The sequence below is a fragment of the Equus przewalskii genome, chromosome 19 (genome assembly GCF_037783145.1).
Source record: "Equus przewalskii isolate Varuska chromosome 19, EquPr2, whole genome shotgun sequence".
Lineage (NCBI taxonomy): Eukaryota > Metazoa > Chordata > Mammalia > Perissodactyla > Equidae > Equus > Equus przewalskii.
The window spans coordinates 34,491,765-34,562,620 of record NC_091849.1 but is presented as its reverse complement, the minus strand read 5'-3'; the positions used below and the strand labels follow the sequence as shown (position 1 = coordinate 34,562,620).

General features: G+C 52.6%; 2 long non-coding RNA genes across 2 annotated transcripts; one reads left to right on the top strand and one right to left on the bottom strand.

Moving 5' to 3' along the window:
* Positions 1 to 26,569: 26,569 nt before the first annotated feature.
* On the bottom strand, positions 26,570 to 44,451 carry LOC139077301 (uncharacterized). Its single transcript, XR_011529695.1, has 2 exons — positions 43,551 to 44,451; positions 26,570 to 36,405 (listed from the first exon to the last, which is right to left on the bottom strand). It is a non-coding gene; the product is annotated as an uncharacterized lncRNA (long non-coding RNA).
* Positions 44,067 to 48,474, top strand: LOC139077300 (uncharacterized). The gene is made up of 2 exons (XR_011529694.1): positions 44,067 to 46,144; positions 48,259 to 48,474. It is a non-coding gene; the product is annotated as an uncharacterized lncRNA (long non-coding RNA).
* Positions 48,475 to 70,856: the final 22,382 nt, after the last annotated feature.

The following is a 70,856-nucleotide window of genomic DNA, read 5'->3' as shown; positions in this document are numbered from 1 at the left end:
ATAAATCCCCCCTCCTGGTACTATTTTCTTTTTTCTTTTTTTTTTAAGATCAGCACCTGAGCTAACATCTGTTGCCAATCCTTTTTTTTTTTTCCTCCTCCTTCTTCTCCCCAAAGCCCCCTGGTACATAGTTGTATATTTTAGTTGTGGGTCCTTCTAGTTGTGGCATGTGGGAAGCCACCTCAGCGTGGCCTGATGAGCGGTGCCATGTCCACGCCCAGAATCCAAACCAGAGAAACACTGGGCGGCCAAAGCGGAGCTCATGAACTTAACCACTCAGCCACGGGGCAGGCCCCTCCCGGTACTAATTTCTGAATCCACATAGTTTGGCTGCAAGCACCAAAAATTGACTCTGAAAAAGTGAAAGAAGACCAGGAAATTTATTGAAGAGACAGTGACGCAGGTCACACAATGGGAGGAAAAGCTAGACAAGGGGCCTCAGGATTGCCAGGCCCTGGGGCCACTCCGGGATCCGAACAGTGTGGACCATTTCCTGAGAGCCCTGCCACACGATGCCCGAGACCTCCCTGCTCCGCCATGTGTCTCTGTTAGAGACGCAGATTCTTGAGAGATTCTGATTGGCTGGACTGGGTCATGGACCCAACCCTATGGTGAGGCACACAGGAGTGGTGATTGGCCACCTCCCAGAATCAACACAGGGCCAGGGAAGTGACCTCCCCTCCCAGCCCCAAGAAAGATGCTAAGCAGACAAAACCAGCATGTGGATTCGACACCCTCTTCCCTTGTAGTTCTGAGCTTTTTCACATTCTGTTCCCTCTTCCTGGAGGACTCTGCTCTCCTGTCGGCCTTGGCATAGATGTCGTCTCCTCTAGGAAGTTTCCATAAGGTTCCATGCCTGGGACAAGTGCCCCTGCTAAGCCGTTCCATGGCACTCATCTCCGCGTACTGTAATTGTCTGTGTGCTTGCCTTTCTCTCTCGCTGGATTGTGAGCTCAGTGATAGTGGGGATTACGTTTGCCTTGCTTACAGTTATAACCCCAGATCAACACAATTCATGGCACAAAATAGGTCCTAGTAGCTGTTTGTTGTAAAGGATGAAGACCTGGCCCTTTCACTAATCTGCTGTGACCTCGAGGAAGGCCCCTCCCCTCTGGGCCTACTTCTCATTCATAAAGTGCAGAGCAGCAGCGTGTCTTGTTCAAGGACGGCTCGATGGCAGGAAATAGGAGTCCACTCAAGCCAGCTCAGCAGAGGGGTGTTAGGAATCAGGGGTGTCTCATAGCTCCCGAGGGCTTCCCCAGGAGTCGGCAGGTGTCAGGAATCAGCACGGACGTGGGCTTCTTCTGCTCCCTCCTGGGCAGTGTAGCCTTATGTCTGCCCCTTGCTGTGCTCTTGGGTCCTGTTCTTGTCTCTGTTCCTGGATGACAGTGGTCTCCTCAGCCCACATGCCTCAGACCCCTCCGGCACTTGCGTGCTGGGGTGGGCTCCCCGGGAGGCAGCTCTGCGATGGAGTTGATGTGGAGGACGTTTACTAGGAATGTCCCCAGGATTACCGCCTGCGGGAGGAGAGGGAAGGGTGCAGGAGTGGACAGCAGAGGAAGCTGAGTTGTGATACCATCCCCAAAATGTCCTCAGTGGATCTCCTGGGAAGCTCTGGACCTGGGACAGTGAGGGGACCAGGCCTTCAAGACCACCTTCCATTAGTCATGGGTGTGGGGAGCCCAGGGAAGATGGTGCGACCTTGGGCAAGGCAGCGTTCTTCAGCTGAGGCCGTCCTTGAAGGGCGACAGCCGAGAGACCTCACGGGTCAGCGCACTTCCAGCAGCTGGGGGTGACGCCCTTCACCCCTGCAGAGGGGCCTGCACAGCCATCACAGTGCTCTCCTCATGAACTTCCTCAGCTGGGGACGCCTCCCTCACCCCTGCAAAAGGGTCGGCACAGCCATCACAGTGTTCTCATGAGACCATGTCCCAGGCTTGGTTCAAGTTCTTGAGAAAGAATCTAATTGGCTCGGTCTTGGTCAGTTGGCCTCTCTATAGCCAACAGCTGTGCTCAGGCCACTGCCAAGTTACTTCAGACACCCAGCCCTCCAGTTAGATACGGGAGGGGACCAAAAAGAGGACGTATCATGTAGCATCTCCCGATGTGTCCTCTAAAAATTCAGTGGCAGGAGGGACAAGAGTGCTAAGATAAGGGGCTCTGGAGCCAAGCTGCTTGTGTTTGAATCTTCTTGGGGAGGAGAGCACTCGGCAGTGAGTAACAGGAAATGACGGTAGAGAGGCTTACAGGTGGGAGGGGTTTATTTGGCTCATCCAAGAACAAGTCTGGGAGAAAGTAGTCCTAAGCGGATACAGAGCTCAAAATTATCACTGGGGACCTGAGATCCTTCTATTTTCCTGCTCCATCGTATTTACTATGTTGATTTGCTCCTCATGGTTACAAGGTGGCTGCTGCCCCTCTGGTCATCACATCTGTGTTCCCCTTAAATAAGGGGAAGGGAAAAGGATAGTCAGAAAGGAGTAGGAAAGAGGAGGGCAGAGGATTCTCCTCTAGCTAAGCTTTGCCTTTTTATTTCAAAAGGAATGTTGCTTTAAGAACTCACCTCTTGCTCATTGGCCAAAATTGTGTCACAGGGCTACTCCTAGCAGCAAGGGAGACCGGGAAGGTGAGCATTTCAGCTTTCTAGCTGCAGAGTAGGGGAAGGAAGAGAAGGGGGTGTCATAACAGCTTTCAGATGCTTCATCCACTACGTGTGCCGCAACCATTTACTGCCTGTGTGACCTTGGATGAACCCCTTAACCTCTCTAGCCTGGGTGTCTCCATAAATAACATGGAGATACAGTCGTACCCCTTCATCTGCAGGGGATGCATTTCAAGACCCCCAGTGGATGCTGGACACCAAGGACAGTACCAAACCCTACACAGACCATGTTTTTTCTATCTGTACGTACCTATGATAAAGTTTAATTTATAAATTAGGCACAGTAGGAGATTAACAACAATGACTAATAATAAAACAGAACAGTTATACCAGTATACTGTAATAGTTATGTGAACATGGTCTCTCTCGCTCAAAATATCTTACTGTACTGTACTCACCCTTCTTCTCATGATGATGTGAGATGACGCAATGCCTACGTGATGAGAGGCAGTGCGGTGATGACGAAGGAGGCACTGGTGTGGCGTCCCGGGCAGGACGGAGCCGGACGGCACGAGACCTCATCACACTACTCAGAACAGCGTGCGATTTAAAACTGATGAGTTGTTCATTTCTGCAATTTCCATTTAATATCCTCGGACCCCGAATGACCGCGGGAGCTGACATCACGGGAAGCGAAACCGTGGATAAGGGGACAGCTGTAACCCTAGTATCTGCACCACTGGGGGAGTTCACACAACAGCGCCTGGCGCACGGGGACCCTCAGTAAATATCAGCCAGTATCGTCTTTACTCCGACATCGGATGATCCACTGGTGGCATCCGAGGCCCAGGGGAGGAGTGTGGGGTGAGCCATCTGCTCTGGCCTACCTGGTGGCGTTCTGCCTTAGAAAGTACCTCTACTGAGGGGCGAGTGACGTGACGTGCTCTGGGGAGGCAGGTGGGGCCAGGATTTGGTTTCAATTTGAAATGTTTGGGGTCAGAGAGAGATGTGTCCCAGGTCAGGATGCAGCTGGGGGTGGATGTGTCCCCATCATCTGGGCGTGGCAGCCTTCAGCCTGGGGGTTGGGGCAGCTCAGTGGCCAGAGTGGGACAGGTGGCATGTGACAGGCTGGCTGGGCCCCGTCTGGCTGGTGCAGGTTCATTTTAATCAGTGAAATTTGGCCCTGGGACCCCGATGCCTCATTTCTCTTCTTCACTGTTGGGGAATCAGAACAAATCGATTGTGCGCAACTTTAATGAATTGATTCAATTTGGTGAACAAAAAAAGGCAAAAGAAGGGGAGATGCGTGTGGCTTCCAGCCACAGGTCCAGTGGTTAATCTCTGCTTCATAACCCTGCCCGGTGGTGGCTTAAATAATTAAGTGGGGTGAGGGCTGGCTGCATGATGCCTGCTCCCCGACGCTGGCTCATTCACAGAGGACCCCACGGCCCTGTGGTCGGAGCGCTCTGCTTCCCCAGCATGATGCCTTCGGGGACCAGGGAGGGCGTGTGGGCCAGGCATCCAGGTGGGCTCAGGATGTGCATGCACCCCTTACACCTGCAGACCTGCACACACACGCCTGCACACACACGCCTGCATACGCCACACACACCTGCATGCAGCACCCCCACCCACATTGAGTCAAGGAGGAACCCCCCCAGCTCTAGGCGCACTCTCACATACAGGTCCATGCCAGCCCCCACCCACACTGGCTTGAGAACTTGGCCTGGCGCCTCACCACTCACTCCAGCCTCAGTTTCCCCATCAGTAATTGGAACAGGCCTTGGAGGGCCTCGAGGTGACTGTGGAGCGCTCTTTGTGACAGCCCCGTGCCTTTGATCAGGGCTCACCTGGGCTCACTTTTGTGCCTCTTGCTCTCTGCCTGTGACCCCCACTGCCCCCTGGCACCTGACTCAAGTCTTGCATCTGTTCTCAGAAAAAGACCCAGCTCCTGTGTGTGTCCCACATCTCCCGAAGGACCGGCAGCCTGAGCCCTTCTGTTCACCCCGTTCCTTTTGCAGGCACCTGGCAGAGTGGTTAAGGGCCCAGCTCTGGACCCTTTTTATTTGTGCCCTTGGCAAGTTATTTAACCTCTCTGTGCCTCAGTTTCCCCATCTATAAACTGGGGCATGACAGTTGGGTCCCTAGGTTGTTGTGAGGGTTCGATGAGTATACAAAGCTCATAGAGCTGTGCCTGGCTCACAGCGAGCACACACAGCGTTAGCTCCCCTGGGAGCAGCAGCCGGGTGCTGGGAGCAGGGAGGGGTCCCCTAGGTCGGGCAGGGCTCTCCACCCAGGCTGCATATTGGAAGCACCTGGAAACGAACGTGCTACTATCCCTGACCAGGCCCTCTCCCCGCCAGCTGAGTCAGGGTCTCTGGGTGTGGGCGGCACATCAGGATTGCCAGAATTCTCCGGGTGATTCTAATTTGCAGCTGGCCCGAGAACCACCAGGTTGGACAATTACAGGAAGGGCCCCAAGTCTGGGTGACAGGCACAGTCCAAATGGAGGCCACCTGGGAGAGTCCCAGCTGGGTATGACTGCCTGAAGTCTTACTGGAGGAAGGGGCAAAAGTGGTGAGGGGGGAGGGGGAGGGGGTAGGTGGAACGGTTGGGAGGATAGGGGGCTCTGAGGCCCAGGTGGCGGTGCGGGCCCCCCTCCGCTGTCTACCTGCTGTGTCCCACTCCTGGCTCCCAGCTGCCTCTGCTCCTCTGCTCTCCTGCCTCCTAGGGCCCCGCGCTCCAGCTGGCGCCCGCCTCCTTAATAAAGGCAGATTGCTGCTCAGCTCGTCCCCAGCACTCCTGACGGGGCCATTAATATTCCAGGGAAGATTAACTCCCCCTCTGCTTCCTCCCCTGCAGCCGCTGGGCCCTGCCTGACAAATGAGGGCCTTGGGCTCAGACGGAGATGCCACTGGAACCCAGGCAGGGGGCTGCCGGAGGTGACCTCGGGAGCTCAGGTGCTTTCCTGCCTCTGCGCCCCCTTCCAGGTTTCACCTGTGAAAGTAGAACAGGAACGAGGGAAAGCACAAGCGAGCGAGGCTGCCTGGAGCCCCGTTCATCCTGGGACTCTGGATGGAGTCTTAAGGGATCTAATTTGGGCCTTTTATTTGCCTCAGAGAACGCAAGTGATCTACCTACAGTCTCGTGGCAGGAGTGGGACCCAGGACTCCTGACTCTGGCCGAATGACCTTTGCATACCCGACCTCAGGGCCTGGGTGGGTGGACAACACCCCTGCACCCTCCCTGGAGGCCTCCTGGCATGGGGCAGAGGTGTGACGAGAAGGACGCCCTCTGGGAGCTGCTGGCAAGGCAGGGGCCTGGCTGCAGGGCCACCACCTGGACCTGCTGCCTCAGTGACCGGGGAGTGAGGAGGGACCCTGGGCCTGCTGTGCCCCAGAGTGGTCTCTGGTCCCTTCTTTCCTCCTGATAGTGACTGGGGGTGGGTCTGCAGGCGGCAGAGGTGCTGAAGGAAGGAAGTGGGAGCCAGCAGAAATGGGAATCCAGTCCCTGAGGACTCTCATTAAGACACACCCTCCCTTGAATCCCGCTTATTCTCCGCCAGCCTCCAGCTCCCAGCCATGTGCAGACACATATACTACCCCCGACACTGCACCCACCACACAGCACACACACCACACCCCCCACTCTCTAGCACACACAAGTGCACACGGAACTCGTGCATTCCCAGGCTTTTGATTAGCACGTAAACGCTGCTGGCGCCCCAGTCTGTGTCTCTGGTCCAGCCTCCCTCCAAGCTCCAGATGCCTATCTCTGTGACAGGTGGCCCCCAGTGAGCCACACCTCCTGGTATTCGCACCCTGTGCAGTCCCTACCCATGAACCTGGGCCGCCCGAGCCAGCGGCAGAAGTGACGCCGCGTGACTGCGAAGGCTGGAGTGTTAGAAGCCTTGCAGCTCCCGCCCGGGCCTCCTGGAATGCTCACTCCCAGGACGCTCCTTGGGATGCAGCCTCCGTGCGGTGATGACCCAGGTAGGGGCTCCTGTCACAGCCCCAGCCGGGTTCCCAGCCCGCGCCACCTGCCAGCCGTGTGAGGAGGTCGTTCTGGACGTTCAGCCCAGTTGAGCCTTCGGGTGACTCCTGCCCCGGCCACCACCGGACTGCCACCTCACGAGGGTACTAGGTTAGAAATGCCCGGGGAGCCCAGCAAGCCCACGAGAGGTCAATTGTAGGCTGAAGCCACTAAGTTTTGGGCGGTTGGCAATAGTCAAACATGAGATGAGCGGGGTGAGAGCTACGGCAGAATAGCCTGGACTCTGGGGAATCCGGGCTGTGCCACTTCCGCGGGGCGTCTTGCGGGGCCATGGTCAGGGATGGGGTGGGCTTCTCCCAAAGGGAATCAACAGTTGCTCACCCTGGGCACCGAGGGATCTGGGCAAAGGGAAGGAGGACTTGGGACGAGGACTTAGACCAGGGGCATTAGGATTAGATCCAGCTGCAATCACAGAAAGTCCTCAATCGCAGTTGCTCACAGTGGAAGAACGTTCCTGTCTTCCCTGCCCGGCGTCCAGAGGTAGGCAGGCGCGGCTGGTGCGGTGCTGCGGTATCAGGGGCTCCGCTGCTTGGCAAACTCCCAGGATGCCCTTCACACTGTATTCTGTATTTTGTGTTCTATTTACTGTAGAATATACTGTGAAGGGCGCCCCCTGGAGGAGGGCCACGTAGGTGCCAGGCTTCTATCTTGTTGCCCCATCGTATGTGGCTTCCATTACCAAGGTCACCCCCACCTCATGATCCAAGGTTGCTGCTGGAGCTGCAGACATCACATCTGCATTCCAACTGTCAGGAAGGAGGAGTGATGAAGGCCACACCTCCTCCCTTTATAGACATTTCTTGGAAATGACAATTCCACTTACACCCCATTAGCCAGACTTAGTCATGTGACCACATCCAAAGGTTGGGAAATGTAAGAGTTATTCTGGTTGGGGACATGCCCAGCTGCAAATCAGGAGTTCACAGAAGAGAGTGGATACTGGGGACACCAGCAGTCGCTGTGGTAAGGGGAAGCCTTGCTTTCTGGGTGCAGGTATCCGTTTGGCCCAGACACCAAGGTGTGGGGAGGTGAGGGGTGGCCACTCAGAAGGAGGCAGAGGGCAAGGCCCCGGGGAATGCAGGGAGCCAGCTCAGAAGAGACCCGTTGGTGTGGTCATGTGACAGAATTATTCCCAAACCTTCAGGGACTTGTTGAAAGCCACAGCTGGGACCCTATAGGGAGCTGGGGGAGCAGGGATGGGTCTGTCCCATGCCTGGAACAAGATGGATGAGGAAGGAGAGTGGCCTCCCCAAGGTCGGTGGCAGCAGGCACGTCCGTGCCAAGGAGCCCGTGGGGGCCGCTCCTGAGGACACGGAAGCCACACCTGGGTCTCCCGGAAACAGGGTCCTGTCTTCTGGCAATACGCTGTGGGGCCGCTGGGCGCTCTGACAGACACCTCACCCAATGTGTCTGAACAGAGGCTCACCCCCCTCCCCCCTCCCCACTCCTACCCGCTGGCCTAGTCTTCAGGCTTCTCCAGTGCCCTCAGCCCACCCAGACACCTGGGGACACGCTAGACTCCTCCATCTCACGCCCCCCCAGTCGGCCACCAGGCCACCGCTCCACCCCCTAACATCCTCTCCAGGCCTCCACCAGGCCCTGTGGTCTTGCCTGGATTGCTGCAGTCACGTGCGACTCACTTGTCCCCTTCTCTGTCTCCCTGTTCCCACCCCTTCTCTGCGCATTCACCAGGCCTCCCACCCCCGACCCGCCCAGAGGCCCCGCGCGATCTCTCCTCTCTCCCCGCCTCCAGCATATACAAGCCCCAGGACACAGCCCCGCTTCCCGGAGGAGCCCGCCCACCGCCCCCGTCAGCCCGGCCTTCGCTGCCTCCTCCACACCTCACGTCAGCTGTGCGGAACTTTTCGGGGGGGCTCCCACACACACCTGCTGCTTCTAGCTCCCTCCAGCCAGGTTCGTGACGTGACGCATTATTGCCAGTCCTCAGAGCCTCCTGTGACAGGGTGAAGGCAGTCCCCGTTCTACAGCTGAGAGACTGAGGCCCAGAGAGGTTAAGAAACTTGTCCAACCTCCCAGAGGCTGAGGGAGAGTTCAAACCCAAGGTGACCTCACTCCACAGTGGGTGCTGTCTCCTCCAGCTGTGCCCCAGATGGCCAACCTCCACCTTGTCACATCCATTCCTGTTCTCTCAAGTTCACCACACATGTGCAGTGTGCGTATCGTCCTCCCTTGGGGCCTCATTCTCTCTGATGGGTCCATTTTCATCTTCTCGTGGATGGCTCAATATAAAGAATCTTACCGTTTCTCCTAAGGGAACCAGCTGCTCGATCCAGGTAAGCTTTTACCTTCCCAGGCCTCAGGGCCTTGGCACGTGCTGCCACTCCTTGCCTGCCCTCCCAGAATGCTCTCCCCTAGTCATGGCACGGCTGGCTCCTTCTCATCTCTTAGGGCTCAGCTTAAATGTCACTTCCCCACAGAAGGTAAAATGGTGAGACTTTGGAAAACAGTGTGATAGCTTTTTTAAAAGTTAAATTTTACCGTATGACCCAGCAATTCCACTCCTAGGAATCTACCCAAGGGAAATGAAAACATACGTCCCCAGAAAGACGTGTGTGTGAAATGTCCATAGCAACTTTATTCACAATAGCCAAAAATTGGAAGCAACCTAGTTGTGCATCAGCTGGTGAATCGATGAACGATGTGGTCTATCCGTACAACAGAGTACACTCAGCAATAAAAAGGACCAGCCACTCGTGCCCGCTACCATGTGGTCCCCGGAAACGTGCAGAGTGAAAGAAGATAGACGTATGAGATCGTATAGTATTGTAGGATTCCATTTATATGAAATTTCCAGAAAAGGCAAGCCTACAGAAACAGAAAGTAGGTTAGTGGATGCCAGAAACGGGATTAACTATATACGGGTTTAAGCAATCTTTTTGGGGTGTTGAAAATGTTCTAAAACTGGATGATGGTGACGGTTGCACAACACAGGAAATTTACTAAATATTGAATTGTATGTTTGAAATGGGTGAATTTTATGATCTGTAAAATATAACTCATTAAAGCTGTAAAAGAAAAAAGATATTAAAAAAATTCACTTCCCCAGGGCGGCCTCGCTGACACCCGTTCCCCAGCGCCCTCCGACGTGGCCCTCCTGGCCTGGCTCCCCGTCCTCGCTTTTCCATCATGGCCCTCGTGTCAGGTGGAGAGACCGTATTTCGTGGGTGATCTGTTCCATGCAGATCTTGTTCTACAGAATGGAGCCTCCGTGGGGAAGGGCCTGGGTCTGGTTTCTTTTAAACAGTTTTATTGAGATATAATTTACATACCGCACAATTCAGCCACTTACAATGTACAATTCAACAGGATATTGAGTTAGTAGACAGTCGCATGCAGCATAACAACGCTTCAGTCAACGATGGACCGCGTATACGACCGTGGTCCCATAAGGTTAGTACCAGGTGGCATAGGTATGGAGCAGGCTACACCGTCTAGGTCTGGGTAAGGATACTCTATGATGTTTGCATGACAACGAAATCGCCTAATGACTCATTTCTTAGAGCTTATCCCCGTCATCAAGCAATGCGTGTCTGTATTCACAGGTAAGTGCAACCAGCACCACAGTCAATTTTAGAACATTTTCATCACCTCGAAAAGAAGCCCCACACCCTTTAGTTATCACCTCCCGCCATCTTAGCCACTCCCCTTAGCCCTAAGCAACCACTTATCTATTTTGTCTTTATAGATTTGCCTATTCTGGACATTTTGTATAAATGGAATCACATAATATGTGCTCCTTTCACTAAGCATGATGTTTTCAAGGTTCATCCATGTCGTAGCATGTAACAGTACTTCATCCCTTTTTATGGCTGAATAGTCGTCCATTGTGTGGCTAGACCACCTTTCGTTTATCCATTCCTCAGTTAGACATTTGGGTTGCTTCCACCTTTGGCTGTTATGAATAACGCTGCTATAAATATTCATGCACAAGTTTTTGCATGGACATATATTTTTACTTCTCTTGGGTATATACCTAGGAGGGGAATCGCTGGGTCATATGGCAACTCTATGTTTAACTTTTTGTGCCAGACTACTTTCCAAAGTGGCTGCCCATTGGACATTCCCACCGCAAGTGTGCGTGGGTCCAGCTCTCCACATCCTCACCGACACTTGCCTGACTGTTGGATCCCAGCCAGCCTAGTGAGCCAGAAGTGGTACCTCATTGTGGTTTCCACTTGCATTTCCTGATGCCTAATGATGTCAAGCATCTTTTCATTTGCTTATTGGCCATTTGTGTGTCTCCCTTGGAAAAATATCTACTCAGATCTTTTGCCCATTTTTAAATCGGATTTGTCTTTTTATTATTGAGTTGTCAAGAGTTCTTTATTCTAGATACAAGTCGCTTGTAGATATCTGATTTGCAAATACTTTCTCCTATTATATGGGTTGTCTTTTCACTTTCTTGATAGTGTCCTCTGAAGCACACACATTTTTAATTTTCGTGAAGTCCAATTTATTTTTTCTCTTGCTGCTTGCACTTTTAGTGTCATATCTAAGAATGCATTGCCAGATCTGAGGTTATGAAGACTTATCCCCATGTTTCCGTCTAAGAATTTTATAGTTTTAGCTCTTACGTCCAGGTCTTTGATCCGTTTTGAGGGCATTGTTGCCTATGATGTGAAGTAAGGCTCCAACTTCACGCTTTTGCACGTGGAGATCCAGTTGCCTCATCACCACTAGTTGAAAGGACTATCCTTCCCCCCATCGAGGGGTCGTGGCACGCTTGTCGAAGATCAGCTGACCATGGACACACAATTTTATTTCTGGACTCTCGGTTTACTCCACTGATCACATTATATGTCTATCCTTAAGCCACACTGTTTTGAATTCCGTTGCTTGTCTTCACCACCACACTGCCTGGAACACTCTGGTTCAAATCTCTGTTAATCGTTCAAAGCCCAACGAGCAAATACCACCAGGAATGCACTTGTAATCAAAAAAGTTAGGTTGAGGGGCTGGCCCAGTGGCGTAGTGGCTAAGTTCGTGCACTCTGCTTCAGTGGCCCAGGGTCTGCAGGTTTGGATCCTGGGCGCAGACCTAGCACCGCTCGTCAAGCCATGCTGTGGCGGCGTCCCACATAAAGTAGAGGAAGATGGGCACAGATGTCACCTCAGCAACAGTCTTCCTCAAGCAAATAGAGGAAGATCGGCAACAGATGTTAGCTCAGGGCCGATCTTCCTCACACACACACACAAGTTGATTTAGCTTGCTGCTGCAAAGGAGAGCACACCCCAGAGGGCCTCTGGAACCTCTCAGAAAGAGGGTTCTGAGAGGGCCCTCTTGGAGGGTTTGGGCTGGTGCTGAGTGATTTTGAAGAGAGGTTGGGGGAGCAGAGGCCAGTCTTGGCAGCACCCAACAAGGGGGGCAACTCAGTGATGGGGATCTCAGTTTTTATCCAGGGGATGGGAGGATGAAGTTAGGGCTAGAGTTGTTCCGGTGGCCTAGTGGTTAAGATTCAGTGCTCTCACCCCTGCAGCTCAGGTTCGTTTCCCCATCAGAGAACCACACCACGCGTCTGCTGGTTGTCATGCTGTGGTGGCTGCGCGTTGCTGTGATGCCGAAAGCTATGCCACTGGTATTTCAAATACCAGCAGGGTCACCCATGGCGGACAGGTTTCAGAGGAGCTTCCAGACTAAGACAGACTAGGAAGAAGGACCTGGCCACCCACTGCTGAAAAAAATTGGGCCTCAGTTTCCTCACCTGTAATGCGGGGAGATGGGACGGGATGGCGCCTGGGCCTCCTTCCACGGCTCATCCATGATCTTGCTGTCTTCCTGTGAAATTTCAGAGAGAGGGAACCCTCCACTGGTAAACGTCCCGGTCCCCACCACACACACACACACACACACACACACTCGCACACTCGCACTCTCCCCACACACGCTGACTCATCTGGCCTCGAGTCGCTGAGTCAGTCTCTTAGCTCAGCAGCTCCCAGACTTTTGGATTTTATACCCTGGCAAAATTTCCAGAAACTATTTTTGGGATCCACGTAGGGTTGCCAATATTTTATTTTGTCGAGTAGGACATTAAAAAAATACTACCACCTGTTGCAAGCACTATGCCATAAAAGAATGGATAATAAAAGGAAGGATAAATCAAAATAAAGGCTAATACTCTCACATTGCCTGCGTTCCCCTCATTTCTTGGACAGCGGCGAAGACTCCTGTTAGGATGGACAGTTGCTGTTCCCCTCTGGGTTTGGGAAGGGGCTGCTTTATCTTATGGTTTTGACTCTTATTAAAATGCAAATCCTGCCATTGGGCCAGCCTCGATCGTCCCGGAAAGCAGTGATGGGCTCTTTGGGGAGCTGTGGTTGGCGGGAGGAAGTGGGGGCGGGAGGAGCTCAGGTCTCTGACCACCGACCCGAGAGGCAAGGACGGGCACCACATCCCCGGGCTATCTCGACAGCCTCCCTGATTGCGGGATTGGAAACACTGCGCGGGGAGAAGGTGCTGGGACCTAGCGAAGCTCTAATCACACGAAGGCTGAACCAGACGCTCTTCCCTCAGGCCTTGAAGCTGCCTCCTTCGACCTCCCATCGTTTCCACCTCCAATGCGTGCCCAAAGCCTGTGAGAAACACCGTGTGTGTGGTGTGCGTTTGTGGTGTGTGTGTGGGGGGATGTGAGTGATTCCAGTGACCTCCATAGGTATTTCTGTGAAAGGGACTAGGAAGTGGAGAGGGAGTTGTCGCAGGTCTGTTTTCTAACTCTTTTGGGTCACAGGACAACACATGGCCTCCGTCGGTTCACTCTGGATGGTGAAGAGCTGCATTCAAAGAGGGGCCTCCTCCCACCCTGAAACCCGTGCTCCCAGGGCGTTCGGCGCACTGTGCTACTGTTCCTTTAAAAAGTGCCCCGGTATCACCAGAAAGAACCAATCAGCAGACAGAGGGAGGAGCTACTTGGGGGCCTGACCACCGGTAGTGCTGTGGGAAGCCCCAAGAGTGACAGCCTCCTGAGGGGGCCTGGGCAAACCTATTTAAAGGGACAGTGTCCCAGAGGGCGGTTCAGAACTGACCAGTGCATCCTCAAGGCGGCTGCTGTCCCCTGCCCCGCCCCCACCAAGATGATAATTTGCTGGGAAAGACGAGTGATTTATCTGTCTAATTGGGCTTTTATTTGCATTTTAAATCACGCTCTTTTGCTAAACTAATGGACCCCCTATTTATAGATGACACAAAGTGACTACTAATTACTACAATTAATATCACGTTAAGGGCTTGCCAGCCAACTTCACAGCAACTTGTATCGCCTACTCATTTTCAATTAAGGCACATTGACAGGGAGAATACATGGTTATTAAGAGTGGGCCCCAGGGGTATAATTACTGCTCACAAGGTCATTAAGCAAATCCCCTGCAGGGTTGGCACCTTGGGGTCTGGGGGCTGGGGACCCAGATCCGTGTCCGACCCAGGGGCCATAAAGGCGCCGTGCCCCAGGCTGCTGAGCAGATGGGGGCCTGGCTCTGAGCTGCCTGGAGGTGGAACAGATGATGCCAGGATGGCTTGCGGGGGATGGGACAGCCAGGCAGGGAGGCTGAGGGGGACGTTCCACCCTTTCTTGAAGACAGCAGTTCGCGGCAGCCACCAGAGAGATGACAGAACTGCAGCCTCCCTTGACCAGCGTTTGGAGAATGTCTGGAGGCTTCCTCTGGGACAGGCAGGGGTGAGGGGATGAGAGCCTAGGCAGGAAACTGCCAAAGGACCGTGTAGGGGCAGGGCCTGGGAGGTGGAGGATGGGCTTCAGTGCTGGGAGGAGGCCAGGGCCCGAAATGGTCTCCTCTGATGAGGAGCAGGAGCTTGAAAGTGAGGGAAAGGCCTGGAAGGGATGGTGGTAGTGGAAGTCAGAGAGACCTCGAGAGGGTGTTCTTGTGGCTGCCTGTCGCCTGATTCTTCTTTACCCAGTGGCGGAGGTCAACCTGCCACAGACAAGGTACAGGCTGGTGGGAAGGCCTGGGCCCCATCCCTGCCTCCCAGGGGCCAAATCCAGGCCAGGCAACCTGTGGGCACAAGGCCAAGACACCGTGGTAGGGTGGGGACCCGTGGCAGGTGATGGGAAGCCCCTGGCAGTGGTGAGCTGGAGCTGCTTGTGGGCCTTCCCAATTCTGCTCTCAGCCTCTTCGTGTCTTCAGCTTAGAATCACCATGGTCGGGGATTGAGACCATGGAAATCTGCAAATAGTACAAACCAGGGCATTCTCCTCCAGAGAGCTGGTTGTTAAACCCTTGCCAGCACACCACTGGCCTGCGTCAGCCTGTCCCGGCAGCATGCCCTGGGGCTGCAGTGTAGGGTCTGCTTTGAGTTTATGCCCTTAGCGCTTGGCCCTGTGTACACGTGCTGTACACAGTGGGACTCTGTTTAGGTTTACTGAACTGAGTTCACTCGGAACCCCGAGGAAGCCCACTTCCAAGAAGCAGCCACAGGGAGAGCTCAGGAATGAGATGGGAGCCCTGTGGTGATGTCTACTCCTGTTGTCTTGATTTGGGAAAAACCTGCAGGTATGCAGAGACACTGTCTCCCTGCCCCCGGCCTCAGACCTCACCAGACCAGCACCCGCCCCCCAACCTGCTGCCTCATCAGGAAGGGGGTTGGGCCTTGGTGGCCAAGTGGGAAGGTGGGAGTGGACACTGGGCCCTCCAGGGAAGAATTGGGGCAGGTGTAGGGGTGGGTGGGAAGTTCCTCCTTCCCCTGCTCTTCTGGAGGGTTCTACCCACCACCCCTGCACTGACAAGCCCTCCCCAGGCTCTGACCTCCCCTGCCCGCACCACGTCCACTGCCTTGTGCCTTGGCATCCTTGTGCTCTCTAAATGGCCTCTAGCGGCTTCCGTATCCCTCCTCTGCTCTCCAAAGGCAGTGGCTTCATCAGTGCTGGTGGAGGGCAGGGAGGAAAGGAGGGAGGAAGGAGGGGAAAGGGAGCGAGGGGGGAGGGAGGGGCCACAGTACTGTGCATCAGGATCACGTTTGCCTGCACAAAAATGATGGTGGCTTCAATAAGATGGACGTTTCTCTTGCACCTCAATGCAGACAATCCAGGGCCCATTCTCAGTGGTGCCACGGCTATCTGATTGCTCTGCCGTTCTCACAATGTGGCTTCCACCTTGTGGTCGGAGATGGCAGCCATTGCTTGTCTGCCTTCCAGCCAGGGGCCTGAGGAAAGGGCAGGAAGAGGCGCCCGCTCGCCCCTCTGAGGCGCTTCCGGAAGTCCACACACAGCAATTGTTGGGAGGGCCCATCCGACGGCCACACCTGGCCGCGAAAGAGTGCTGTGAAATTGTGCAAGCACTTCGTTTCCACCTAATAAGCAGGGTTCTATTGCTAAGAAAGGCAGGGATGGATGTGGAGGGACAGGAGCAGCCTGTCACGCAGTGACTGTGGTACTCCCTGACAGTCAGGATGACTGTCAATGTTGGCAGGGTGGAAGGACTCCCGACAATGGACAGCTGCTGCTGGCTGCCGTGCCCCACAGTCCCTGCTGCTGCCGGAGTCACTGGAGAGATGGTCAGAAGGGTCTCAGAATCTGGGAATCTGGGTAGCCAGGGCAGACTGGCCTCTGTCCCCAGCCACCAAGACCCTCCCCCCTTCCAGGGCTGGGACTCAGCATCCTCACCTGGTCCTCCTTGGAGCTGGAGAACTTCCTTTCGCAGCACAGGTGTGCATGGCTGAGGACACAGCAAGGAGATGGGCGTTCTGCCCCCAGGGCACTTCTGCGGGCAGGCAGGTCGGAGCTCTGGAGGCAGACAGGGGTGGCCACGTGCCCTCACTGGAGAAAAGAAGGGTAAGCGGTGCCGCAAGGCAAGGGCATTTCACACCCTCAGAGCTGAGATGAGTGAAAAGCAGAGACCACAGGGGCAGAGGGGGCTTCGGGGGGTTGGCAGGTTGGGGGTCAGAAGCACGAACTGAGTAGGGAGCTGGGGTGGAGAGAGGTCAGGGCCATCTGTGTTCAGTGAACCCCGAATCTGAGCGTGATTGCCCGGTTTCTCCTGAGCACTTGCTGTGGCAGGCGTTATGCTTAGAACTGGAAATAACTTATCAGGTGTTTTTTCCTCAGAGAGATGTGCTGTCCCCATTTTACAGGGGAGGGTACTGAGGCTCAGAGGGGTTAGGAGTTTGCCCAGGGCCCTGAGCTGCCCAGCAATGGGGCTGCCATTCCATCGCTGCTGAGTTACCTGCTGATGTGCGCAGCTCAGGGGCTAAGGAACTGTGCCATAAAACCCACATGGGAAGTACTGTGGAGGGCAGTGGGGGACCCCATGAAGTGGGTGTCATATAGCCCTGAGGGGTGCAGCCCCACCCTGCAGAGCCCAGGACTGTCTGCTTAGGAGCTGTCCCTCCCCTCTCCCCCACCCTCAGGCTCGACCTCTCCCAGTCGCTCACCCTCCCCTCTTCCACTGTAACTTACACAGGCTCCCTCAGACTCCCACTGCCCTTTGACCTCCTGACCTCCCTGCACCTCCTCCTTCTACTCCAGGCTCTGAAGGCAGGCCGGCGGGGTGGGGTGGGGGGTGGGTCGCCAGGGCTGTGCTCACTCCAGGGCCTAGCGGGGACAGGATGTGACTCTGGGCAAAGAGCATGTTCAGTGGCTGTCCTGTGAGCCCACCGAGTTCTCTCAGAGTGGCTGGGAACAGGGGGCAGGGAGGTTGCAGGGGGCTGGGCCGGGGGGGAACCGGTAGAGAGAAGGCACATAGTAGGCACTAAATAAATGCTAATTATTCTTCCCATCTTTCTCTTCCCCATCGTAACACAAAGTGCTTTGTGAAAATTTCTGGTTACTCAGAAAAACTGTCAAGTTAAAAAGCAAATCCATTCAACGCCATCCCAATCAGAATCCCAATGACATTCTTCACAGAAATAGAACAAAGAATCCTAAAATTCATAAGAGGCAACAAAAGACCCCAAATTGCTAAAGCAATCCTGAGAAAAAAGAACAAAGTTGGAGGCATCACAATCCCTGACTTCAAAACATACTACAAAGCTACAGTAATCAAAACAGCATGGTACTGGTACAAAAACAGGTGCACAGATCAATGGAACAGAATTGAAAGCCCAGAAATAAAACCACACATCTAGGGACAGCTTATCTTCGACAAAGGAGCTGAGGGCATACAGTGGAAAAAAGAAAGTCTCTTCAACAAATGGTGCTGGGAAAACTGGAAAGCCATATGTAAAAGAATGAAAATTGACCATTCTTTTTCACCATTCACAAAAATAAACTCAAAATGGATCAAAGACCTAAAGGTAAGACCTGAAACCATAAGGCTTCTAGAAGAAAATATAGGCAATACATTCTTTGACATCAGTATTAAAAGGATATTTTCAGATACCATGTCTTCTCAGAGAAGGGAAACAATAGAAAGAATAAACAAATGAGACTTCATCAGACTAAAGAGCTTCTTCAAGTCAACAGAAAACAGCATTGAAACAAAAAAACTACCCACTAATAGGGAAAAAAATATTTGCAAGTCATTTATCCGACAAAGGGTTAATCTCCATAATATATCAAGAACTCATACAACTCAACAACAAAAAATCAAACAACCCGATCAAAAAATGGGCAGGAGACATGGACAGACATTTCTCCAAAGAAGATATACAGATGGCCAATAGGCACATGAAAAGATGTTCATCATCGCTGATCATCAGGGAAATGCAAATCAAAACTACACTGAGATATCACTTTACACCTGTTAGAATGGCCAAAATAACCAAAACAAAAAGTAGCAAATGTTGGAGAGGTTGTGGAGAAAAAGGAACGCTCATACACTGCTAGTGGGAATGAAACTGGTGCAGCCACTATGGAAAACAGTATGGAGATTTCTCAAAAAGTTAAAAGTAGAAATACCATATGACCCAGCTGTCCCACTACTGGGTATCTATCCAAAGAGCTTGAAATCAGCAATTCCAAGAGTCTCATGCACCCCTATGTTCATCGCAGCATTATTTACAATAGCCAAGATGTGGAAGCAACCTAAGGGCCCATCAACTGATGATGGGATAAAGAAGATGTGGTATATATATATACAATGGAATACTACTCAGCCATAAAAAAGGATAAAATTGTCCCATTCACAAGAACATGGATGGACCATGAGGGTATTATGTTAAGTGAAATAAGCCAGATAGAGAAAGACAATCTCTGTATGACTCCACTCATATGTGGAAGTTAAACATGTAGACAAAGAGGACAGATTAGTGGCTACCGGGGGAAGGGGGGGTGGGGGGTGGGCACAAAGGGTGAAGGGGTGCACCTAGAACACGACTGACAGACAATAATGTACAACTGAAATTTCACGAGGTTGTAAACTACCATAATCTCAATAAAAAATTTTTAAAAAAAAGCAAATCCATCAGTTATTTTACTCTTAAAACGAGTTTATTTGGGAATAGCCAAAAGAATTGCAATTTGGGATTTGCCTGCTATGGCGCCATGGGCCCATCCAGAGAGACAAGGGAGGGGCTTGCTTTTATAGAGTAGGGGATAGGAAGGGCCTCCTGGAGGGAGCAGGGTGGGGCTGTTCTAAACCAAAGTGCATTGGAGGAAAGGAACAGTTCAGGGTAACGACAGCTTCTCATTGGCTGAGCTGCGGGGTTTCTCATTGGCGGGGCTGTTGCCGGGTCAGGAGAGGAGCTTCCTTCAGTAGTAAAGTAGTTGTACTTCCTGTGGGAGATGCAAGCGTCTCTTCCTGTTTGGAGTAATTGAGATGTATGACAGGGCTTGAGAGCTCCCCCTACAGGCCTTCCCAACTCCAATTTGATTGAAGTTTTTTTTATTCATTTCACATTTACCCTTTTGATCAAGATCTTTCTCCAAAAGCATTGCTGATCAACAGTCAGGTTCTCTGCACGTTGTGGTCTTGTCCCTCGGTGCCAGGAAGGACCTTTCCTGGTTATTGTGTCCCATTGGAGGGAAAGTACATAGTGGTTGGAAACCATTTAGGCTACATTTGAGTGACACGGAAGGTTAGAGGGAGAACTCTCAGGCATTTCCCATGTAAAGTCTATATCTTGCCAAGGTTGTAGGCATTAGAGATCATCTCAAAGTGCTGGGCCAGCATCGCCTTATTGGGCACGTCAGTTTTACAGAGGTTCAGCAGGCAATAGGTACAGAACTTTACAGTAACTATACAGAGTAAGATTAAGAGCAATAGTATAATCCCAGTTTGCAGGATGGTTCTAAACCAGGAGCCCAGACTTGAAAGTAACCAGCGGAACAAATCAAAAGACAGTGGATTGTCAGGTGAAATTTGTTACAGCCAGTGTGTTTGCTCTCTAATCTATGTACTTGGGTTTCTGCTTCCCCAGAGGCATTTATCCATGTGCAACAGGAGGCGTTTACCACCACATAGAGACCTCCTTGCCCAGTGAATAGATAATCAAGGGCTATATAATTATCCACAACTATCTTGGCCAGTGAGTTAAGCTGTTGTTGCTGAGCTGAACTTGCTTTGGATGTGGAGCTGGCCAACTCTTCTAGTGTCAGGGAGAGGTTCTTGATCATTTGATGGTTGGCACTCACTTTGGTACATGGGAAGAAAGCTCTTCCCACGGAGGCAAACCCGCCCAGAGGTGACGGATCACGTGCATCTCCTGGGAGTTCTCCTTTAGGGAGACTATAGAGATTCGATGCGAGAGACCAATAAGAGGTCTCTGTTTGGTTCTGCAGGACAGAGAATATGACAAGGGCACGTTGTCCTTGTGCTCTTCAGTTGTCCAGGTGATGAGTTGCCCAGGCATAAAGGCTATTACCAAAACTTCCACACATGAAGGTTTAACCAGAGGGTGTACATAAGGCTCCTGCATTAGTGGGGTTATCTATGGACTCATTCATTGGCATAGAGGCATTAGCATTATCTAACCAAGGCTCAGACATTGTTGTTACACATTGAGAGGTTGTCTAAATGTATGGATATATCAAGAAATTTACAGATGGCCTGGGTTACATTGGCAGCCCCACAGAATATTTCATACAAATATTGAAAGGATCTTGTTTTCCCCTCCCAAGACTGGGTTAAATTAAAGCAAGAATGAGTTTAGGTGGACTTAGCACCCGGCTCAGTAAAATGGGCCAGCAGAGCGATTTAGACAAACAGCAGCATCTGGCCTTCCAGTGACATTACTCACAGAGTGAACTAAGGGGTCATCACTATCTTGGACAGACCAAAGTTTCTGATGGCAAATCCAGCAATCAGACTGGTTTCCCCGTTTTGCGAAGGATTGGGAAACGTGGACAAGAACACTGTCCTTCCAAGAAAAAGAGGGAAAAAATAAAACAGTGAAAGAGGTACACAGGCCTGGTCCGGTCATCTTGGGGAGGCTGCCTGCCTCCCATGCTGGCTGCCTCTCTTCCTAGTCAGTTTGATTTCAGGTCCCCAGTGTTTCTACAGGACTAGGTGTCAGGTGGAGCCTTCTTTAGCTGTAAGATGCGCACCCAAGGCTCGAGTCCCTGAAGTGTGGCTGCCATCTGGGCAGTGAGGAGGGCCTGGTACGGTCCCTTCCGAGGAGATTTCAAGAGCAGTAAAAATTGGAAACATTAGTTTGGAGAGTCATACCCAGACGTTTAAGGAAACTAGAAGAATTTGGGATCCAGTCCAGCTTACAGGTATGTAAGAAAACCTTAAAGATAATTAATAGGACCAGAATTTAATATTTACAAAGGTGCAAATATAATTTCTTTCTCCAAAATTACCCCCATTTTTATTAAAGATAATCATAGTAAAACTAATTTGTGTTAAACTTGGCCTGATTGTTTATATAAATGCAGCATAAATAGTGATTGACCATATAAGGTCTTTTTTTTTTTTTTTTAAGATTTTATTTTTCCTTTTTCTCCCAAAGCCCCCTGGTACATACTTGTATGTTTTTAGTTATGGATCCTTCTAGTTGTGGCATGTGGGACGGTGCCTCAGCATGGCCTAGTCGAGTGGTGTCATGTCTGCGCCCAGGGACCAAACCAGCGAAACCCGGGGCCGCCGCAGCAGAGCGCAGGAAATTAACCACTCGGCCACGGGGCCGGCCCCTTTATATATGTAAGCTCTTTTTAAGATTGCTTTGCTGAAAGCTTGTATGCAATGTACTAGGCTGATTTTTCCAAGCAGTTCTTAAAGCTGTCTGGTCATTTCTGAGTCTATGTACATCTTTCTCGAATATGACATTCTAGTCAAAGCCTTGGTAATGTAGCCAATATTTCCTGATTGTGTCTTGTTACAAGGAGAACAGACCTTAACTGAACCCATGCAAATACATATATTGTCTTGAAAAGAATACTTAAGAGTTTCCAAATTCTGGAGGGATCGGGCAGTGAGAAAAGAATAAACGTTTTAATCCTTGTTGTAAAGATATACTTTACCAAATTGTTGTAAGTTATAGAGAGTTTAAGAAGAGGAGGAAAGGGGGCCATTTATATCTGGGAAATGAAACATTAAAGCAATAATTTTTCCATTTGAGTTTTAGAAATTCCTGCCCAGTTCAGTGTTATGACCTTAAAGTTATCAAAAACCTGTATTCCAGAGTACTTGTCAAAACCTTTTCCATGAATCCCTTTGAAAATGAAGTATATTTGTAAAAGCATTAGAGTAAAATAATAATTGTCTGACAAAAGACATTTTAAAAAGGCAATGAATGGGTAATGCAACTGACAAGGAAATTTGGGGGTTTTTGTGACATACATTTTAGATAGTAACTAAAATTAGAGGTAAAAACATTATATTACAACATATCCGAGTTTTAGGAATTTTATACTATTTCTAGAACCTTTATAGTGACATTCCTCATACAATATGACCTAAACAGCTTTATTATCACTTGTGTGATCATACTTCTCATGTAATTTGACATACCAAATAAGACCAATTAGCGTAATCTCTCTTTTTATACAGAGAAGAAACAAATCTTTTGAGATGTCTCAGGTGCTCCCTGGAAAATCCCAAAGTTACAACTAGGTCAAAAAGACTTTTTAGAATTTGAATTTTTGGGAGACCTGTCAAAAATATCAAAAGGTTTGGACACTTGACCAAACAGGATCACAAGTCATTGTTAATACTTTAGTATCTATTTGACCAAAGTAACAATAACAGGTTTCAAAGGCAAATACAAAAGGTTACATAGGGGGCTGGCTCCGAGTGGTTAAGTTCCCGCGCTCTGCTGCAGCGGCCCAGGGTTCGCATCCTGGGTGCGGACATGGCACCGCTCGTCAGGCCACGTTGAGGCGGCACCCCACATCCCACAACTAGAATAACCTGCAACTAAGAAATACAACTATGTACAGTGGGGGTGTGGGGAGATAAAGCAGAAAAAAAAAAGGTTACATAGTTGTAAGCAATATGTAACTCTTTCAATACTAAGAAGACTCTGTTATCCTAAGTGATTAAAGACCTGATAGAAACAACACGGGAAATTATTTTGACAAAACACAAAATCTCTTCTCTAGGCGTATTGCTTAAAGGTAAAGAAGCTTTAACAATCTGCTATCAGGAACAGACCAAAAACGAGCCAGCCCTGATGGCCTACTGGTTAAAGTTCAGCACGCTCCACTTCAGCCACCCAGGTTTGGTTCCTGGGCGCAGAACCACACCACTCATCTGTCAGCAGCCATGCTGTGGTGGTGGCTCACATAGAACTAGAAGGACCTACAACTAGAATATACAACCATGCACTGGGGCTTTGGGGAGGGAAAAAAAGAGAGAGAGGAAGATCGGCAACAGATCTTAGCTCAGGGCAAATCTTTTCCAGAAAGAAAGAAAAAAAAAAAAAACAGATCAATAGCCCAAGAAAATTTTGTCTTTTCAACAGAAAAGAGAGCCAAATTTTAATTTTGCGTCAGTCTACTTTTGATATTAAAATTCATTTTAATAAATTCATTTTAATCTTAGCCAGCTTGACCACACATTAAAATTTCTTTCCTAAGATTCTTTCCATGAACCTTCTACACTTTCTTTTCACATTTAGATTTTGTCCTATGTTTTTCTTTTTCCCATTCTGAAATAACCATCCTCTCTTTAGGACAAAATCAATTTCCTTTCCTTCAACAAAATGCATTTCCATTCCTCATACCCTTCTTTTATTGAAACACACATCCTACTTTCCTTCCATACAGGGATGTTTCCCTTTTTATTTCTAGTAGCTTTATTACATATATTAGAATTCCTAACCTTAGAATCCCAATTCCCAGTGAAAACTAAGAAGTAAGCAACCATGGACTGGCAGATTTATAAATATATTTCATAATTTCTGGGAGTATGTGCCCTTTTGATAGTGCAATCTTTCAACATGGCACAAGACAGTTACTAACAGACCCAAATTTATCCTTAGTTTTCTTTGCAATAGGAAGCCAAAAATAGATAAACCCTGGGGCTGCCCTGTGGCTGAGTGGTTAAGTTCGTGCCCTCTGCTTCAGCAGCCCAGGGTTTCGCTGGTTCAGATCCTGGGCTCAGACGTGGCACCATTTGTCAGGCCATGCTGGGGCGGTGTCCCACATGGCACAGCTGGAGGCACTCACAACTCAGAATATACAGCTATGTGCTGGGGGCCTTCAGGGAGAAGAAGAAGGAAAAAAAGAAGAAGATTGGCAACAGTTGTTAGCTCAGGTGCCAATCTTTTAAGAAAAAAATAGATAAACCTATGTTCAGTAATTAACGTTCATCTTATCTGGAAATGATTTAGATATTCAATGACCACCCATTATTTAGTTTAACTTAGTATAAACTTGGATCTTATTTACATTACTTGCTTTTAACAATCATGCTTGGATTTGACATTAGCCAACTATCATCTTGAGCTACTTTCTTGCTGACAAACCTTGTAACAGAGATAACATGAGCTTAATAAACCCAGGTACAGTGAAAATTGTATGTCTGCATTATACTCAGCACTGATAACTCTAAAGACATGCCTGTTTCAGTTAAATGAACAACCTTAAGCTAGCTTTTATTTACTAAAGATTAATCCTAGATCATATAAACTTGAAAACATTTGGGTTAGTTTCTATTATATTTTTGAGGTTTAGGAACACTTAATTTATAAGTGCTTAATTTCAAGCCAATTAAATAGAGCTCTTTACAAATTAGTTTTGGCAATACCATCCAGAGGTAGAAAAATATCGCATCTCTATAACATACATATATAGACACATAGACAGACAAACAGACATCTCCTAGCTTTCACTTTAAAAAATTTAGCTATGTCTCAGATACAAAACTCAAAAGAATAGTTGGATCCAAATCATATTTCTGGCAGATGGACTAAGTTAAGTTTACTTGTTCAGATGGCCAAAGTCTTTTACTAAAGATATTTTTTATTTGCATGTTATAGGGAACCTTTTAGAGCTGTTTTTGGAGTCATTTTAGCTATTCTCAAAAGTCGAGGGTAACTACTATTTAAGTTTTTCCTTCTAGTTGTTTATTTGCTCCAGTTAACTTAGAAATGGTAATTAAGGGTTTAGCATTTGAATCTTCAGAGGGTCTGATTTTAAAGGGGCAGGTTTTTGCAGAGGGGGAGGGAGGAAGATGGTGGTGGGGCAGAGCCTGAGCACAAGATGGCTGCTGGAGCGGAGTCTGAGAAGACAAGCAAGATGGTGCCTGAGACAAGGAAGGAGAAGGGGACATGAGGCTTCAGAGGCCGTTTTGCTCTCCCTCAGTTTTTTAGGTGTGTTGGCTAATTTAGACACAGTATCTTGTGAGGCAATTTTAGTGTTTTGTGTGTGTTCAGAAGCCTCCAGGTACCAGTGAAAATAGATATACCATTCATTTTGCTTAATTTTGTAGCCATGGTCTTCCAATTTGGTTTTAAGAAAAATGAGTTTGGGAGATTGAAAGTCCCCCGTAACGGCCATTGCAACTCTGCATTACTCTCTGTCAGTTTGGTCCACTAAGTTAACACTCAGCGTGTAGGGGGCCCAAAGTTCTTAAACATAAACCTGACTGGGGTCCCTGAAGGAGGGTTTCCCTCAGAACATTTAGATGACTGGGATCCCATTTCTGAAATTTCCTCGAAAACCCAGGAAAGTTGCTAGAGTCCTAGCCCTGATCCCCAAAGGAATCTAAAAACAAAAGAAACTTGCTGGATTCCCAGGCTTGATTGCAAAAGGAATCTGAAAAGCAAAGAAAAACTCCTGGATTCTCAGCAAGCCTGACCCCCTAAAGGAACTGTGCTGCCTTCAGAAAACAGCTGAGTACTCACCAGGGACGATGCCTCGAACCCAAGGACAGAGCCATGACCCAGGAGGACAGTCCCTCCGCTGAGAGGGCAGAGCCTCTCCTGATCCTGAGTAAAGTCAGAGAGCTCGGAATGCAGAGGGAGCGGAGCCCGGAATTCCCACACAGGGCCTCAGTGTGGGACCTTGCTCAGTTCTGGGGGTCACCATCTCTCGTGGGTCACGATCTCCAAATCCCACTTCTGACACCCTATATGTCAACTTAAAAAGCAAATTCACCAGTTATTTTACCCTTAAAACAAGTTTATTTGGGAATAGCCAGAAGAATAGCAATTTGAGATATGCATGTTATGGCACCATAGGCACATTCAGAGAACAAAGGAACAGGCTTGTTTTCACAGAGAAAACGGGAGAACAGGGAGGGCTGTTCTGAGAGAAGGTCCATGGGGAGAAGTAACAGTTCAGGGTTCCAGTGGCTTCTCATTGGCTGGGCTGTTGCCGGGTCGGGAGAGAAGTCTTCCTTCAAGGGTGAAGTAGCTGTACTTCCTGTGGGAGATGCAAGCATCTGTCTCTTCCTATTTGGAGTAATTGACGATGTATGATAGAGCATGAGGACTCCCCCTACAGGCCTTCCTGACTCCAATTTAGTTGAGGTTTCTCTTATGCATTTCACAAAACCTATAAATGACTTTTTCCTTTTATGACAGTTTAAACAAATTTAAAATTTTAATTTTTTCCCATCCTTCTTTTTCAGGTGCTAGTAAGGATCACGTATAGATTCAAGGTTAAAAGGTGCAAAGAGAAGATTTCGGTGCCACGATGCAACAGAACTCGGTGCCTGGGTTTGGTGGCATGAGGGTGAATGCTGTTGTATGGGTAACCTCTTTGTCAGCTGGCCTTCTGGGGCCATGCCACCTGCCGAGGACACCCCAGCCTCTCCTGCTCACTGACTCTGTTCCACTAGAAAATGACCCATGTCCACCCCCACACCTGGGTCCCTCCTCTTCCCTTGACTGGGACTGCTGACCTCACTCGCTCCTGGGTGCCTCAGGCTGCTGGGCCTGCCTCACCGCCCACCCTCTTGGCCATAGCCCCACACCCAGCAAATTAATACTCTAGCCTTCCCAGCCTCTCTCCATGAGCTGCTGGGCACCACTGTGACCAACACGCATCCCAGCAGGCCAGGCAGGCTCCTAGTGAGCCCTAGTTAGCCCCTAACCAGAGCCTAGTTAGTCCCCAGTCATCCTCAGAGCCCCCATCCTCTCAGCAGAAACAGCACCTCCTCTTTCACAGAGAAAAGAGCAGCCACAGAGAGGAACCCTCAACTCCCTTCCATGTCTCCCCGCCTCATCCTCTCCCTCCCTACTGGCCCCTTAGCACCAGCATTTACTCACCCTGAGGTCTCTCCCTCCCAATGGGAGCGCCACCCCTGGCCCTCATAGGCCCTTAGGTGCAGGGTCTGTGCTGAGGCCTGACTGTCACCTCACCCAGCCTCCTGAGGACCCCGCCTCAACTGAGGGAGCTGGGCCTGCAGGGTTCCCTCTGCCTGGACTGCTCCCCACCTCCACCTCCCATAGCCACACGGCGCCCTCCCCTCCTCCCCATGGGCCAGCTCAGGCTCAGCTCTGCTTCGTGGAGGCCAGCCCATACCCCAGCCCGCCCCCTAGAGGAGGAGCTGCCTGCCTCTCCCTGCAGCTGTTACATCATCCTTTGGTTTTATCTCCTTCGCCACACCCACAGCTCTTGGACATAATATTAATTTGATTTGCACTTGTTTTGTCCCCTACCCTGTCAGCTGGACCATCAACCTTGGAGGTGAGCGCTTGTCTGTCTTATTCATAGATGTACTCCCAAGGCCTTGGGCAAGTGATTGTGGCCCCGAAAATATTTGTTCAATCAATGAATGCGTGGATGAACGAGCGAGTGACTGATTATTATCATCTTAATTATACAGGTGAGGAAACTAAAACAGCCCCCACGCCCAGCTTCAGCCTTCCAGCTTCAGCCTGTTGGCACCAGTTTCCCAGCCTGGGCTCCTTTTCTGCCTCTGTCTGTGCCCCAGCCCGGGAAGTCCTGCCCACTGGCAGCTTGCCTCATCCCATGGAGCTCTCCTCTGCAGGGCCACTGGGATTTTCCTCCCCACACTCCCGCTCTTGTGCAGGGTCCCTAACAAATGCCCCAGGGTTGGTTCAAGAGGAAAGAGGATTTATTAAGAGATGCCTGGTAGCTCCCAGGCTCCCGGATCAGGCCAGCAGGGGAGTCTCAGGACAGGCCAGGAGGCGTGGTCCAGCCCGAAGCAGCGCTCGGCCGTGCCTGGGGTCTGGGCTCACTAACCACACCTCTCTCCCCACCTGGCATCTGGGACCCTGGGGTTGGATGCCAACTCCTCAAAGACTCAAAGGCCCCTCATTTTCTGGAAAACAGAACTTCCTGCGCAGCCTCACAGCAGCACCCCTGATAACGGAAACCCAGATCACTGCCCCTGCCAGGATCTAAAGGAGCCAGTGACAGAACTCTCTGGATTTGCCCTGGGGATGACCGAACTCAGGGTGTGGGAGGTTATCCCCCCTCACCACAGAGGGTAATGTGTCTGTGACGGGTCCAAGCGTTGGTTGGTGTGATCTGCACGGAAGCCCAGGGCAGGGGCGCTGGGCACCCCCACAGAGCGGGGATCCGCCTGCCCTGTATGCGTTCCTCTAGGAACAGTCGGAAAGCCCAGGAGGCTGCCACCACCTCCCCTGCTACCCTCCAACCCTTCAACCGCGGGAGTCTCTCCACTGTGGAGCAGGGCCCTGGTGGGGCTGGGAGATAGGAGGGCGGCGCCCGTCAAGGGGATGGGATGGGAGCAGAGGAGGCAGATCCCGAGGGGAATCTAGATGCCCACCCCAGGCCGACTGCCAGGGCTGGACAGTGGCCCAAAGAAAAGCATACCCCTTGTCCTTCCCCCGTTTTCTTGGTTGCCAGTGACAGGACGGTTTTGTCGTGATGGTGACCTCTGTGCAGGAGGCACACCTGGGAGAGGGGCTAGATCTTCAGGCTAGAACTCCGCTGAGCTCCTGAACCAGATACCCACATCTTCCATCTCTTCCTCAATATGCCTGAACCCAGCCTCTCCAACCGGACATGGCCTTTTCTGCCTAGAATTGGCTCCTCCCTGCATCCCTCCCTCACTGAAGGCCATCACTGTGCACCTGGCTTCCTAGGCTAGCAGTCACTCCTCTCTCCCACCACCTGCTGATACCCCTGCATCAGTCTGTAAGCCTTGTGGGGTCGGTCTCTAGGTCTCTCTCAGTCTCCGTCGTTCCCTGAGCTCAGGCCTCTGTCATCCCTGCCTCTCCAGCTGCAGTAGTCTAACTGGCCCCCTGCACCCAGCCCGGCCTACACCACCTGCAGGCCCAGGCCTTTCTCCGGCCCACACTGGATCCTCTCTCTGCCCACTCCTCTCATGGTGGCCAGAAAGGCCCTGTGCCCGGGTCTGGCCCTGCCTCCTCTCCGGCTGTGGTTCTCACTCGACACTCCAGCTGAATTCCTCTCTGACTCCTTCCCCTGCCTTGCTTCTGTCCATCCTTTACGTCGGAGCTCGGATGTCTCCGCCTCCTGGAAGCTCTCCCTGCCTGTTGCCCCTTCAGACTGGGATTTGAGCCACACCTCTATGCTCCCCAACACCTCGTGCTGCCCCCACCTACACTTCTCACACTGCACTGTGCACTCTGTGTTGACAGAGGCCGTATCTGTCTTGCCTCCTGCTGAATCACCGTAAGAGCCCAATGCACACTTCAGGGGCCAGCAGAACGCTGGGGCAGCCACGATTCTGCCCTCAATGCTTTTGGTGAGATGGAGGAGGAGATCAGGAGGCAGCTATGCCAGGACACAGTGGATTGGAGTGCTGTCTTGCACTCCAAGGCCTTTCCTCCTCCCTAACCATCCTCAGTGACTGTACGTAGGGATGGCACATGAGGCGGTTCTGGCTGACGAGATGTAAGCAGAAGGTGCTAGGCCCAAAAAGGCCCCGTCTGCCTCCTCGGGCCTTCTGTCCCTTCCCTCTGCGCACGGTACCTAGAGGAGCAGCAACATTCTGTAACCACAAGGATGGAGGTGATTTGCCAACGGTGGCAGAAAGATGAACAAGGTCCTGATGGCCTGGGCACCAGTCCCAGCCTGTCAGCCTCCACACTTCCTCTCCCAGTGGACACGGGCGCTATGTCTGGGTCACTGGCCAAGACCCTTGGGGAGACCCCCCAAGACGTCCTGGCTGCCCACTGGGGACATGAAGGCACTTCCTCTCCCCACCGCTGTGCCATCGCTCCTGCTCAGGAGACCCCACTCCAGGCACACTCCTGGGCCAAGAATCCGGTCAGGACGTTCCCAGGCTCTTAGGACCTTTTCTGATTTTATGTTTTGATCCTCAGTCTGAACTGAGGCTCCCTTGGTCCTCCTTTCCCGGGAGGAGGGGTAACATGCTGCCTGATCGCCAGCTCTGTCTGGCTGGCTCCCTTAGTGACTTTGGTTGTGGCTGCCAGAAACCCCCAGCCCACAAGGCTTGTCCCCTACGCCTGGAGCAGGCACTCCCCTGACCCAGCCTCCAGGGATTATCTGGGGCTGGCTGGGGGTGTGGGGTGGGAGCGGCCAGGCCCATCTCTGTGGAGTCTGAGCCCACATGTGCGTGTTTGGCTCAGCTATCGTGGACTTTGGGCCCAGTACCGTCTTGTGGGACACAGTTCTTTCAGCCCAAGGCCATTTGTGGGATTGGTCAGCATCAGCACTTTGCTCTCTGTTTCTCAACACTAATGACCCTGTAAACACCTTGGAGAGAACCAGGGGGTGCCAGCAGTCAAGAAGGCCTCCTGGAGCTAGGAGTGCTGCGTCCCCTGACAGCAGTGGTGGCTGATGGGGCAGAGCTGTGACACTTAACCCACACAATTGGGCAGAGAAAATGAAATTTCTTTTTTTGGTCTATAGCTTAAAAAACCCTGCCCAAATGCCCATTCTGCTTTACAGTTCAGTCCCATTCAATGACTAACATAGTCTCTCCCAGGCCCCAGAGGTGGCCTGCTCTGGTCTGGCTGCACCTGCTGGCACTCTGAGCCAGCTATAGCCTCCGTGAGGTCCAGCCAGTATCACTGGAGTGACCTCCACACCAGGCACCTCTGCAGCCAAAGAGCCAGCCTCTTCTGAGTCCTGCCTACAGCACATGGGGACTAGGGCAGATCAAGAAAATCAAGGCTCAGTGCCCCCTCAGCCTGCCCCTGAAATGCAGCCCAGGGGCAGGTCTGTGCCAGGTGGCCATGGGGCTGCTTGCTCTTTGTTTTGGCCTTACTCAGCTAATAATGCTCTCCCTGCTCTGGGCTGACCCTGGAGAGGGGTTTCTCTTTCTCTCTTCTCTTTCCCAGAATCCCCTGGGCAGGCAGGGCCAGCTTTGCCCCTTCCTTTTCATGTCGACCCCGCTCACATAAAAATTCCATAGTCTGACTCACCGAGCCTGGCCCTCAACACTGCTGAAGATGATTAAGAAAGTTCGACACTCTTCTTTCACAATCAAAGCCTAGGTTGCTTCTTCCTAAAACTGTGGCCAATGCCTGCTTACAGAACCAGAAGCTGATGATTACTTCCATCGCGTCTTTCGTTCTTTCTAGAACAAATTGGAATGCTCCCATCAACCTTAAAAATAAAACAGCCAGTTATTTTACCAGCAAAATGAGTTCATTTGGGAAAAGCCAGAGAATTGTGATTCAGGATGTGCGTGCTATGATGGACCATGGACAAACCCAACACACAAGGGAGAGGAATGTTATTTTATAGAGAAACACGAGGAAGTTGGAAGGGGTTGTTTTGAAGGAAAATCTGTTGGAGGGAATCAAGAGTTCAGGGTGACGAGCAGTTCTCATTATTGAGTTGCTGGGGTAGGTGATTTTTGTGTGGGATGCAATGCACATTTCTTCCTGTAATTGAGGATTCTTTGCTCTTGATGACTTCTTTCTGTTGGGGTCTGTAATTGATGATCTTTCCTGTAATTGACCTTGAGCGAGACTGCCTGGGAGCTCACCCTTCCAGCCCCCAACTCCATTTTAAATGAAGTTTCCCTTTATTTTCACACTCCCATATTCCAACCTTAGCTATAATTTGGGGCCACTTCTCTATCTGGGTTTTATTCCTGCATTTGCTCCCTTGCTCCTAGACTGTTTTGTGGCATGGAAACTGGCTACTCTACCATGGTAGTTGATATCACCCTAGTCCATTAAGATCCCAAAACCCTGTCCCACCTCAAAACCCCCTTCATCCCTGCTCTTGTGTATATTCTCTTCCCAAGAATTTGAGGTTAGAAGAACACAAGTCCCCTGTGGAGGTCAAAGAGTCTCTGGCCATCCAGGCCAAGTTCAAGGCCAGGCCGGGATCCAGAGGGACCTGCCCCAGGGACGGTCGTGCCTCAGGGCCCTGCCACCAGCTCCTCCATACCTCCAAGCTCTTTCACCAGGAGCAGTGCTTTAGTCCCCTTCCTGCCTCCAACGCAGACTCTTGGGAAGCAATTCTCGCCCTCCCTCTCCTGCCTCTTCCTGCTAGCAGGATGCCCCAGAGTTCCCACTCTCACTCCTGTGCCTTCCCCCACACTGTTAGGATCCCAAGTGCTGCAGATACGTTTCTGCTTTGGTGGCTATTTGGGGCTAATCCTTAGCCCTCCGTCCTCTTAGCTTTACTTACTCTAACTTCCGAAGCCTAAGTATCCCCAGAAACCAGAACAGCAGTGATGTCAAACCTCAGAAACCCTAACACCTGATCGTTACAAAGGTGGCATTCCTAAAATCCTTCACAGCTGGGGACCCCAGTTTGGATTCCATCACTCTCACTTATGACCCAGACTGTCAGGCAGGGTCAGTCCCAAAAGGGGTCCCTCCTTTGAAGGCCTTTAGTGTGGGTGTCGTGCCTAGAAAACCCCCTCCCCCTCTACCATCACTGAAGCTTGTATATAACCCTTTACCAGGACCTGATAGGAGTCCAGGGACTGCCAGGGAGGCTTGGGGACTGATGCAGCGACCTGTCATGGTCCCCACTGATCTTAGGCTCTCTGCCTCAGCTCTCACCATCTGGAACAGGGGCCCCACTTTCAGTGGGGTCCTCCTGTGCTGCTCCAACTGGCTAATTCTGGTTCCCCATCAGCCCCCAACTTCCTGCTCAGCCTGTGAATCCACATACAATATCCAGAACAAACTAAAGCTCAGCTGACCTTCAGGAGACTCAAGAACATCCAAAGAGACATGAAAGTGAAGACAGAGCCTGTGGTCCATGAAGAACCCAACTGGAGGAAGAGGACTTCCCAGCTACGAACGTTTCTGCTTGCTCTGGGACAAATGCTTTGTGATTGTTTCTGAGATTTTTGGGCATCCTTATGTTGTTTGTTACCCCACTGTTCTTAGCAGAGAAGCATTGAAAATGGTCAGGGACTCCATGCTTGACTGGGAGGTGACCAGGAAGCAGGCAGCTGGAGTGCCCCTCAGCGGCCACTGCTGAGGGCAAGGACAGGAGCCTCAGAAGGTAGGGTAGGTGGTTGCAGCTGTGAAGGGAAGAGGATGCTGCACTGAGACCCAGAGGCCCAAGCGAGAAAAAGATCCATGGGGAATGGACCCAAGACCAGGAAGCAGGATGGGGCTTAATTGGTAAGAACCCCGTTATAAACATGGGGGACAGGGACAAGGAGTGGGAAGTGAGTGGGGTGGGGGAGTTGGGGGTGACAAGGGGTGGCAGGTTTGGAGGACAGTGGGTTCATGCAGAGGAATCCCCAGTGGGATTCCCTGTAGGGGTGGCTGTGTGGGGGCCTGCAGAAGCTCATGAGATTGAGCCGGATGGGCAAGGGTGGAGCCTCCAAAGCGGTGCCACACTCTCCATCTCCTGGGCCGAGATGCCAAGACCCGGAGGTTCCCAAGGCCCAGACTCATATGCTCTTTGGGGACACTATGGGATGCTTATGGACCTTCTATTAGGAGTGAGGGACTCGGCCAAAGCTGGACAGGCAGAGAGAACACGGATGCAGCGAACGTCAATCTGCCACCCCTATCTTTGCTCTGGGTATAGTTTTAGCCTGCATTGCCCAGCAGACACATTCGTATGAGAAGGACTCCAGCCCCAGATATCCCCACCCAGACCGGTATCAGCTTGGGGTTCCTCTTTCTAGACTCAGATATTTTCTCTCTTAAAAATAAAAGATTTAAAGTCCCTAGCAAGTATGGAAAGAGGGAAGGAACCCCTTAGAAGAGAGAAAAAGGCATCATCGACCTCTTCTAGAACCCATCTTCAGTGAAGTTCCTGAATTCCTCTCCAGGCTTCTCTGCCCCACCCCTGCCTCAGCCGTCTGAGATTTCCTGGACTTTGAGGTGCTAGGACCCTGTGGACCAGGGGGAAATCTCAAGGTGTCTTCTCTTCTTTTGACTTCTCATTGTGTTGGCTGTTCTAGGGGCTCGGGTGTAGCAGTGGCAGTGCAGTAGGCTAGAAAAGAGAGCGAGGCTGGAACCACCTGTGCTAAAGCTGGAGAAAGGTCCAAGTTGAAGCCTCCGTCACCTGGGCAAGGGGCAGTGGGACAGCCCCGCCCATTCCTGCACCTAGCACAAGGCCCATCCCACTGCCCATCACCAGACTGGCGATTGTCCCTCAAGAACTGTGCCACCCTGTAGGTTCACTGTGCACAGCACCACACTTTCCAATCTGTCAGATGCTCTGGGGACCGCGCTTCTCCCTCCCTTGCCCTCAGAGACCCCTCTGGACCATCTGGCTCTCAAGAACAGGCCCCACACCTAGGCAGGGACACAGAGCTACACGTTTTTGGTCCCTCCTTTCCCCGCCTCCAGAGGTCCAGGCTCAAATGACACTGGGGTTGCATCCCACCCCACAAATATTTCAGCAGGCCATCTGTGATACTGTGATTCATAAGAAATAGGTATTTGGTCACTGAGATGACCAAAATAAATTTCTCAGACATTATTTGGTCTTCACCCACAGTTCCTGGCTCACAGCTCCCAAAACTCTCAGAATTTCTTAAGTGATGAGAGTGATAAAGATGTTTTTTGTTATGTTAATGAGGTGACTTTTGGAAAGCTCAGGCTGGGGGCTGGTTGCCGATGGAGCCAACCATGTGATCAGAGGATTGGAACCGTCAGTCCCACCCCTGATTTCTGGGGCCGAGGGAGGCTTGACATTGATCAGTTGCCAATGGCCAATGACTTGGTCATTCATGACTACGTAATGGAGCCTCCATAAAAACCCAAAAGGACAGCTCATTGCCTCTTCTTTTTTCAGAGAGCTTCTTCATTGGGGAACTAGAACCCTTCCACATGCCACTGTGCCGGGCCCCAAGCTCCACGAGGACAGAAGCTCCTTTGTTCGGGAATTTGCCCTACATATGTCTTCATCTGGCTGTGGATTCATATCCTTTAATGTCCTTTGTGATAAATCGGTAATCCAGGGAGTGAAACAGTTCAGAACAAGCCTCCCCAAGATATTCCACTTTGGCACTTGAAATATTTTAAGCCAAAGGCAATCAGGATCCTGTGTGCTCAAGAGAAACTTTTGTCTCCCCCTTAAAAAAGTTAAATGGGGGGCCTTGTCCATGGTAAGAGATATTACCAGAAAGAACTTTTTGTGACCTATCTGTTTGAGGGCAAATCTGTAATTAGTGAACACCTGCTCTTATTGTCCTGTGCGTCACCCTCTTCCTCTCTGAAGCCTCAGACCCTTAACCCACTCCTTAACTAAAGATGGCATAGATACCTCATTCTGCCTTTTTGTCTCTGAATCCTTCATGTATGTGGGGTCTCTAACTCTCTCATGTATGTGGGTTTCCTGTACATATGCAATTAAATTTGCTTTTCTCCCATTAATCTGTCTCAATTTAATTTTTAGACTAGCCAGAAGAACCTAGAAGGGTAGAGGAAAATTTCTTCCTCCCCTACATGAGTAAACAGGTTTTCTCGAGTTCTGTGATCCTTTCTAGCAATTAATTAAACCCAAGGAGGAGGTCATGGGAACCTCTGGTTTATAGTCTGTTGATCAGAAGTACAGGTAACAGCCTGCACTTGGGACCGGCCTCCTGAGTTGGAGGGAGTCACTGGAACCTCCAGTTTGTAGCCAGCTGATCAGAAGCACAGGTGACAGCCTGGGCTTGTCACCAGACACAAACACAGGTTCTTTACCTGCCACACAACAGGGGCCAATAAAAGCTGGAACACCAGGCTTATGGCAAGGAAGAGCTTTTATTTAGGATGACATCAGCCAGGAGACGACAGTGAGCCCTCAAATTTGTCTCGTCTCCTTGAAAGATGGGAAGCAGGAGGTTTTAAACCTTGTAAGGAATGTGGCCTCTTGTAGGGGGGAGGAGCCTGTGGCCTTGCTGGTTGGCGTTTTCCCACCAGCCTGCGTTTGGCCTTGTGAGGCTGCCTGCAGGAAGGGGGATGCGAGATAAGGGAATCCACAGGTGGTGTCCTTGGTTGTTTGCCCCCATGATGGGTGGTGGATCCTGGCACCAGGAAACTGAGGAGTTGGGATCCGGGAAGCTTCAGCTTCTTCATATTCTCTGGACATCAGTTTCCCTGTAATAAACCTGAAGAACTTCTAATTAGCCAAAACTTCAGTGTGAGCCCAGCGTGAGGCCACCTGGACTTTTAACAATTTATAACTACTATTTGCCTTGTGAAGCTCAGGGATACAAAGATTTAGAACACCCATATTTACTTATCAGTGTAACTTAGAGAAGCAGGGAGGGGAGATGAGTGCTTTTGGTTTTAACCCCACAAATGCTGGGCTTAATGTAGGGGACCCATATCAGGGCCGCCATCAGGCTTGCGATGGGCGTCTGAAGTGGAGGGCAGTCTTGTGGGACTGAGCCCTTAACCTGTAGCATCTGATTCCATCTCCTGGTAGACAGTGTCAGAACTGAGTTGAATTCTTGGCCACCCTGCTGGTGTCCGAGAACCGCTTGTTGGTGTGGAGGAGCCTCCACACACACATCGCAATTGGGCCCAGGAACCCTTTGCACCATCTGTCAGGGAGCAAACACTGGCCAGCCCAGGCCCAGAATGCCTTCTCTACCAGCGTCCCGCAGGCCATCTCCTCAGCTGAGAGCTCCCCCTGGGGGGTCCTGGCTTCAGAGTCATGGAGGTTTAGTACCACCTTCATCCCATTTGAGAGCTGGTGTTTGCCCATCTGTTGTCATCCACCCATTCATCCATTCAACAAATACTCATTGAGTGCCATCTCCATCAGGCCCCCTTCTAGAAGCCGAAGGTAGAGCTGCAGCCAGGAATGACCAGAGCCCTGTATGCACAGAGCTTACCTTCTCGGGAGGAGAGAGAGACAACCAACAAGGAGACAGAGACAGACAAGACAAATCCAAATAATGATAAGCGCTGTGAAGAAAACAGGACCAGCGAGGCGACAGGGAGGCACGGAGCTGTGGGAGTCAGAGGAGACCTTCCTGAGGGCGTCCAGGCTGAGCCGGAGGGATGGAGAGGAGCAGTGCACAGGAGGAGGAGTGTTTCAGAAGAGGCCAGACGGCTCCTACTGTGGGACCCCCTCAGGGGTCGGAGGAGCATATGATTTCATGGGAGAGGAGACCCCGTGGAGGCACCGGGGGCCTGGATGGATGGTGGAGCGGAGGCCTGCTCCCTAGGGAAAAGCCGCCAGCTGCGGAAGCCTCCCTGCAGGGCCCTCTGCCTGGCATCTGCCTGACTTGTCTCTGACAGGAACTCTGCTCCCAACACCCACCAGGGGCCTCCCCTGCTGCCTCAACTCTGACCAGTCATCACTGAGGGAGAGGAAGGGCAAGCACAGCCCTGGCTCAAACCACATCTGAGTTCCTCTCCCCACTCCCACTCTGTCTGTCCCGCCCTAAGATGCAAGAACAGGTGAAGAACGATGACCCCCACTCTTCAGTTCAATCTGGCCTGTATTTACGGGCCACCTGGGCTGCGCCCTGTTTCCAGCCATCCCAGAGCCTAGCTGTGGCCCCAGCTCTGCGACCTGGGAGAAACCTCCTTCCTTCCCCTCCCTATACGCCAAACCTTATCACCCACCCCCGCTACAGCCCTCCCTCCCGGCTGACCCGACCGGTACAGGACTGATTATGGGTCCTCTGCTCCCATGTGCAAAGCAGCAATTCCAAAGCCCGGCCCGTCCACTTGGACGACTGTCCAGCTTAGGAAACCCTGGAGCCTGTCCCCTCGGCCCAGTTGCCACATCCTTCCCAAGCAGGTCTTCCCTTCCCTTCTCGGTCCCCTCGCCCCCACTGCCTCAGCCCCACCGCAGCCCCCGGCTCGCCTGAGCCTGCCCTACACTCCCTTGGTCCCAGAGGCCCTAAGCACCAGGTCCAACTCCTTCACTGACCTTGGAGAACTCAGCTCTTCCACCCCCACCGACATGTCATCAGCTGTTGGAGTGAACGTCCTTGCTGTCACAGCCAGTGCCCACGTTTACTCAGTCCTCTTTAGCCCCGAACCATCACCACCATTACACAGGCGCTTAGCACGAGGCCAGCTTCCCTGAAACTCTCGTTTATGCCCCAGAGGGGCTGGGTGGGGGGCTTTAAAAGAAATGCCGGGTCGGGCCTATGTTTAAGGAGTTTATTATCTTGCTGGCTAGAGAGAAGAATGCCTAAGAAACTCTTAGAGATTAAAACAAAGTTGAGCATAAATGGAGTATAATAAAGCCCTAAATAAACTGGGGGAGTCGGACAATAAAACTTTGCGTCGCCAGAGGACTGGGGCGACGGCAGTGGGGACCGAGGAAGCTCCCTGGAGAAGGGCCCATGCAGGCTTTGAAGAGTGGGCAGAGCGATAAGGAGAGTGAGGAGTGGGGTGGGAAATACCAAAAAACCCCCCAAAAAGCCACAGCATTCTTAAGGGACACTATAGCATGAGACCCTGGAGCTGGGCTGGGAGGCCTGTCCCCTGCGGTCTGCTGCCTTGCTTTCGTGAAGGCGTGTGGAGGCTGGGCCGAAGAGGCCTGAGCGGCGGCTCCTCTCTTTGGCCTGTGCAAGAGGACAACCTGCTGAGGGGTAAGAAACAAGCAGGACAGGCCCTGGTAGGGGGGGCTTCGGTCATTTGGATTTGGGGGCATGCAGGAAGGAGAGACTGGCAGGGCAGGGCACCTCTGTACCAGGGAAGAGGCTCTTTCAGTGCAGCTGGGAGTGAGCTGACCATGGACTCTGTTGTTGGCACAGGCGGATGGTCAGGAGGTGGGGAAGGGAGGGCAGGAGCTGAAGCCACTGCCAGAAACAAGCACGAGGCCGCCGCCCAGCAGCACAAGTGTGGCTGCAGAAGAGAGGTTCCCATCAGATTGCCAATCATTTGCCCCTGTGTGGTCCAAAAGGATGGCCATCATTTCCCAGACTCCCTTCTCTGCTCTCAAGGCCCGGAATGCCCATCCTCCCGGCCACCCCATGTCAACAGAGCATCCTGCCCCAGCATGAATTTTCCTCTCTCTCCATATGTGTGGGTCTTCTTCAGCAGGCTCTCTCTGCCTCATCCTCTCCATCTCCCCAGCCCTTTTTAACTTGCCCCTGGATTCTGGAATCTCTGACATCGAGATCAATCCACAAGCAGCGAGCACTTGCAGCTGCTGCCCTCTCTGGCCCAGGCTATCCCAGGCTCTGCTGCCCTCTCTGGCCCAGGCTATCCCAGGCTCTGCTGCCCTCTCTGGCCCAGGCTATCCCAGGCTCTGCTGCCCTCTCTGGCCCAGGCTATCCCAGGCTCTGCTGCCCTCTCTGGCCCAGGCTATCCCAGGCTCTGCTGTCCTCTCTGCTCCAGGCTATCCCAGGTTGGGTTCACCATTTCATTCTATTCCTCCCCCTCTCTGCCTGCTAGACTCATTTTTCAATACCAGCATTTTCATCCTGCAATTCTCTTGTTCATCTCAAGTCCTCAGATCCAATGTAGGACGTGAGGAGATACGGTAGAGCCTCTGAGACTGAATGCACGTGTTAGATGAATGGCTCTACGTCGCTGGGAGTGAGACTCAAATGGAATCTGGGTAGTTTTTCAACTAACATAGGAGAAAACACCAATCCCATCAAACGGTACAAGATTCTGATTGGTACCTACCCTGTGACAGTCAGAGGTCAGGAGGAAATGCAAAGGCATTCAAAGAAGATGGGGGTCACGATGAAATTTACCCATGTAATCTGACAACCGAAGGCCCGGGATGTGGCAGAAAAGCAAAGACAAAGTCTGTAACGCACATCACAAGTCATGAAATAAATGGACGACTTGGAACGGTTGGCGCAGCCTCTAAGGAAGTGAGTGGAAGATATTAGCAGAAGGGAACCGAGCAACGGCCCGCAGCTCTGACAGACTGGAAATTCTACAGGAAGGAAGAGAGCAGGAGAAGCTGCACTCCCTGGGGGGGTTCAACGAGCAATTCCACTGCGCACGGATAAGGAGCGGTAGCATAGCTAGAATGGGCTTGTTTTCAATAACTAAAATCTCATTTTACTAATAGCCCTGAGATGTCCCCAAAGCTTTCTAGAACTTTCTTTTTTCCAGTTGCACCGCTTTTCTGGATGATGAGTTCCATATGGTACCCTGTCAGTCAGCTGCCATTTTCGCTACTCAGGATAAGACTCCCCTCTCTCGGCTCCCGACTGCCGACTGCCGCCTGCTCTCGGTTAAGATAAATGACTGCTCCCTCAAATACAGCGTTTTCTCAGCCATAAAGAGAGGAAATAGGCTAGGTTTGTTCTCCAAAGTGACAGACCCCAAAGTGGGAGGGGTCGTTGGGGCAGCTCTTAACACCCACATGATAACATTTAATACCCTAGTGGCAGAAGGAAAGCACCAGATATTCCCTCTCAGGTACTCAATTTCAGGCAAAGGAACTGTGATGAACTGTGGCAATTAGCAAGGGAAAAATGAAAAGGAACTATTTAAAGAGCAAAAACCCCACAGGAAGCCTGGGAGAATACTGGAAAAACAGGAAAAAAAAAAAAAGTGATTTGCCAACAAAAAATCTAGGCCCACAACCAGATGCCACAGGCAGCTGAATGCAAAGCCACCATGAGCAGAGAGCCTGCTGGGAGAGAGGGTCTGGGAGCCAGAGGCCTCAGCTCCTCACAGACACCCAAGGGCCCCTCACAAACATCAAAAGCAGGAACTCAAGAACGAGTGAGCTGCAGAAGGATTGCATTAGGGATAGAGCAACGGCAGGACAGACAGAACCCCAGACACACGTGTTGCAAGCTAGTGACAGCCACCCACCCAGTCTGCCAATGACACACAGAGGAAAGGGAGAAGGGCTATTGACCACACTGTGCAAACCAGGCCTCTCCCACGGCCACCCAGTTGGCTTCCAGGAGCTGCAGGAACCGTGACCAGGAGAGATGCTTCTGTCCTTGTCAGAACTCGGGCAAAGCCCTGATCATAGGTAATGCCTGTGCTTCGAAAAGTAAGATTCTCCACCCATCAGAGGCACTGTCACTGCTGTTAGTGGCACACTATAGTTAAGCCCCCCGTTCCCTGTTTTCTGGTCCATACATTGTAAGACCTAAAGAACGTCTGCCCAACAATTTCTAGCAGGGATTCTGAGAATCTCTCAGGAACCTCTGGGCAAATTAGAAAAAGGTACCCTCCTGGGTGGAGCCAGGGCAGCTGGGCCCTGCACAGCCTGCTGTGTGGGGCTGGCTTGACCTGGAGAGCCATAGTTGTAGGCCTTGCCACAGGGAACACTGGGTACAAGCCCTGGAGAATTCCAGAAGGGAACTGGTTTTTAGTATTTATGACATGGTTGGTCATCTGGAATGTCTTTCACCATAACTGGTGAGGGCATGGGGAGAAGACAGAGGTGGCCAGTTCTTCACCCGGAGCAATGGATATGAAGAACCACTGCCATTGTGGTGGCTGCTGTTTCCAGCCGGCCGGAAGGAGTCCAGCATCTGTTGGAGGCGATCTCAGAAGTGACTGTCCTTGGAGCCCAATGGAATTGCTTCACGCTAGATAGTCTCCTTCTTTTCAAAAAAATAAGCTTTTTACTGAAGTAGAATAAGCACATAGAAAAATGCCATAAAGGTATAGACCAATGCATTCCACCAACTGAGTGGACCCGTGGAACCAGCATCGAGATCAGCAAATAGAATACGGTGGCCCCCCGGGCGCTCTGGGGTCTCTTTCTGGTGAGCTCTCTCCCCGAGAGTAACCGCTATCCTGAAATCTAGCCCCAGCGATTACTTTTGCCTGCTTCTTGAACTTTACATAAAAGATTGCAAATAGTGTCTAGTCTTTGGTATCTGACCTCTTTTGCTCAACAGTTCTGTTTTGGAGATGCATCCACGTTGTTGCATAGAATTGCATAGCATTCCATTGCAGAAATATACCACAATTTATTTATCCATCATACTGTTGAAGGGCGTTGGGGCAGCTGGACTTTCTTTTTAATTGACTTTTTTCTGATTACAAAGATAATTAAACAGTCATTAAAAATATGTCCCCATTTTTCAATTTCGTGGAGCACTCCAGCCCTGGAGTCTTGTTGGGGCCTCAACATCCAGGCTTCACTTCCTTCCTTGACTGCTTAGACCCTGGCTCACCAATGTTCACCCCCTTGGGCTCTTGCCCATACATCTCAGCCTCCTTACAATCCCCAACCCAGGGACAGTCCTTGCTCTGTCTTTCAGCCTCAGACGCTCAGGCCTCTAAGTACCGCAGGAAAGCCGCTGTCCGGGACAGTGCGTGCCCTCGCACCTGCCCTTTCACTTGGCTGCGAAATCTCCAGACTTCTTCCAACAACTAGCCAAAGACTCTGAAAACGCTCTCAGCAGCTATTTTGCTGAGGAAAGGGAAGGCCTGGAGCCCAGCAGCCTTCACTGGCCTCCCCCCACCCACCCTGTGCCCATCGACTACTCGTGCCTCTCTCCCAAGGCCTCCCAGAGTGGGGGTCTCAGAGCCCTCCACCAGCACCCAGGACCCCTCTCCCCCCACTCCAAGACTTGACCCCTTCAGGCTTCTCCCTCAGAATCCAGAAACCCTCAGCCCCACACTCTCTAAGGACATCTTCCCCTTAGGCTGCTAATGGGTAGCCCATTCCTTCCTTGTTGGGGCCGTGGAGCGCCCCCACTACCTCCACCACAGCACAGCTCCAGCTGAGCTCACTACCAGCCTTCCTAAGCCCACAGGGCACAGCACGGGCCTTTACAATGTCACCTCTAGGCGGCATCTGACATTGTCCCCCGTGCTCTCTCTCGAGACTCTTCCCTTGACTTCTGGGACAGCGATTTTCCTTAATCTGTCTCTCCACCCCACCCTTGCCCTTTCATAATTCTCTTTCACTGGTTTTCTTCCTGTGCCTGCCCCTTAAGCGTCAACTTTCCCCAAAGCTCTGGGTTAATCTCTTTCTTTCCTGGACCCCTCCTCTCAGCAACACTGACTATGGAGACCCCCATCTCTACCAATCCGGGTCCCACCCTTTCCCCTAAGTTCAGGCTTCCTATCCAGCCATTCCATCTGGGGGTCCCAGAAGAGCCTCAGAATCTCAGGGCGATGCCTCTCGAATAAAAGTATATTCAAGTTTTACAGGGAGAAATCAAACCATCAGGTGTCTACACAATGTAGAGCTTAGCAAAGCCTTGGCAGGCGGGATGCAGAGCAAGCAGTCTAGGCCTCCTGAGCATCATGGTGCCTCGTCACGCGGTGGGGAGGTCTCCCCCCCCGACCCGAGAGGTGCATCAGAATTTCAGGTGGAGCGTGAGATTTGTGTATTTACCAAAAGGAGACATGGCTTTGAGAAGTTGAGTAACCACACTGGAGAGAAGTCAGGGAGTGCCCATCAGGGTGCCAGCAGGAACAAAGACCCTTCCACGCTGGGCAGCAAAGCTCAGCGATCCAACTACCTATAATGGCGAGATCTAGGACGTGCTGCAGAGAGAAATCGAAGACCTGGAAGCAGAAGGAGCAGGCAGTTATGAGACCCAGAGAGGGCAGCTGTGTAGAGAGGGCAGCCGGGCCAGAGTTGTGGCCTCCCACCGAGGGACACAGCCCGGGCTCACCCTCCCCATCTACATTCGCCTCCCCATCGCGGCTGGTGTCTCTCAACCCCACTGGAAGATGTCATGGCAGTCCATTCCGGTCAGCCCCCTGCACCCAGACCAGGGTGGAGCGGCCTCAGAGGGGGTTGGAATAGGGCTCTGGACAAGAATGTGAGAAAGAGCAGAAACAGGGTGACATGTCAGCTCCATCAGGACGTAGAATGAAGAGGGAAGACTGTCCATGACACTGCAACAGAGACCAGGGAGTAAAACCGGAAGGACCAGGTGACATTCCTGGAGCCTTCACACCTTCCGCTCATCCATCCTCCTTGCGTAGTGTCTGGAGTGCTTATCAAGCCCCACACTGGAGAGGACCTGCGTGCTTGACACAAGGCGGAGAACGCCAAGGCCCGGCGGAGGGGACGATCAGTCAGCCTGCCCTCCGCCTCCCTCTATGATCTGTCCTGTCTTCAAAAAGGGCCCCCCGAGCGAGGGAGCTGGGAGAGGCAGTTGGGAAAAGATGAAATAGGCAGATCCCTGGGGGTTGGGCTTTAAGGAGGAAGCAATCCGAGACAGAAAGATGTATCAAACACTTGCACGGATAAGAGAAGTGGGTCACCAAAAGCAGAAACACACGCGTATGTTTCCCAGTAGAGAACTATTACCAGTCGGGGGGTCTGGGGAGCCACGCTGGGACCTGTCTTATTCCATGGGGAGATGGGGTACACAAAAGAGAATAATGACACCCAGCGGGTAAATTCCCAGCACAGGGGACGGGGACGCTGAGGTGGACAACTGTAACCCGGCGTGCGTGGGGGAAAGCATGGCCTCCTGTGTGGCCTGGAGATGAAGACCAGGATCTGGGCCCCCCCAGAGCACGTGAGGCCAGTGAAAGGGTAGGGTCACCAGCGGAAAGCAAAGTAGCCCGTCCTCTGACCCGACACACAGCAAGGTGCGTCTGCACGGGAGACCGACTCAGGGCCGTTCACTGATCTCGAGCAAGATGGTAAAGGCTTTTCCTAGTTCAGAGAAGGCTGCCAGGAAGCTCGAGGGTTCTAGAAAGAAGAGGGCTGCCCTGGGCTATACGTCAGGCCTTCGAGGCTGCAAGGAAATGTCAGCAGACATCACGAATCTGTTCAGGAAATCCTACGGTCTCAGGGCTGGGGCACCCCTTCGTGGCCGTAAGGACCCATTTAACCAAACGTAGTTTCTCTCAGGAGAGTTTTCTAAGTTGAAAATGAACTTGAAGCAGGGTTTAGATACATCCAGGGCATGAGAGAGCCCTGTAAAAGTGATGGGGGGGGGGGGTGGCGCTGGGAGCCCGACTGAGGGCTCAGCCCCGGAGGGGCCCCGTCCTGCCCCTTGCCACAAGTCAGTCTCCAGTGCCTCTGCGCTGGGCAGGAGGCCTGGGCATGGCATTTCTTCCATTCCAGGCCACTGTGGAGTGTGCGTGGCATTGTCACTGTGAGCAGTTCCTGGGTGTATGAACAAAAGGTGAAGAGGTCTGGTCTCTAAGAAACCAGAGTGGTTTCCGGGCAGCCGTCAGTCAGCCTGATGGTCTCAGCAGACAGCAGAGCTCAGTCAGAGCTGAGCCCAAAGCTTGGTGGTGCGGGAGCAGCGGCGGTGGCCAGGCAGAAGCAGTGAGGGAGCCCCATCCTGCGCTTCCACATCTCCAGCTCACGTCCAGGCTCAAGGCCCCGAGGGGAAGCACCAGCGCTGGGGGAGGCCATTCTGAGAACCGTGAAGCCTTTCCCACCCAAGTGCTGCGGTCCCTCCCCGCCCGCCCCCCGCCACCCTCGCCCAGGCCGCAGTGTCCTCCTGCCCTGGGGCTCAGGCTCCTGCTCCTCGCTTCCAGCTGCCTTCCCTTCCCTCCCTGCCTATCTCAGCTGCCTTTGTTTTCTTTCTCCAGGAGCAGCAGGTGCTGAGAGGACGCCAGGAGAAGGAAGAGTGACCTGACCCAGGCTGCTGGGGGCACCGAGAAGGTCCCAGGCCTCGTGGGCATCCCAAAGACTGTGGGGGCAAAAGGAGGAAAAAGACATCCCAGGAATTCAGCTCCCCTCGGTTCCTCAAAGGCCTTCTGCCTCCAGCTCTTAAGGAAAGACCATTCCAGACTCAGAGGGGCCCTCCCCCGAGAGCAGAGGCTTCTTGGCCTCCAGGGGAAGCCGAAGGCCCCAGGTCATCCTGCCTGGAAGCTTTGTCTGGAATCTAAAAGAGGACAACTTGACTGTTACTGCCATGCCGATGGGCAGGTCATGCGTGCGTAGGGAGGACCCCATGCCCACTCTCCAAGAGACGGGGAAGGAAGACGAGGATGCCCAAGTCAAATGACAAGGTGAGTAATGTATGTAGAGAACGGGACAGATGAGAGCAGGTGACCCCAGAAACTGGGGCTCAATCTGGAAGGTGGCATAATTGGAGGGGGACAGGGTGTTCAGGGAGAAGGGCAGGCGCCCTTCCTGAGACCCCCAGGAGTGAACCCAGGATATGGAGTCATTGCCACCTACCCCTCTCCAGGCCCTTTCTGCACCACGGGCCCCACCACTGCCCCCAGACCTCTTCCTCCCCTGTGGCTTCAGGGTGGCCCAAAGGACAGAAAGAAGACATCAGAAGGACATTTGCTGGCTCATGGGAACCCCTAAGATATAGGAGAACTCAATGTGCCTGGTGGTTACCCCATCTTAGCCCTCTTTCCTTTGGGGTCCCATTTCCCTCTGTGTTTGACTGTCTTCCAGTCCTGCCGCCTCTGTGTACATGCCCCTCTTCTCTTGGGACTCTCTCTTGGCATCTCCTCCTGTTTTCCTCCACGTCTCTCTCCCCGCCCGCTGTATCTGGTCTTCTCAGCCCTCTCCAGCCCTTCTTGTTTCTCTCCACTTCCACACAATGGGTGAGGGCCAGAATCCAGAGCTGAAGTCACAGGGAGGAGCCTCATCGTCCCGGGGATGGGGAGCCCCATGGCGTCTGAGGAAAGACCTGCCTTTCCCCTTCCGGCAGCCCCGCCCCCCTCACCCTCGCCTTTCTGTGAGGCTGAGGTGTGGGGGAAGGCAGGAGGGCTGCGAGGAGGAAGCTGCCTGCCTTCACCCCATCCGCAGCCTGCCTTCCTGGAAGCTCCTCTTCCAGCCCTTCTAAAGCAGAGAAGCTGCTCTTCTTCCTATCCGTCGAGCCCTCAGCTCTCCCCTGGCTTCTTGGCTCGTCTTTGTTATTCTAAGTCCTTCCTGGGTGACACTTCCTCTTCCTCTTGGAGCCCCACAGCCCAGTCAGTATGATCCCCTTCTTCCCATCTTCATCCACTTGCAAGCCAGTGGACTCCCCCACTCACCTCCCCCCAGGCTCAGCAGAGGACCTGGCACATGGTAGGTGCTCAATAAATCTCTGTTGAATGAAGGGAAAACTTTGGCCTCAGACTCCAAGGTGTTATCTTTGCCCCAATACCGCGCCCACCTAGACAATTTTAACAACTCCCAAGAAGCCTCGTCTCCACTCCTCTCCACTTCTGCAGCCCACCCCACAGCCAAACCTTGAACCCAGACATCGCCCAGGAGGCCCCATCTTGGCCCCCCACAATTCCCTTCTCTTGAAAGGCTTCCATGGCTGCTCATCCCAACTTGCAGGTCTCCAGTATCACGTTTCCCGCCTCATGGTTGACCCATTTAAAGCCCTCGGTTTCCCTCCTCTCTGCTGGGCTTGCCTTGCCCGCTCCCCAGCCTGGGAACAATGTGACCTTTCATTTTCTCTAGTCTTGCACCTGAGCTCTGCTAAGACAAACACGCAGCTGGTTTGTTCCCCAAGAAAGGTGTGAGTAACAACTCAGCTCGGCCCTCCTCTGCTGCCAGCTAGCAATCAGTTTACTAACCCTTTTTTCCATCCCCAGAGTTGACCCTTGCCCCCAAACCATTGTCCCCATTCCTCACCCACTCACTTTCCCTGACATATCCACTCTTAGTGCATAACCCCAGGCCATCAACTCTGACCTCCCCCCTGGCCCTCCCATCTCATCATATCTGCCTGTACACCCTCCTGCCCAACGCGCTCCTCACCCTTTTTAGGATAATTCCTCCATTTGGGCTTTGGGTCCCACCTGCCCTTCTACACACCCCGGGCTGGCCCTCCAGCCAAGTGTCCCTCCCCTCAGCAACCTGTGAAATTACTTCTGATCTCGCCTCCTTCCCCTAAGCCTGTCAGTGTGCCGACAACTCCCACTGGATATAAAACTTCCCTCCATCACACCTCTTCCTTAAGCTGGCGTCCACTTTCAAAAATGCCGTTCACCAGAAAACTGCTGGAAGGATCTTCCCAGTCTGTAGATGGCTTGTCCATCCCTCCTGCCCACTCCACCCAGTGCCCTTGGCCTCTGCTCCCCACCCCCTGCTAAGGAATCTGAGCTCCCAGAGGGCAAGATGCCCCCTCCATTCTGTATCATACAACCTTTCTTTTTCCTTTTTATTGCAGAAAAAAATGCATGCTCATTCAAACCATACCACAGAGAGAGTCAAGTCGTGGGAGCATTCTCTTACCCTATGCTCAATCCCATTCTCCTGAGGAAGGAGCATTCAAGGGGGGCCGTGTACGTATCCTTCCAGGCTTTTCTCCAGGTACAAACATGTATGTAGTTTTATGCATACAAATAGAACTGCTTTTAAAACATAAATGGGATCCTAGCACACACATTGTTCTGTAGCTTGCTTTATTTCAGTGAACGCATCGAGAGTTCCCCATCAGTGCTTGCCCCATCACACTCCTGGTGCGGCTGCTCTGCAGCCCAACACACCGATGGACCGTGGACTTAGCCACGCCCCAATTAGTGACTGCTTAAGTTGTTTCCAATTTTTTAACATTGCTGTCACAACTGTCCTTTCATGTCTATCCTCACAAAGTTATGCGAGTATTTCTGTTGGAGAAAGTCCCAAAAGTGGAACTGCCTTTTATGTTTAAAAGAGCCCCCCAGAAAGGCCATCCCAGCCCTCCTGCCCACTCCCAGCACAGGGGGGAGCTTCTGCCCATGCCTGGCGGGCGCCTGAAAGCATCCCTCATGACATCTGCAGAAATGCCCGAGGTCTCTACCCCCCAAACTCTGCTGTTGGATTACTTCTCACTTCTTCTCAAACTGTGCCCCACCCCTCGACACTGGCCCATCCTCCTCTGCTGGTCCCTTGGATCCTGTTTCCTGATGTCTCCGCATTTACTTTTTGAATAACCTCCTGTATCACCTTTTTGCTAATGGGTCTTTCCATGCGCCTCCTGGAGCTGGGCAACCAGGCAGTTCAAGTGAACTCCGCAATGAACGAGGGTTGCACAGGCGAGTGAGAGGAAGAGGAGAACTCAGCTGGCCCCTTTCATTCACGCAGTCTACAAATATTTATTGAGTAACTATTAAGTGCTGGCGCATTGCAAGAGAGGCTGGGGAGAATGGTGAGCTGAAGCAGGCACGGTCAGTCTTGGAGGGGAGAGAGACATTCATCAAATAATCACACAAATAAAAGTATGATTTCAAATTGTGTGAAATGCCACAAAGGAGTGGCTCGTGGAGATGTCCCTGACAGCTGCCGGTCCATAGGGCCCAGGAAGGGCTCCCCAGGAACTGACATTGGAACTGAGATCTGTGTGATGCACAGGCTTTGAGCAGATGAGGAGGGTAGGGGAAGAGGTCTCCATGTTGGAACAGAAGGCCTGGCTAGAGGGGAGTAAGGCACATTCCGGGTACCGCAAGAAGAGAGGACAGGTGAATATTGAGCTGAGGTCTTAGGAAGCCTTGGGGAGGAGAGGCAGGCGGTGGGGTAGATAAGATGTGTTGTGAGATTCCTTCTCTTGACCTTGCTTGCATTTCTAGCCACAGGAAATAGGAAAACATTGCCCCACCCCCCCAACTACTTTGCCCCTCTCAGACCCCAGGACCTCAGCTTTAGGATGTACTGATGGGGAAGGAGCAGAAAGTAGAGGCCTTCCCCCTGCATTTCATTGATTATCCTGGTCACATCCCCATATTCTCCCTTTGCAGATGCAACCCTCTGCCTTGGCTGGACACTCAAAAGCTTCCTATAAGTCACTGGCCAGAGAAAGTCAGCATCTGGGCCACAGCAAGGGGCGGGCGGGCAAGGGGGGCTTGGCTTTTGACCAATCAATCTATTCTTCTGTTCTACCAAGCCCACCACTGGCTTACAGATGCATGCTCTTCCGACCTCTGGGGAGCTGCGCCGGGCAACGCTTTCTCATTGGATGCATGGGGAGGGTTTCTAGTTTTTCATTCACTGGTATTTTCTGCTCTTGGAATCTGGGTACCTCTCCATAAAGGTGAAAAATGCTGATCCCTGTGGATAAAACAAAGCCACTTAACTTGGCCATTGGCCACTGGCCCCATCATCCATATAACTTAAGTTTCTCCAAATGGTGGTCTGACCATTGGCTGCCTTGTCTGGCTACTCAGAATCTTCCACGGGCACCATCCTAAATGACGGAACAGGTGACAGAGGGTCTGGAGCCCCACCCTAGCCCACCCTGGAGCCCACCCCCCAGCCTTTCGGCCAAGAACCACCCACTCTCTGCCCAGAGAGTCCACCCTGGCCTCCAGCCATGGGACTCCCTCCTTGCCTCCCTGGGAGGGAAGGCCTGCCCCTATCCCCAAGGAGATTTACCCTTCCCTACCCCCCGCCGCCTCCACTGAAGTGCGAAATAGGTTAGGTGGTCCTTCCTCTCTTCATGGCACCTGGTCAATCCTGCATTTGATGCCTCGAGCCCCTTCAACTAACACAAGAAATGCCAAGGCCAGCCTACTTCCCGCTTGTCTGCAGCCTGAGGCCTGTGGTGTGAGGACTTAAAAGTTCTTCCAGAAACAGGCCAACCAGCTGCCACCCATGTCCCACAGCAGCCCTACAAACATGACTAAGCCCACGGCGACATCACTTGAGTTCACCCTCGTGCCACCCACACTGATTACCAACCGCTACACTTTGCCTCAGGAAGCTAAGGCAGGTGCCCAGGGCTGGGGCTGCAACTTTGAACTTGTCGTGAAGAGCGGGATCCCTAGGAGGGAAGCACCTATCTGGGAGATGACCCTTCTTTCTGGACTTTGGCTGTGAAAGGAATGAGAACCCGGCAGCTCTCTCCCTTCTCAACCCGAAAGACCGCTATATAGTTCCATTCCATTTCAAAGACTTGGATCTGAAGGAAAATGGTTATTGCAATAATAGCGCTGAGATTTTGAAACAAAGAATGGAGCCAAGCCCTTTGGGAGATCAGAGCTTTCAGGAATTAAACACTCAGTTAACTCAGAGAGAAAAGGATGTGTGGTGATTTCTGCACTCCTTTCACCTGGGCAGCCACGTGGCTCCCACCAGTGCTCTCCCACCTGCTGTCCGGTACCCCAGCCAGGTGTGGCTGCTTCCCGGCCCAGGCTACGTACTGGCTTAGGGTCTAAATGGCCTGAAGTGCCAGCGGAGACAGCACTTGGTGACCTCAGTTCACCAGCAGGAACTTGGGAACCCTCTCTGCATGATGAAGGCACTGCCCCAGGCGGGCGGCACCACTGCTGGGTGCAGGGTCCAGGCCACGCCCGGCAGCCTCACTCCCCAGCCCTTAAGAAACTCTTCCAATGTTTGACAGAGAGTAGACATCAGAGGGTATAAAATACTTTTCCTGTGCATCTCCTCAAGTCCCAGTTTGGTCTCACTGAGCTGCAGATTATTCACGCAGAGAAGACAGGACGGACTCGCTTCTCCCTGGCCCCTAACCCCGGCTGATGCAGGCAGCTTCCCTCCTGCTCCTGGAAACAGGACCTGGACTGTTTTTTCTAGAGAAGTCAGCCACCCACTCTGTCCAGGAGTGTAAGTACAAGACCCCTTGGTGGGGTCCCCAGAAGCCCTGCTCCTTTCAAAGTTGAAAGCAATGATGACCTGCTAAAGAAGCCAAAACGCCAAAGAAAACTGCTGAGAAAAGGAGGCAGGGCCTGAAGCCCCCAGACAACCAAGTGGGGAAGGTGATAGCTCCTCTGGGCTGGGCTAAGACCTTCCCATCACTGACCCCTGACTTCTGCCCGGTATCAGAGGTGTGTGCATCTTTCTGAGGGCCCGGGGAAGGGAGACTCCAGCACAGGCCAGGATGCTTTTCCCAGGCCCCTGATGCCCTAGCAAATAGTCCTCTGTCTGCCTGCTGCGGGGGAAGGTGTGTGTGACGGGGTGGCTGGGGAGGGGGCTGCCTTCTATTGCTGGTAGTTCTAGGAATCTATGGCCATCCCTATCACGGCTGTGGGTAGCGGCCAGCAGTGGTCAAGCGGCTGTCTCTGGGGCGTTGCTGGGTGTGGAGTGGGAGGTAGCTGTCACACTGTCTGCAGCTGGGGCCCGGGATAGGACAATGTGTACAGCCCATGACTAAGGGACAGAAGGGGCAGGCAGCCCTATACATACAGCCCTTTTTCCTCTACATCTGGGTGTGAGTTTTAGCGTGCATTTCTTGGCAAAGAAGCATTTCAGTGCACTTTTTGCGCTGCTGTCCTCTGCTCCCAAGCCTTCTAATATCTACTATGTGAATTATTTACTGGGAACAGATGTTGGAGTTTAAAGAGTGTTGAGTGGGGATCTTTTGCTAACCAATTTAACAGGTTTATGTATTTAAGACAAGCCAAGTTAGAGATTTCCCTGCCACTGGAAGACCACGATGCGACAAGACCGTGTCACCAGAGTTTCCAGTTCACCCCCAGCCTGCTGCCTGTGCTTTCGCTGCCCCGTCCTGGCCACGGTGTCTCCTCTACTGGGATTCTAATTTGATCTGGAGAAAGAACTGCTGTCTGTCCCTTCCCTCTCCGACCAGAAAGGACAAACGTCAGTCCTGGGGTGGGACTAAATGACCCTGCAGTGAGGTCCAGGCGTGCCCCTCCAGACTTCCAGCCAAGTCTTCCCGGATCACGCTGTTAGAACATTCCTGGGATGGAGAAGACCACCTGAATTCTAAATGAACAAGGGCTGTGGACCTAAGTGAGCCCACCTGTGTCTCTTCCTGATGGCTGCCCTCACTGGGGCCGTCCGGGAGAGCTGTGGAGCACTGTGGAGCACTGTCGATCCAGCCCTAAATCCACAGCAAGCTCGATGGCAGCCCTGCTAAGGGTTGAGGGCAGCTTAAAACATCGCAGGGGAAGGTGGGCGGCGGGGAAGGAAATGATCCAAACAGGGGAAGGCCGTGCTGTCCACGAGAATTTACAGTCTACCAGGTGGCCAAGCCTGCTCTCACATTTTCCTGCCCCATCGGTGAAGAAGGGAAAGACAAGCTCTGCCCCCAGGGGCCTCTTCTTCCCTGCCCTCTGCCAGCCCCCAGCTCATGACCACCGTGTCCTCTGGAATCGCCCCCAGGAGGGAAGAAACTGAGGCGTTTTGAAAGTCCACAGGGATTCCCATGCCCGCCACGGCCCCATTTCATTCGCCAGCAGCTGCTCTGGGCTCAGGGGGTCTGCCACAGCCGAGATGGTCTAAATGGCAGACACGCGGGGCCAGGGCAGATAAAGCACGGCTAGGTGAGCTGCCAGTGCCCCATTACTAAGCTTCCCATCTCCCCAACACTAATCCCGCCCAGAGCCATGGTCCAGAATTCTCTGATGGTTCTGTAGTCTAAGATTCTGTAGCCTTGGGGTGAGAGCACCTCCTCCTCCGAGTCCATCTTTACTTGAGAGGCGGGGGGAGAGCGGAGGAGGGGCCCAAGAGAAGGTTTACCTTTGCTCCTGCCCGGACCCCCAGGGCTATCATTGTCCCAGGGCCACCTTTTAGGTGAAATTCTGTGGGCCCCGCCATAAATCTTAAGAGGCATGTATCCAAGGGAAAACTGCAATCACTGGAGATGTGGGTCACCCTCCACGTGACGGCGCAAGGAAGTTGCACAGGGACAGGCAACTTGGGTGCAGAGGACAGACGAGGACCACACAAACAGGAGGAATCCATTTCAAGGAGCTGAATGCCATGTCCACGTGACCCGAGGCCAGGGTAAGGAGCCATCACGTACTTTATTTTGCCTCCCAAAGGGGGGGACTCGTGATCCTGGGGTGGAGGAGAGAAGCAAGCTTCCCTGGTTCTTCCCAGGCTGGGGCCGGGGCTCTGCCTCTGGCTAAAGTCCAGAAGAAACCATAACACCTCAGACATGACAGTCTCCCTTGGCCTTGTCCAGTATTTGACAGTCGTCACTCGCCGCTGGCAGAGGTCCCTGTGGGACGAGCTCCTGCTCCCCACCCCCAACACAGATCCCGGTAAAGATCACTGTCCAGAATTCTCTGATGGTTCTCCAGTTTTTTGGAGACCTAATCCTGTTGTTCTTAGCTGCTCTCCTTGTGAGAGAGGTCATCTTTTGGGGGGCCTCTGTCTGGGCAAAGCAGGGAGCCAGCGCCCCAGTGGGGGCTGGGCCACCCTGAGCTGTGGGAAATCTCCTGAGTCCTCAGGTCTCCACAGTAAAGTCTGCGGAGCAGGTGAGGGAGGCTGCCCCGGAAGGGGGTCTGGAAAGCACGCCTGTGAACGTGTAGTGGTCGGTGGCTTATGACCCCTGCAGGGCCTGCAGCCCTGACCCACACCTGAGGATTTCCCACTTCGTAGCTTTTAAAGCCCGCATAGCACACACGAGGGCCCACGATCCCGGATTCCTGGGCTTTGGGGACAAAAGGTGCTGCCACAGCCAGGGGAAACAAGACCAAGCAGAGAACAGCACAGCACCCAGAGGAGGGTGCAGCTGGGCAGGTCAACCACAGCCCACCACCCCTGGGGAGGGGCAGCTCCAGGGAGCACCAATGGGGTGGGCACTGAAGCTGGAGGCTCAAGGCGCCTGCAAGGCTCCAGGGCCTTCACTTCCTTCCCAACTCAGGCTCCACGCGCTGTCGGGACCACCTGTCACCCACTTCAAAGACGTCTCCCTTTCAGCTCTAATCTCTTCGGGCCAGGCAGGCAGGCAGGTAGGCCCAGGGCTTCCTAGGCCCCTTCCTCAGGGCTTGGCGCAGGCCAATTGGGCAGGCAAGAATATATAATCTCCGTACCTTTTTTAGGGAGCAGGGAGGTGCTTTGAGGAGGGGGTGGGATTCACTGCTAGGGCAACCCAGAAATCCTTCACAGTTCAGCAGGAAGGGGGCTTCCTCCTGGCTCTTATGTTCCTAAAAGCCACATCTGACTTATCCACAAGTGGGAGCAGACGGGGCCAGCACAGGCTCCAGTCTCCAGTAGCTAAAGTGCACACTGATCACCTCCTCCGAGATGCTACCCGACTGCAATCGGCCCCCAGCCCCTCCTCAGCCCACTGCTGCTGTGGATCTTATCCATGTGCCAACGGTCTGGGCCTTCAGGATCCAGTAAGGATGCGCAATGCCAACGCCAACCATGTGCCAGTTCAGTGCCAGGGCTGCAGGGGCCCAGAAGTGAATGTGGCACTCCCTGCCCACAGGGGAGTCTGCCGCAGTCTGGAAAATTAGAGGACTGTAAGGGGCCAGTGCCACCTCGGAGACCTTGCACGTATCCGCATATGCCACGTAGGCAAAGGCTTGGACCACAGCTAACCTGAATCCTGGCCTGATGCCTTGTGATCCTCCCAGAACGCCAGACAATGGAGGCCTGCCTTGAGGCCATCACCCACTCTCTTCTCTTTCTCCCCTAGGAGACTGTCATGAGATAGTCTGTTAGCACCTCTGGGTTCTAGCTGGAGGACAGAATACCGGGATGGAAAGAACTCCTTTCCAGATGCTCCTGATGGGAAAACCTAAGCCATGAGCAGTCATGCCTGCTGGATTCAAGGCCTAGGTACCCAGAACCTTTGGAAGTTAGGGTCAGACTTAAAGATTTTCTTGTGCTCTGGCTTAACCCATGAAAGGAAGATATTTTTCTGAGGATCTTAGCAGGGAGCCAGTTAAGGCCCCAAACTTCCCCTATTTCTCCATCCCCATTCCACTGACAGACTCCAAGGTCAGGAAATGTCTCCCAGAGGTGGCTGAGAACTGACAGCAAAAAGCTGATGATACGGCTGGGCGACCGGGGACACTGCCTCACCCTCTTCCCCTCCAAACCCTCCCCATCCTTTTACACGATGACACTCCACTCAGTCCTTATTTAATGACCCTGGCTGGCACCCACCCACCCCAGGAGTCTGCCAGGGTTAATTTTCCACACTTCCCATTGCCAGGCCCGTCCGCAGTGAGCTGCCACTGACTTCCCCTCTGTAGGAGCCTGCTCCAGCCCATTTCCTGTTATCACACGTGCCCCTTCTTGCTTCTCCCCACAGACCCTCCATGTCAGCATTTCTTCAAGATGCCCTTAGTTGCTCCTGAAGAGGGAGCCCTGGCAAGCTCACTTCACAGGAGCCAAGTTGCAGACTGAGCTATACACATGTGTAAGCGCAACTTTAAAAGGGATCACGTCGGCAGATTCCTGCCCCCAAATACCCCCACAACATTCTGATCTTGGGGAGGGGTGCAGTTGCTTGTCCTCCATTTGGGGCCCAAATCCTGCATCCCCGGGGTGAGCAGCCTCCACCCCAACATACTCCATCTAACGTGACGCCCCTGAAATGCCTCCCCTACATGGAGATGCCGCGGGCATGAAGCCCCCTGGACCGGGCTGTGACCAGGGACGGGGGCTCCGGGCAGCAGGACGGAAGGCGCAGCAGCGGGCAGTGCAGAGGCGGCCTGCGACCCACCGAGGGCACGGCCACCGCCTCTCCCTCGGGGGCCTCCCTCTCCTCTCTCCGGGCTGTCCAGCCTCCAGCAAGGTGCCCCCCGCCCCCGCTGCCTCCGCGCCCCCATCCTCGGACCCTTCCAGTGGTCCAGCCCATTTTCGCCCTCAGGGAGCTCTGCAGCGCGGCAGGACGGAGGTGGCAGTTGGGCAGCCGTTGCCCCGAGGCCCCCGCGCGGGGTCTGCAGGCGGGGCGGGGCGAGGACCGGCTGCCCTCCAAGCCCCGCCCCTGGGCCCCTCCAACGGCGGCGCGGCCCCAGCTCCCCGGAGGTGGGGCTGAGCCGGTAGCGCCCCGCCCCCTCGCCCCGCCCCCGCCCCGAAACACACCAGCCCCGCCCAGCAGGCGGTCACTCGGCTCTGAGGTTCCTGGGGGTGGCAGTGTGCGCGCCTCCGGCTCCCTGCGCCCTGGGGCCGCGCGTGAGGACCTACTTAAGGGGGTTTCCCGAGACATCCCTGATTTCAAATATTCTGTCCCCTTGTCAGGAGACGGAGCGGTTCTCCCTGCGCTTTGGAGAGCGGCATATTAGTGCGCTTTCTCAGTCTCTTTCTGAGATTGAGCTGAGTAGGAGTGACTGAGGGTTCCTGTGGAAGGTCCCGGTGCATTAAGATATCCTGATCCGCCAGGTCGTCGTTGCGGTCAGAAGCGTCCTTTGGGGGCGCCTATAGACGTTGCCTTCCCAAGTCTTTGGACTTGAGGAGGAATGGACAAGTGCCACGGCCAAGGACTGAGTGAGCAGGAGAGAGGAGGGGGTAGGGTGGGCCCATGACCTACTATTTTCACCTCACCCAGTGGGACTGAAAGCCCTACCCAGAAGCTTCCGACGCCTTCAAGTCCCACTGCTGCGCCGAGCCCTCCCGTTCCTCCCCATCCACCTTGAAGTCAACGGATCTTCTTAGCTTCCTCCAGAAAAATTCAGGCCTCAGAGTTTCTCCACCAGCACCCTCCTCTCCCAGAGAGTGGGCGGCTGCATTTCTCTCCTTATTCTGTTCCAGACAGAGTCTTGGATCATCCGCCTTCCCTTTTCCCCACTTAGGTGCCAACTCTGGCTGAGGAGATAGAGCAGGAGGTGAAAGAGAGGAGGTGAAAAGTAATTTCCTTTCAGTCTCACAGGTTCTAATAGGGACCTGGAGGAAGTGGCATTTAATAAGCTGAAAGTGCTTGCAACTAATCTCTGCTACACCCGCCCCCCCCCATCCTTCCTTTCAAATAACTAAAGACCTTTTTAAAAATGTAAAGCAAATTGGCTGTTTCTTGCAAACAAAGGTGGCTCTGAAATTATACCATTTGTTAGTGTAAATCCATTAAAAAGAGTTTATGACTATCCACGTTTTCCTTGACGACCCCAATCCATCTGCTTGCAGTAACCTCCTCTCCACCCTCCCACTGAATCCATCCACAATTGTTATTCTCACAGAAAGTCATGGAAAGTTGCAAGAGAATATACCCTGAATGAGGGAAGGAAGGAGAAATCTATTTTTAATTAGAGCTTGGACTTTAAAGTAGCAAAAATTAGCGGGGGGCGGGGGGATCTCACCTTTAAAATGCAGATGTGTGTTGTGATGTGTGAAGGGGGAGGTACCGGAAGATGCAAAGAAAAGAAGGTGGAGAACTCTTGCCAGGCGCCTGTGACAGTTAAGATGGTCCACATCAGAAGCCAGAGGGGCCAAGCCCACAGGAAAGAAGAGATCTCAGACTAGAATGAAGAGCAGCTTATCTTTGGTGGAAGTGGTGGTGACAGCCGGTGTGTCTAGAAGGTTCTCCCTGCTGTGTTCTGCTGTGCTCTCACCTCAGCGGGCTGTGTGTGCGTGTGTGTGTGTGTGTGTGAAGCAAGCTGCAGTGGGGAGCCAGAGAAAGGAGGCTGGGGTTTGAGGGAGAAAATTCACACTCTCCCAGATTCTTTTCTCGGAAGAGCCATTTCCAGATCACCTGAAGACAGGTTCTGGGCTGTCGCATCCCAAACGGGAGGGTCTTGGAAACCTTGATAATTATAGGAAAGGGGCTGAAGTGTGGTGGGAGGGCTAACCAACCACCAGCCCTGGATAACCAGGCTTGGGAGAGTTGGCATGGCGAGGTCCCACCAAGAGGACTTTGATACCCAACCTCTTAATCTCAAGTGCGTGTGGCCAATGCTCAGCAAACCAAAACCAAACCTGGAGACATCCATGCTTGGAGATGGAGAAAAGTTTATTCGAATTGGCCAAAACGAGTAGGTGGGAGCCTAGGTTCACTCAAATCCGCCTGCCAAGAACAGAAGGCCCGGGGGGGGGGGGGGGGGGGGGGGCGGGTTTTAGAGAGCTGAGGGGCTCGCCAGGAGGAGTTTTGGGGAAACAAGGCAGTCACTGCGGATAAGCCCCTGGGCAGTCTGACTCCTGGATTTCAAGGATGCTGAGGGCTGGTCATTCGATGATCCATGATTGGGACCTCCCCAAAGGCATTCTCTTTCCTCTGGAAAACAAGCTCACAAGTCCTCAAGTCCCCTGAGTCACCCCTCAAGTTAAACAGGAAAAACAGCAAATTGGTTTAATATCTACAGTAACCCTCAGGTACCCAGCTTCAGCCTCAGAATGCAGGGAGCATTTACGCCTCCCCACGATTCCCCTGCAAAGCCCTCTGCCACCTCCCAGAGGGATGGGGTCAGGAAAGCTTCGGTCCGTGCAGGGGCAGCTTTGTTTCAGGTTGCATGGCATTGGCATTAAAAGCGGAGAGCAGAACTCCAATGGTGCTTCCAGAAGGGAACCAGAAGCTGTAAACCAGAGACTGGAACTTGTGGAATCTTTGAAGAGTCTGTATCTTGTCATTTCTGAATGTTTCTATTTTGGTTAACTCCTTTATCTCTCTGTGGTTAAACCCTTAACACAGCAAGGAAGTGGGGAGCAGGAAGCCCGCCCGTCTCAACAGCTGGTCTTGAGTGGAGGCAGCGCCCTCTCAGAGAAAACTGAACAAACCCTTGGGGCCTGCTGTGCGAAGGAGGGATGGTGGGCTGGAGGGGTGTAGGCAGAAATGGGCAGTCCGAGGCTTAAAGACAGAAAATTTATGGGGATGTCATTGGGGGCAGGCCACATGTCTCAGCAGAGAAACCCCAGAACAGAGAATTTGGGGCAGAGATTCGGGCACCAGGCAGGACAAGGGAAAAAAAGGGTGGGCTGGGCACTAAGAAGCTGGGTCCTGATGGAACGGAGTTCGTCTCTCCTTTCTTTGATTTGTCACATGAATTTGCCTACAGTCTGACTGCCTCTGCTAGACGGCTCACCCTGGGACTGGAGCCCGTCTCCATTTCTGTTCCTGGTAGCCCTGACCTCAGTACCTGGCACACTAAGTTGAATTTTATTTAAAACTTTTAATCTGCCTTAAATGGTATATTTGCAAGCTTATTCTCCCAGGTCTCACTTTATCATTTTTTTCCCAGTCGTTTTAAAGAGATTCTCTCTGACCTTCTGTTGGCTGAGGGAATTGACCCCACGGCGCTTGAAGCTTCCTTCCAGAATTCTCGGGAAATGGAGCTTATGGCTTAGGGGCTGGTTAATTCCATTTAGAATTAACATTGTCTCACAGAATATGTGGGTGCCCTCTGAGTGGAGGCAGGCTGCTGAAAGAGGGGTCCAAATAGCAGAGCCAGAGTTTGACCAGAGGTTTACAACAGGGCCCTCAGCGCAGCCACAGGAAACCCCCTCCTGAACTGGGGCTGACTGGGGCGAGGCTTTGCCGAGGCAGCCTCTTCTCAAACGTCACCCCAGTCTCTCTCCGGCCCCCCTCCTCCCCAGCATGCTGTCTAGAAGCTTCGAGACTGGAATGGCTCAAACTCCACATTAGGCCAGCATTTTTACGTTAATGATTCAGCTTTCTCTCCGAGCGGTAGCCTTGCCTCAGGGTGGCCATTAAGAACATTGCTTCCCAATTTAAGAAGTTCAAAGTAGAGTGCTTTGGGGGTTGAAAAACACACCTGTACTCAAATCTTGATAAATTGTAAAACGTCTTCTCCTTCCCACATCTCCCGGTCCCACACGCCCCACCCCCCTTCTTTCTACCATTGCACTCGTAAGCCTTCCAAAGAATAAATAATATAAAATAAAAAAAAGAAGAAAATGAAATCTCATTACTTCTCAATGTCCCCTAATGTTAAACACACACACACACACATACACAATTATACACTCGGTGTATTTTTTCAGGGAGATGGAATCGTAGGGGGGTCACATGTTGGCGTCTCACGTCTACACTTCGAATGGGAGTATGAATTTATTTGAACAAACTTCGAGTGTTGCCCTGAACAGAGTGGCTCTGACGTTTCACTGGCCCCAGCCCTGGGGTACTGCCCAGAGGGTTCTCTCTAGCTTGTGACTAGCCCTGGAGACTGCATTTCTTTGTTTGAAAGTTACTTTTTATAAACAAAACCCAGATAGCACTGTTGGAACATTTTTCAACTATCAGCAAGGTTGAGTGCAAATTGCACCAAAATTCCCACTGTCGGGGCTCTCTCTGAGCCGTCTGATGCTGCTGAGGCAGGAAGAGCCTGTGTGAGTGCATCCTGGCTCTCCTCTTCCCTCGGCCGGAAGGGCTGCCGCCCTCCTCTTCACTCTGAGCTGGATGGCAGCGGATGAAGTATAGAGCCTGTCTGGTCCAACCCTCTTATTTTACAAACGAGGAAACTGAGGCCCCGAGAGGGCTGACCCTCACCTGGTCCTGCATCCTCTACACCCTTCCTTCTGCCTTCACTCTGGGCCCCTTCTGGTGTAAATGACACAACCTTGCCTCTCCCTGCCCCACATCCCACATTACTCTTTTCAGAGTATATTTGAGTAGGTGGCTGCCACCCCCTTATATTTGGCCTGATAAAGGCAGACCGCTTTCGCTCCCTTCAGCCCTCTCAACCCTGCACTGTGAATATTGTAATGCCAGTCCCCATCCGTGTCCTTCCGTTCATCACAAACTCAGCACGTACTGCCCTGTCTTTACCACCTCATAGCCACAAAATGGGCTGCAACAAGGTCATGCTGCAGAAATAGATCGGGGGAAATGGTAATTGACAATTTATTGTAAGAACTGTATTGAACAAAAATCCTCTTTTATTTGAATAATGACAGGAGAGACGACTTTGCCACTGTTTTGCTTTCTCCTTAATCAGGATAAAAAAACTCAGTAACAATGTTCTATCAAAGGCTCAGGAGCATCATTCAAATCTTCCCTAATCCGTTACCCTCATCTGAAAACCGAGCAGTTCATTAGAAACAGTGCTGTGGTGCGTGACACTTGACAGTACATTAGTCACGTGAATCTGTCACTTGGCAAACAAATGCTTGGGTGTTCTGTGCCTGCGGGATACCCTCTCTGGTTTTAGCACAGCAGCACTAGAGGGAAGTGGGGGAGCCACCTGCTTTTGTCCCCTTTACTTTACAAACGAGGAAACTGGCACCCAGCGAGAGGAAGGGACTTGCCTAGGGCCACTGACTAGTAGTAGAACTGGGCCTAGAAGGCGAGGGTCCTGAGTCCGGGTCAGGAGCCCCTCCCCCCCAACCCCAGCTTCTCACAACAGTAGAACCACAGGACGTCCAATGGAAAGGTCTTGGAGGTCTTCCTAGCATTTTCTTCTAAATACAAAAAGGCTGGACCATCCGTGCTGAGAGAAAGCCAGCTACACTGAAGAGTTTGTCATTGCCTCCTGACAGCTACCTGAGTTAGAGGCGCAGGTCCCAGGAGCGGAGACTCTCTTCTCCAGAAGTGGGCTGGACAAGCCCACGCAAACATATGGAATCTGAGTGTCACTTCCCTCCAGCTCATCGAAGCTACTCGAAGGAAAGCACTAGGTGTCCCGACTTTGGGGTCCCCCCTCAACTCCCACCTCTGATGCTTCCTCCGCCGAAAGGTGGTCACAGAAGGCCACTCAGCTGCCGGGTCAGTTGCCGGGAAGCTGAGGTGTCGATGGAGAAGGATAAAGAGCGGGAAAGCGTTTCTAACACAGTTGGCCGAGAGCAGAGAGTAAATCGCCAGGAATGGCCTGGAAGAGGCTATAAAATGAGAATAAAACAGGATGATAATTTATGACGTGCAGTAAAAGATCTGGGGAAGCCAAGCGGCCAGTGAAGGTTCGTTTCCCCCTGCTCGGTGGCTCTTGAACCTCGCTGAGCTCTTCTCCGCCCACACTGCCAGCCGCCACATTTTGGAGAGCTTCTGGCTCCCATGTCAAGAGAAGAAAGGAAGTGAAGGCTGTCTTTGGGCCCCAGACAGCCCTGGCTGCACCAATTCCCCTCTGCAAGGGCGTCTGCCTTTCTAGCCCCCAATTTCCGCCAACCTTTTTAATACAATCTGTTTCCACTGTACAACGCCTTACAGATCGCAAAGCACTTTCCCGCCATTCTCATTTGATCCTTAGAGGAACTCTGTGGGGAGCCTTCTAAGGAGACATCAAGGGACTGTCTCAAGGTCACACAGCTAGTCAGTGGCAAATCCAAGACCCAGACCCGGGACTACCTATCTCAGGATTGAAGTCTTGCTCAAACCCGCCCCCGTTATCCTGGCTGGGAACAGAAGACTTTGAAATTTAAGGTTTAAGTGAAGAATATTCCCCACGTCCAACCTCCTGCCCACCCAGAAAGCCCCAAGGCTGGAGCCCAGGCCAGGCCAGAGGGCACCACCTTAAGTGGCCCATTGAGCGTCCAGGTAGAGTGGGGCAGCCCCAGCGGGAGGCCAGGGAATCTCCTCAGTATTGGGTACTGGCTGTGATTAGGGCAGGCTGCCCCTCTGCCTCACCCCACCCCATCAGTTCAGGCTCCTCCACGAGCCACTGAGTTTGTGGAGTGCAGGGGATGCCCCTGCTCTGAGGCTCTCACCTGGCTCTCCGCAAGGGCTAGCCGGGCGCCCCAAGGCAGCCGCTTCCCCACTCACTGCCGGGCGTGAATTGTTCTCTGTGGTCTGACAGGCAGGAAGAACCTCTTGTTCTGTGCAGGAGGGTGATGATGAGAATGTCCCTGCCACATCCTTCCAAGGTGGGTTTGGAAGGTGCCTGAATGTGGAGGGAGGTGCTGGAAGCAGACAGAGCACTGCATCCTCCCATTCCAAGGACTCTTTCTTGGGGTGACTTGGGGACTCCCCAGGGACTATCTGTTTGGAGCTTGGTAGCGGGGGAGGCAGGAGGGCAGAGGGTAGGAGATGAGAACCCTGGCCTGGAGCCTTGGGCTGCTTCTACCACTAACTTGTCGTGCACCCTCAGAGAAGTCACCTCTGAAACCCAGTTGCCCTTCCTTGCTCATCTCAAAGAGCCCTTGGAAAGTTCCAGTGAGACAATGGATGTGACAGGACTTTGTTAGTCCCCAAACGCCCCTGAGTTGTAGCGTGCTGTAACTCTCACTGGCTGAACAAAGAGGTCACCAACAGGCCTGTCCCAGACACCACTAGTCTTGAGGCCATTTATGGTCAGTCCCCAGGCCTGTCGCTGCTGCCACGTCCCTGCCACATGAGGGCCCTGCCCACTCTCATACACCTCCCCCGAAGGCAAGCCGAAAATGGAGGCAAAGCAAGTGCAGCTCTCATCAGGCCACTGGGGAGACTGACGGTCGCTGACCCAGAATAGCCCCCAAGATCACCCTCCTCCCCCACGCATCCTTTCTTTTTACTCCTCCTTTTTCCCGTGATCCCACAGAGGAGGGAGGAGGCCATCGGCTCAGAGCCCTGCTCTACACCCTGCTTTTCTACCTCTGGCTCAAATTGTCCTGATTCCCACGCATTCTCAAGAGCTGGGGTCTGTAAGGATCCCCCTCCACTGGCATCCTCGGCAAGGGGACCTGGTGGCTTTGGTTGAAGCTGTTCAGCCCAGCAGCTGGCCAGAGGCCCAGCCCAGAGTTCCTGAAGATGCTCTGGCTACCGGGCCTGGCAGCAGCTGCCCTAAGCTACTCCCCAGCGGTCGTTTCCTCAGCCATCCCAAGAACTGCGGATTCTCCTGCCTGGCTGCTCCCCTTTATTTACCTCGGTGAACCCCTGGATCAGCTGATACTTTAGAGGACAATTCTTTGTGAACCCAGAGCACAGAATCTCAAAAGCGACTTTTCATGGGTGTGGAGGCCACCACCAGGGTCTTGAGCACGAGCCTCCCCTTGCTCTCCAGACACACAAGTCCCCCTCTGGCTGAACACGTGGGTGTCCACCCCTACCCTACTATCTCCAAAAACCGCTTCTCTTTCCTCTCTCTCACTCGGCAACACCCTTTCTCCGCCAGAGCTTCTTCTGTTCCTTGAGTGGGTTGACATAAGCTAGGTAACGGGGATAAAGGAATGAAGTTTCAAAGTAATTTACACAAGGAATTTGGGGACCAGGGGAACTTCCCAGAGGAATAGAAATCTGCAGTGTGGTGGCCTCTTTGCAAAAGCGCTGGCATGTGTAACAGACCCTGAGAAGGCTCACCAGGCCTGTAGGCTCCCTCTTCCTTCCTTTTTAAAAGCATGATCAAAGGTTGCGCGAGGGAGAATCCACCCAAACCCTTTATCCGCGCTGCCGCGGAGGAGCCGTGCCGCAGAAACCCCCAAACCGTTTCTCCTGGGTCTGGGCATATTTTTCCAAAACCCTCCAAGGGGAAGGACTGAGGTTTCTGTGGCTGAGTCCAGAAATGAACTCTTGGAGTTTCCTGCCCGTCTGGTTATTTATTCGGCATCCTGACAAGTCGCTTGTTCTTTTCCACTCCCCTGGAGTTCTGCAAACAGGACCCTCCAGGGTCATCCAGATGCTCCCCCAGCCGGTCGTGGGCAGCAGGGTGATGCTCCTCCCGAATGGATGCCTTTGGACATCTCCTATGGCTTCTTCAAGCCAGAGTGAGTGCCCATCACTCATCTTGACATCAACTGCTGGCCCCCCTTGGAGGGGGCTCGAATCCAAGGGGTTCCAGTGTGTGTTTCTGCGCTTGTTGACTGCCGCCTGGCCGAGCTGCCCAGAGTTAGCCCAGGCAGTTCCTCAGGGGTTTGCTGGTGCGCGTGACACAAAGGCACAATGTGCTTTGCTCGGGAGGTGCCCAGTCCCAGCTCCTGTCCTCACGTACCTTATGATCTAGTAAGGGACACAAGACAAAGACAGCCCCAAGAAGAGAACTGCTAGGAATCATGCACGATGCCCCTGTGAGGCCAAGGTGCGAAAGCCTGCCTCCAGGGATCTGGCTGGGCTGGCCACTGCTCTGCAAACCCTTTCCCCCAGACCTGGAATAGAGGCAAACTCTGTCTAGGCCAGCTCTGAGTGGCGGCGGGGTCCTAATGAGCGGGGCCCGAATTGATGAGTCCTCCTGCCTTCGTTGACAATGCAGGTGAGGTGCTTACTAAATGGAGCTCAGCTGTTCCCCAGACGGGCCGTCCTGGCTCTGTTCCTTCCAGAGCCCACTTAGCCCCTGCTCCCCTCAGCCTCCCTCTGCTTATGTTCAGCCTGACGTTTCTATGGACGTATTGATCTCTGCTGCTGAGGAACATTTCTGCCGAACGTGCCCACTGCTCTGTCTGGGGGCCAGTGGGTGTGGCCGACGGCAGCTCCTGCAGTGCCAGGGCCCAAGGGGCAGGCTCTGGTCGGGATGCTGGGGACAGCGGCGTCAAGTCTGGGGCTAGGGTGGGGAGGAGGGTCTGGAGTGAGGATGGAGAGTTGGATGGGAAGCAGAGGGATGATTCTAGGGAGGGACAACAGTGGGCAAACGTGGCCGCTTGGACGGTCTGGGGTGGCTGCCCTTAGGGGGAGCGGGCTCAGCGTGGCACTGAGACACGGATCAAGCTGGAGTGTTTCTGCCGCACTCTAGAACTGAGTGGACGTGTGTCAATCTCCTCATCTGCATAGGGAGGCTTATTTTTCTCCTTGCTCTTCCTCCATGGTTAAGAGGAGGCTTCAAATAATGTGGGAATGTGCTCTAAAACCTATAAAATGCCAAAGGAGGCAACGGAAGTTGTGACTCCTTGTCACCACCATCCGAGGACCTGTGAGGTATTTAACCAAGTGCCGTCTTGAGAACGTAGTTTTCTCCTTAGCAGCTGACCCGGCCAGCCCAGGGGTCACAAGTTCATCAGGTGGGGGGCCCTTCAGCTGTCCAGACAAGACCTGCTGGCCCCTTCCACAGTTCACAAAGCAGCTAGCTCCACAGCCCTTCCCTCCTAACTGGCAGGCCTCCCTCCCATCCTCCATGCGGTGGAATTTGGAGTCATCCCGGCAAATCTCTCATTTTTGCGCTTATCCCAAACAGGCATTTAAGCAAAGGCAACATTCGGGCCGAGGGCAGGGCGGACAAAGTCAGCTGCTTTGTATTTTACTTGAAACACTTCCGTTTCTTGGCTTTTCCCAGCTCTGGATACCTGCTCACACGGCTCCAGTCTTTCCACTCAAGGTGGCCTCAGCTGGCCTCGTGTGGGACGGTACGAGACATCCCTTGGTCCTCTCGTGTGTTAACCTGAAATAACGAGCCCAAATGAGAGGCAGCAAGGCGTTTATTTTGGGAACCAAAGAAACGCAATCTGGGGAGCATAGATTCTGGTGACCCACTAAGGATAAGAGGCAGGGGCTCTGAGAGGCAACAGAGGGAGGTTTGTATTACAAAGAATGTTTATTGGGGTTGGTGGCACAAAGCTAGTCTTGGCTAAATATAATTTTAATTTATAAAAGATTGCTGAAACTATAGCTAAAGGGAGATGAAAGTCTGTCACAGTGATGAGGGGGAGGTCTTGGAATTTTTGTGTCCTTATTCAGTTCAAAAGTTCATTTTCCACCCAATGAGGATGTGCGTAAGACCCATTTTATTGACGGCTTCCCAGCTCCGTGGGAAAGCCCTTAGACGTAAGTGGCCCTGTTTCCTTTCACGTTTCACACGTGTAATGTAATGAGACATTCCATTAATTCTCGTAGCCTAGCACATTCACGCACACAACCAGCAAGACGTGAGCAGATCGCAGGTCAAGAAATGCATGTTCTCATCTTAGTGAAGGGGGAAGAAGGCAGAGCCCGAGTCCTGGCTCCAATTCTGCCATTGCCGAGTGGGGGAGCAGGCATTCACCATATCCAAGCTTTGATTTCTTCCAGGGTTGGGTTCCAGACCTTTCCCAGAGTCTCCTCTTTGGTTCTGACATTCTAGGCTTTAAGAACACTGGGGACCCAGTCATCAAATTTCACGTCAACACCACGAAGAATCACCCAGTCAGAGTTATCCATGGAGGCCCCATCCCAGCCCCCAAGCGGGCGGGGTCAGAAAGAAATTTGAGTTCACCTAGCTCACCTCTCCTCTCCACCAGAGCCGTGCACCAGCGCCTACACACGTTCATGACTGAGGGCTGGCTCCCCCACCGGATGCTTCTGATCACCATCTGTCTCCTTGCAGCCTCCACCCCTGGCCCCATAGAACGAGCTGGGCTCCCCTCCACACACTGACATCCGTCAGGCTCATCTTTACACACTGCACCCCCCTGCTCCTTCTCCACACGGAATGTCCTCAGGGTAACCTGACCCAGCCGCCTGAGAAGGAGACCCCCTCAGGTGGCATTGTTGAAGCCCCAATATCCGGGTGCTCAATTTCTCTGAACATCTACTTCCTGGAGGGTCTAGGGTAAAGCTGCTCAAGAACTCAAGGGGGTGCGCCTGATCAGCATGCCGTATCCCACTGCCCAGCCCCTACCCTGGCACCCGAGCCCCAGGACCCCTGCTCCCAGCCCCTCCTTCCCTGGCCAGGCTCAGCAACTCATCTGAGCCCTCTCACACCCCACCCCATGCCACACCCACTGTCTGCAAGGGAAGCCCTTATCGGACATGAATGATGTCACCAAGAGGTGAATAGAACTAAGATTTCTGCAGAGGACAGACCTGCAAAGGGTTAAAAATGGCAGAATGTGATATGATTTTTTCGGGGGACAGAGTGCTCTGTAGACATGGAGAGGCCACCAGGTTCAGGGAAGAGCACATGGGGAGGTGACGCATGAGCCGAGTCAAATCAGTGGGATAAGAAGGGTGGGGTCCATGGGTTGGCTCAGTAAAGGTGGGGTCAGTCTATGAGCCCTCCTCAGCAGAGAGCCCCAGTGGGGGTGGGAGCGTAAGAGGGGAGAGAGAGCACCCACTCTGGCTAGGGAGACAGACACACGCCTTGAGTTTAGCATGGTGTGGTGTATGGCAGTGACAGGCTGTGAACCCATGTAGGGGATGATCAGATGGGAGCAACTGATTTTGCCTGGAAAGGCTGGCAAGACGCTGCACAGAGCTGGGTTTCCACCTAGGCGTGGCCTGGATAGAGAGGCCAGCCACACAGTGGGAGAGGAGCAGAGCACGAGCCTCTCTTTTTGATGTTCAGATGGCCATGCTGCTCTCCTTGCAGCCCCTTCTTCCTTCCCCTGGGTGCCCTGATGTCACCGTGGCAACAAAGCTCCACTGGGGCAGGCTGGGAGCCAGGCAGTGTGGGCTGGGGGACTGGGGGCTCAGTGAGCTCAGGGTGGGAAACCATCCACAGGTGATGACTGCAGGCCTGGGGAGAGAGGAGAGAGTGGGTGTGACAGGGCAAAGTGGCCCTATGGGGCCGGGGCGGCAGGTGGAGGGGGAGGCTGAAGGAGTGAGCTTCTAGTGTGGGGGGGATAGAAATGATAATGTCAACTTTAAAATAAAATAGCCAATTACCTTACCTACAAAATGAGTTTGTTCGGGAATAGCCAGAGGAATTGCAATTGGGGCAAGCAAGCTATGGCAGAAACCATAGGCAAGTCCAAAGAACGAAGGAGGAGAGCTCGCTCTTACAGAGAAAAGGGGGAATTGGGGTGGGGAGGCGCTGTTCTAAATGAAAGCTCTTTGGAAGACAGTAAGAGTTCAGGATGGCGACAGCTCCTCATTGGCTGAGCTGTGATGTTTTCTGTTGACTGGGCTTGTTACTGGGCAAGAAGAAACTCTTCCTTCCTCCCCGGGTAGCAAAGTAGCAGCTGACTTCCTGTTGGAGATGCAAGATGCCTCTCTTCCTGTTTGGGGTAATTGACGATGAGTGGCAGGGTTGAGAGCAACCTCAAGGCCTTCCCAATGCCATTTTTGTTGAGGTTTCCTTTATTAATTTTCACAATAAGCACCCACAAGAGTGAGCAAGAAATGGGGCTTCCTCCTCTGTTCCACCCCCGCCGTACCCGGTGTGATGTCACGGCTGAGAATGCCACAGTCGCCCGCCCTAAGAACAGCAGGGGAACACAGTCCCCAACCGCAGCCTGACCCCGTAGCTGGGTCCCCCTACCTGGCAGAGGTGGAGTACCACCTCTGGAAGGGAACAAGCCTCCCTCTTCTTTGCCTCTGCAAGGAGGGCAGAGTTCTAAACCTTTTCCAGCAGTCCCCGAATTGTCACTGACTGTCCCTCTCATCGAGGTTTCATCCTGACATTCCTTACTGTCCCCCTGCCCCATTGGTGGTATTCAAAGCATATACATGCAGCAAATAGTTGGGGTCCTCTTGAAATTCTTCTGAGGAATGACTCAGGACAGAAGAGGAAGAGCTAGCATGTGACTGGGGTGGCCCTGAGCCATGGCCAGGGGTGCGGGTTGGGAAGAGAGGCTGTCCTGGACCACAAGTGTGACACTCCATGGGTGGCCTTCCACCATGGGGCAGCTTCCTCTCCACGGCCTCCCCTCCCTGGGAGGAGTGTGATGGAGAGGACTAGATTAAGGGTATGGTGTATGATGACAGAAGCTGTATCTGTGGTTGAAAGTCCCCTGGGAGAGGGCCCTGCAGCCTGGGCCCCTGGAGCCGAGGTCAGATCTGGAGACAAGCCCGCTTTCCTAGTCACAGCCCCAGGTCAGGTGGGGTGTCTGCTTTCCATTCTCCTCAGCCTCCCCAACCAAGCATTTAAAGTATTTTTGTCTGATGCGTGGAAGCCCAATGGGTTGCTCCATTAGGATCCCACCAAGATGTAACGTCCTCGGGTCAGATAGACCCAGTGTTTCCTTATCCAGCCAAAGTTTCAAGGAGTCACGCCATCTGCACCTGGAGTGGAGCTGTCAGGTGTTCCTTGGGCTCTCTGTCTCTAGTTCCCACCCGACTCTTCCCGCCGCCTCCCGGCTCCCTCACCCATCCCGACCCCATCCTCTGCAGTAAGGAAGTTGCACCTGATGATTATCTCTCCATTCTCCTCCTGGGGCCCTGCAAGTAGCTCTGGGATCTTCTCCCTGAATCCCAACTCAGATGAATGATCCCCTCACTTGTCCACAAATTATTATTCTGCCTTTGAAGCTGGTCCAATTCTGACTTCTGGGTCCTGGTTGTGATAAGATGTGTCTTCCTCCTGCCTCCACCCCTCCAAGCGTGTCTTCTCAAGGCTTTCCCTGGAGCTGACTGAAATCGCAGGGGAAGGTGGGACGGGGAGGGGCGGTTGCACAGATCACAGGAAGCAGTGAGGGACACTGGTGGAATCGGAGCAGAGG